General features: G+C 33.0%; 4 protein-coding genes across 8 annotated transcripts; 2 read left to right on the plus strand and 2 right to left on the minus strand.

Annotated features, from left to right (window-relative positions):
- Nucleotides 1-19194: 19194 nt before the first annotated feature.
- LOC110668976 (CHD3-type chromatin-remodeling factor PICKLE) lies at nt 19195-40104 on the plus strand. 5 transcript variants are annotated; one of them, XM_021830405.2, is made up of 31 exons: nt 19195-19283; nt 20614-20763; nt 21063-21203; nt 21295-21449; nt 21590-21751; nt 23482-23720; nt 23832-23927; nt 24039-24175; nt 24254-24466; nt 24539-24646; nt 25771-25821; nt 25937-26036; nt 26986-27128; nt 27209-27312; nt 27739-27877; nt 28003-28172; nt 29161-29227; nt 29310-29432; nt 30414-30523; nt 30606-30684; nt 31934-32131; nt 32672-32822; nt 32906-33011; nt 34008-34082; nt 35259-35320; nt 35424-35500; nt 36151-36281; nt 37491-37875; nt 38657-38789; nt 39074-39147; nt 39311-40104. In XM_021830405.2, exons 2-31 carry the CDS (start codon nt 20617-20619, stop codon nt 39941-39943), a joined length of 4509 nt encoding a protein of 1502 aa, XP_021686097.2. In that variant the 5' UTR covers nt 19195-19283; nt 20614-20616; the 3' UTR covers nt 39944-40104. The 5 variants fall into 5 exon arrangements, with proteins under 5 accessions (XP_021686097.2, XP_021686095.2, XP_021686096.2 ...); XM_021830403.2 differs by having other exon boundaries at nt 19228-19505; XM_021830404.2 differs by having other exon boundaries at nt 19228-19446.
- Nucleotides 40105-47208: 7104 nt separating this feature from the next.
- On the plus strand, nt 47209-51081 carry LOC110668962 (brassinosteroid-related acyltransferase 1-like). Its single transcript, XM_021830382.2, has 3 exons — nt 47209-47779; nt 48030-48482; nt 50387-51081. The coding sequence occupies exons 1-3, from the start codon at nt 47330-47332 to the stop codon at nt 50882-50884; spliced, it is 1401 nt and encodes a 466-aa protein (XP_021686074.2). The 5' UTR covers nt 47209-47329; the 3' UTR covers nt 50885-51081.
- A 145-nt stretch (nt 51082-51226) lies between these two features.
- On the minus strand, nt 51227-57589 carry LOC110668961 (two-component response regulator ARR12). The gene is made up of 6 exons (XM_021830379.2): nt 57166-57589; nt 56296-56448; nt 55584-55958; nt 55133-55209; nt 53789-55051; nt 51227-51547 (listed from the first exon to the last, which is right to left on the minus strand). The coding sequence occupies exons 1-6, from the start codon at nt 57293-57295 to the stop codon at nt 51476-51478; spliced, it is 2070 nt and encodes a 689-aa protein (XP_021686071.2). The 5' UTR covers nt 57296-57589; the 3' UTR covers nt 51227-51475.
- Nucleotides 57590-64641: 7052 nt separating this feature from the next.
- On the minus strand, nt 64642-66296 carry LOC110662939 (class V chitinase CHIT5a-like). Its single transcript, XM_021822113.2, has 2 exons — nt 64929-66296; nt 64642-64830 (listed from the first exon to the last, which is right to left on the minus strand). The coding sequence occupies exons 1-2, from the start codon at nt 66259-66261 to the stop codon at nt 64805-64807; spliced, it is 1359 nt and encodes a 452-aa protein (XP_021677805.2). The 5' UTR covers nt 66262-66296; the 3' UTR covers nt 64642-64804.
- Nucleotides 66297-72089: the final 5793 nt, after the last annotated feature.

The raw sequence follows: 72089 nt of genomic DNA on the forward strand, positions 1-72089 counted from the left end.
AATTTTATTCCCTTCAATAGAAATTATGTAAAGAGGGGCAGCTGTCGACACCATATTTTGGCCAATCACCGAGGTCAAGGGACTTTAAATTGACTCCCAGCCGACATCATTCGATCAACAAATGACTTATCCAAACACGTCAATTGCTCGATCGTGAAATAAACCAATCCTACACTTAATAAATTGTTTTTCGATCTCTTATTAGAGGGGTTCGAACCAATTTCAGGTCTCCATACCCTCCAGTCTTGCCTCCCGATCTCTCTCCTTATAAATATTATAAACAGTCGTTTAGCTAATGCTAGAATCAGGTTCCTCACTTGTATGTCCTAGATATTCCTTAAAACTAAGTTAAGGTTTTTGTCCGATTTAATGATGGTTTCGATCTTAAGAATTCGAGTCAAGTCTTTCCAATTCTAATGTTCTAAAGTTATACCCGGTGTTTGGTCATAGCTTAGTCCGATCTCATGCTTATAATGTTTTTCTGACCTCTTATACTTAGATTAATAGTTGCTTTTAAGTTCGATGTTCTAATACATTCAAACAATCAAGTACTCATACAATTGGGATGCTTTTTGATCTCATCAAGAAATTGAACAAAAGAGAGAACTTCATTTCATTTCAAAATAAAAATTTACAAGTCATTCAGCTGGAGGGTCTCCCCCTCCAGCCTGTTCTCTAAGTACATCATCATCTCTCTCATTTCCTCTCTCTCTCTCGAGCTCCTCGTCGCTCTCGTCTTCGGCCTCTGGGGAGAGCTCGTTCATCCAGGCAAGTGTCCTGACCATGGGACCGAAAGACTCCCCTTCTATATTGGAAGAGGTCGGAGGAGGAGGGAGAGGTGGAAGCTTGATTTGTTGAGGAGCTAGGGCGATGACCTCTACATCAGGGATCGGTTGCTCCTAAGATCGGGGAGGAGAGCTTGGCACCTCTATTGATTCACGATGAGGGGTCTAAGCATCGACAGTGGTGGCCCCCTTTATCGCCCTCACTTTTCTGGAGACCTCCCTCTTTCGTTTGTGGCTCTCCTTGGAAGCATCACCGCCCGCCATACCTGCACAAAAAAGAAGTCAGTGAGTTCGCTAAGATTCAGAGACCAGAGATATAGCTAGTACCAGGGCCGAGGTCAGAGAGCTGAAGCTCGTATTCTTCATCAGTGATCAGCCACATCATCCAATACTTCAGTTCGGCCATCATCACGTCTAAGCAAGAGAATTTCTGAGTGGACGCCTGAGACTTTAACTCTTTCACCATGGCGTCTTCGTCCTTATTTAAGGTAATTTTTTTTTGGATCGAAGCGACTAGGTGTTGCTAACTCCGTGGGATGCCCTCAAAGCCATTCTGAATCTTGCTCCTTAAAATGAAGAACTGGTTCTTCCAATTCTTCAATGAAGAAGGGAGATCGGTAAAGAGAGAATAATGGGGCTTAGCTTGAAAGAACCAGAACTCATTATCCTTTCTTCGAGCGAGCCTATGTAGCTCAGCAAATACTTTGGCCATGGGTTCCAGTCCCTTAGCTTGGCAGAGGCCTCGGAAGGCTATTAGAGTCCGCCAGGAGTTCGGATGCACTTGGGCTACCGAGACATGGTGGAATTTTAGGACGGCCTTGTAAAATTCGTCCAAGGGTAAATGGAGCCCAGCCTTCAGTTGCTTTTCATACACCATGATGAGATCGCCCTCATCAAAGAAGTGGTCAGCCCGATGATCACTATGGCATTTGATCAGTTTAAAGGAGTCGATCCATAGATTGTACTCCTGGCTTATAAATTGGAGATCTGTTTCTCTCAAGACTGAAGGCAACTCATCAATTGGCAAGTTGTCTCTCCTCAAAGACGCCCCTCGCCTCGGTCTAGTAGCCGAACCAGTTACCGAAATAAAGGCTGTACTGGTTTGACCACCTGATCTAATCACGTCGCCCTCTTTCGAGGTCCACGAAACGTGGACAGAAGACGGACTCGTAGCTCTTTGACCCTCGACACCGCTCATTTTCAAAGAAACCAAAGAAGTTTAACTAAAAAAAGGATCAAAACTCTTACCCGAATGTGATCGGTGCCGGAAATACTTGAAGAAACGAGAGAATTTTGAAATTGCTAGCAAAATGCTAAAAGTGACATAAGGAAGCAACTGATCGACCCTCCCCCTATTTATACCCGTCTGAGCATTTAATGCTCATGAAGTCCCAAGCGGCATATCGGTTAGCAGAATCGACCCACTTTCCTGACACGTCGCGGGAAGGTTTCAGAAACACAATAGTAAAATCAAATAAAACGAGATCGGCTAGTTAGGGTTATCGGATTGTGCGAATTTTTAGAGCCGCAGATTGGCTAATGATGATTTAGTTAGAGATCAGATTAGATATGCACATCAAAGATCGGAAAAATAACCAATGCAGTAATTAAATAATAACCTTCAAATAAAATTTCATTTCATTTTCAAAAGGTCAGATTACATCATTTGAGCGATCTCAAGAGATCAGATTACATCATTAAGAGAACCTTTAAAGGTCAGATTACATCATTTGGACGATCTCTAAAGATCAGCATTACATCTTACCTAGTAAGGACCTATGTCAAAGCCTAGTCTTGTGGCTGAATCAAAAGATGTGTTTGATCAGAAAGCCTGCCACAAGTGTTGGATAGATGTACAGCTCAGATGGGGTGACTATGACTCTCATGATGGTAAGCAAAGACATCATCGATGTCATCAACTAGAATCGAGCTGCAGTCGGGACGCCCGATGTGGTGAAGGGCTAAATGAACTTCAAAAGGCGGTCACCGACATTAAGATCGAAATTAGCAGTACTCTTGCCCGAGATCGGCCTACCAATTATATTGGTGGACCGATTCTAGATCGGTATGATCGTCATTTTCGATCTTGGTTGGTAAATTAGTCCGGTTCCCTCACTGTCATCAGATATTATTCTCATGATTCTCCGATCACCGGGATCATAAATTTTTAGGCGAGGGGTAAAGAAAACAGCCGGAAAAATATCAAAAGCAGTCACCATAGTCAGAATTGTTACCGGAGAAGTTAGAACAGGAGAAGTGGAGAAATGGAAGAAAGAGAAATAAAGTGTGGAGAAGTTTTCTCGCTAGTGCATATATATAGGGGCCTGAACATTTATTGCATACAGAAACCGAAGCGTATGCATTGGTAACTAAAGAATTAATTACTTTGACTAAGGCAGGTCAGATAAAGAGGAAAGTTCTAGAATGGGAGAGATCGGAAAGCAACGAGGGACCCAATATGAGAAAGATCAGAAAAGAAGAGAGTCATAATAGAGAGATCGAAAGGAACAAAGATCGGAAAGCACGAAGAAGATAAGATGGCTTCCAATAACTCTCTACATAATTAGAGCCGAGGTAGCTAAAGCATTGCAGGTGTGATCAAATCTTCACTGCACGCCTCATTTGCAGAATCGCCCACATTGTTGAGAGACGCCAAAAACAGTTATGGTAGTTCTGTATATCACAATCTCCACCGTTGATCATACTTGCAAGGACGAACCCGGAGCCCTTGGATCAAAAGCAGACGATAGGTCCAGCGCCTTTCATTCCTTGCCTTCGGATCCATCTTGTAAGGCAAGATCCTGAGCCGTTGGATTAGGAAGAGAAAGGACGAATATTCTGAATAGGATCCCAGCCGTCCATTTTGATTCTTTTTAATTCTCAGACATCGGATCATGTCCTTTGAAATCCAGACCTTCCGTCTCCCTAGAAGAGATCTTGACCCTTCATTAGAAGCACACGTTCCCTATGAATACCTGCATGCAATACTGTAGAAGGGACGAGTAAAAAAAGGTGGTGATTATGGTGGAAAGGTTCTGAAATCTAATTCAGTCTTGCTACTTTGCCATTGTGAGCTTTCGAGAAACTTCAGAAACAAGTTTTCTTAAGTATCTACATTAAAGGAGCTTTGGACCCTGGAATTCTTTATTTTCAGTCTGTTCATTACTCTGCTCTACCATTTGTTAGTTTCGTCTTCATCACCCTAATACCAGCATATTAATCTCCAAGCTTGATCTCATTCCGAGCCGGTTATCATCGCTTCATGCTCAACTGCATTCTGACCTGGTTCTCGTTATTTCAAAGTAAGCATTAGTCCCTGGACCATCAACTTTCACCTCTACAACATTTATGGACACTAGAGTTCACTCAAGATCCTCAACCTCCCACAGGTAAGTGTCTAGACTATTATTTCGCTGAATGCTCATGTTTCAGTTTATTTTTATTTTTTAATTTTTCCATCAAGTTCAGTAGCATTAAAGTCCCAATGTAGATTATTCAGGCCAATAGTTATTTTCCGATGTTTACTTCTTCTATTCGTCCGTAAACTTTATTTATTCCTCCTCAATTTTCATTTCCTTCGAAAATAGGTATTCTGGTTGTGGGCAATTTATAGGTAACTTAATAAAATATTGGTAGAAGTATCTTAAAGTGAAAGTTTTTTCGAACAAATAAAAATAACCAAAGGTTGAATAATAAGATCAGAGGAAAAAGTTATGAGGTCGGGCTACTAAATGAGTCTAGGAGATAGCATAATAGAGCAGGAATCGAGATAAGATCGGATTCCAGACTAGTAACCGAAATAGATCGGATATAGCTGGCCAAAGAATTATGACAAGGTAATCACCTAGGAGATCGGTGAAAAGTTCGATCTTATATCGCGAACACTTTAAGAGATCGGGGGAGAGTTCTTACCCGATTCTCATTTAAATAAAATACGGAGATCGGAGGAGAGTTCTTATCCGAGATCCTTCATTAAAATTTTGAACCGAACACTTTAAGAGATCGGGGGAGAGTTCTTACCCGATTCTTATTTAAATAAAATACGGAGATCGGAGGAGAGTTTTTATCCGAGATCCTTCATTAAAATTTTGAACCGAACACTTTAAGAGATCGGGGGAGAGTTCTTACCCGATTCTCATTTAAATAAAATACAGAGATCAGAGGAGAGCTCTTATCCCAGATCCTTCATTTAAATTTTGAACTGAACACTCTAAGAGATCGGGGGAGAGTTCTTACCCGATTTTCATTTAACTAAAATACGAAGGCCAGAGGAGAGTTCTTATTCGAGTTCCTTTATTAAAATTTTGAACTGAACACTCTAAGAGATCAGGAAAGAGTTCTTACCTGTTTCTCAACCAAAACCTCAATAAAATATGTGGAGATCGGAGGAGAGTTCTTATTCGAAATCTCCCGCCTAAAACTCTTAATAAAACATACCTAGAGATCAGTAGAAACTTCTTATCCGAGCTCTCTTAATGAAATCAAAATTAAAATAATACAACTCCAATATACAAGATAACTCTATTTGACACATATTCACTAAAGGGCCGTCTCACGAATTCGTGTTCTTGAGCAACCCAAAATAAGTGAAATATCGAACACTCCTTTATTATGCATAAAGGATTAACACCACTCCTATCCCAACTCTCTAATTATCTTTTTAATTTATAAGGAGTATAACATTAAATCTATTTACTCTCACTGAGGGACGAGACGGGGTGCCTAACACCTTCCCTGCCCGTATATGGACCACGAACCTAGAATTTTTTTTTTCTTTTGAAGTGGCTTCCTTTTAATTTATTTTCACAAAATGGGTTTCTTTAATTTCCCTCAACATTAGAGTGGCGACTCCTCACTTTTCCCACTTCGGTGAAGAGCTTCGTCCGGGCGACCGCAAAATACCTTGCGACAATAGCCATTCTGGTTACCAAATTGTCTTCAGTTGTTGAAACTGAGAATTTCCAAAATTTCCAAGTTTGAATTTGTAGCAGACTCACCTTGAAAACTTCAAAAACCCATCTCAAGGCTCCCCAAACATGATCCAACTATACAAACACATACCTAGGACCTCTATTAACTTGAAGCAGTATTGGATATTGCATTTAATAAAGATCCCAAAAATAATAATTATAATCAAACTTCATTTAGGAAAACCAAAGTTAGAAACATCAATTAACTTAATTCGCATTATTTTCTTCAAATACTAAACAAAACATGCTTATAAACTCTTCAAATTTATTAAGAATCCCATAAAAGAACATATCATTGAAAACAAGATCAAACCTTTATGCATGCTGCAATTCTGTCAAACTCAAAAGCCTAAGACTACTCAAGTTCCACATAAAATTCAAACTATACTCTCCTAGCCATGAACATATATTGCAAAAACATACAAAAAATGAATTTAAGATAGGAAATTGCCTTTCTCCCTTAGAATCAAGATAGGGAGAGAGATTGGAGAAAACATTAAAATCTTAAAATATTTGAGCTTCCCAACAAAAATAATGACTTTTAACTTTCAAAACTTGAAGTTAAATAAGCTTAAAGAAAGAAAATCCTTGGTTTGTAATAGAGTTTGACAGAAAGAGGAAAAACCACCATTTCTTTAAAATTTAAACAACAATGGGCTATTTATACCCCTGCTGTCGAGGGGATTTTTGACTGCTAAAAGCTCAGCTTTTGGTTGCTAGAGTCTAATCTATCTAAAGAATATTTGAATACTAAAAAAAGGCTTCGACTGCCGAAAATCCAGCCTTCAACTGTCGAAATTCCTTCTGCCTAAAAACAACACTTAAAATGTTTTCATTTATAACCACATCTTTAACACGTCATATGATGTATATAGAACTTACCACTATTTCTATTGTCTGTAAAATCTTAAGTTTCCTGAGAATTTTCCATCCCTGAATTCTGACATTGAAAAGTGGTGGGTGTTACATATACAGTTATTAAAATTTTTATGTAATTAGGCTGATAAAAAATATTAACCTTTCAAAATTTTATTAAGATTTTTTTGAGGCTAAACATTACAAACAACCATGAACATACTTGATTTTAACGTGCTCTAAATTAAAACTTAAAATTTTGGAGTGATTGTGGCTCTGTTTGAACCCTCGAATACGGTATTAGATAGATGCAACATGTAGACCATAGTGTTTTAGGTATTAAACTCACAATTTGTATATTTTTAAAATATTTTTTTTATTACTTAAAGAAAAATTTAAAAAATGTGGGCCACTAATTTTTTTTTTTTAGGTCAATAAAAATTAATCTTTTAAAAATTAAAACTTGGCCACATTTTTAGGCCACATTTTTTTCGTTTAATTATGTCAATGAAAAAAATTTAAATTACAAGAACATTGGCCCATTAAATTTTTTGCTTTATTAGGTCAATAAAAAATATCAATTAGATAATTATAACAACTAGATATATGAGGCTAATGATGGATGTAACAACTAGAACTAGGTATTTAATGTACCTCACTCACAATTTAATTCTTTTTAAAAATTTTTATTATTTAAAAATAAAATTAAAAAATATCGATTACTAATTTTTTAAATAAGTTGGGCCATAGAAAAATAAACTTCAAATTATTAGAATATGAGCCCATTAAATTTTTTTATTTATTTTGAGGCTATTAAAAAAATCAAACTTTTAAAATTTTGTTAAGATTTTTTTTGAGACTAAACATGAAAGACGGTTAAGAACACACCCACATTTAAAATACTCTAGATTAAATATTGAAATTTTAGAGGTGATGTGTCTCTGTTTCAACCCTCGAGTTCTTTATTAGATAGAAACAAAATTTAGACCTAGTATTTTGTATACTTAACTCTCAATTTGAATTTTTAAAAATATTTTTGTTACTTAAAGTAAAAAAATTTAAAAATATGGGCCATTATTTTTTCAAATTTGTTAGGTAATTAAACCCTAATTTTTTAAAATTAAAATATGGACTCATTAATTTTTTATTTAATTGGGTCAATAAAAAACTTTTAAATTACTAAAATATTAGCCCATTAAATTTTTTTTACTTTATTGGGCCAATTAAAAATATCAATTAATAACAACTATAACATTCATATATATGAGCAATGGATATAACAATTAGATCTATGTGTTTTATATATCTCGATCATAATTTAATTCCTTTTTAATTATTTTTTATTACTTAAAATAAATTTAAAATTTATTAGTGACCAATTTTCGAAATATATTGTGACAATAAAAAAAAAAGATCCAAAATATTAGAATATGCGCTCATTAAAATTTTTATTTAATTGGGATAGTAAAATTATCAATCTTTTAAAATTTGTTTAAGAATTTATGAAATTTTTATTAAAAATTTTGAGAAATAAAAATAGAAAAATAAAAAATGCAATAATTAATAAAAATTTAAGATACTATATTATTTTTAATATATAAATTAAAATTATCAATCTGTTTGCATTAGCACGAGTAATTTCCTAGTCTAAATATTAGATAAGTTTAAATGACTTATATAAGTTATTCATTGTAAACTCTTAATAATAGTTAGTTTAAACCAAAGTAAACTTATCTCACTTTTTATAAAATATTAATTCATTCATCCACTTTTATTGTTTAATTTGTTTAATAATATAGTATTAGAGCATATCTAGCTCGATTTAATTTAATTTAAAAAATTTATAAAAGTGAAAAATTAACTAACTAGTTAATTAATTTTAATTTTTACGATGAGGAGGATAAATCCAAATAAATCCATTTCACTTATCCTTATTTTTACCTTTATGGCTTTATCCACTCATCCACTTTACCCATTCAATCTCATTTAGTGATACAACCTAAATCTAAACAATATATCACAACTTTAGCAATGTCATAAATATTCAAATGAGTTATATTTTGTCATGTGAAAAGGCTATATTATCCCCTAAAAGGCCTACTACTCCTATGTAAATGAGAGTATTTCATAAAATTTCTCACAAATTATTATTATCCTTTTTTTGGCCAAAGTAATCTCAAGAATGGCTATATAAAGACAGGTTTGTATGGTATCAATAATAATAATAAAAAAAGGAAAAAAAATCTAATGCGTGGGCGAGTTTAGCATTAAGACCGCCTCTTTTGTTTCCTTTGTCTAGCCCCACCTTCAAAGCCTCAGCTCCTATTTCGGTTTCGGGTCCAAGCAGAATTTCGACAAAAATAGGTGTCCCAGTTCCCGATATTGTAACACCCCTATTTGTATAGCCTGGTACATTTTACTGTTCCGGTGACCGGTGTTGGTCTGAACAATTAAGAGAATTAGAACCATATCTAAGACACTTAGTTAAGCCCTGAACACAAATAATTAATAATTGCCAAATAGTTAACTATAAATAAGAAAAACGGAACACAAAAAGTTAAATGAGTTGAGAGTCACAGCGTTGGGTGACCTTCTCGGGAATGACTGCGAGGTCAGTCTAAACTCAAATTCCGAACCATAAAATGTGACGCTGTAGTCTTTAGAACTATTGTGAACACAGTGGAAAAGAGAAAATCACAAAAAAAAATTGTTAAGCAGGTCAAATAATTAGGTCAGGGATCCGGAAGAAATATTGAATTATTTGCAAACCGGATTGAACCAGCGAGAGGCAATTTGGTCAATTCACCCCTAGAGCTGACTCCTGACTTAATTGTTTAATAAAATTCGAGAAAAGAAAATTTCAAGATCAAGAATTAAATTAAAGAATAATGAAAAAATAAAAGAAAAATAAAAAAAAGAAGGAAAAAAGTGTTATTACATCACTTGGATGACATCATGGATGATTTCAAAATTAATTTAATTTTTCCTACAAAATTGGACTAAGTCAAATGGCTAATTTAAAGAGATAAATGACATAAAAAAAATCACTTTCTTCTTCTTCATGCAGCCGCTCACCTCTCTCTCACTTCTCTCTCTCAAAAACTCTATTGAAGCCCACTTTGAGCTTGAGAAAGCCTAAATCCAAGCACTTAAATCCATAAACCCCTCAATTAAATCTTGTCTTTGGACCTTGCTAAACAACTTAGGAGCAAAAAGAAGAAGGGAATCAAAGGTCTGAGGAGGAAATTTTGTCTCAATAAGGTTAGTAATCTAAACTTGAAAATCTTAGTTTATTTGTTGTGTATGTAGCTCACTTAACTTAGAAATTGTGTAAAATCAAACAAAATTAATTATTGAGGGACCAAATATGAAATTTGTCCAGCTAGGGTTAGGGTTTGATATGAATGAGTTTGATAGTTTTGAATGGTTATTTGAGGTGAATTAGATGTGTAGATCATGAATGTACACTTTGAAATGCATTAGATTGAACTTTATGTGTAGCTAGGGTTTTGAGCATGTAAAAAATTGAAGAAAAATTTGAGAATTGGGAAAATGATGTAGTTGACCTTATTTGAGTTGAAAAATGGTCAATTGTGGTTATTTATGGTGTGTATGAATTGTTGGAACCAAGTTCTAATTCGGATTGGTAAAGGTCAATCTGTAGGCAGCTTGACCTAGGTCTCTTTCAGGGATCAAAATTGAAAATTTACCAACCTAATTGGTGTGAGACCAATTGGGAATGAAACTATACACAAAATGACAAATTTTCATTTAGGAATCATGCCTAGAAAGTGACCATAACTTAGTGAACAATTAGGCCAAATCCGGAATCGGGCACACTGACCTGTACAAAAATGACCAAATGAACAGTAGTTACGTAAATAACCATAACTTGGTCTAAGAAGGTCCAAATGACCTGAATTTTAAATCGATAGAAAGCTGAGACATAGCCCTACAACTTTCATGAAGAAAATAAACTCAAATTTTGACCATAATCTGTTTAAAAAATCACCTGTAGTCAACCCATAAAAACTGCCAATAACCAGGAATTTGCCTAGATTCTAGGTAACACCAAATCTGGCCAGCCATGTTCAAATGGCCATAACTAGGGCTACAAAACTCCAAACAGAGTGATTTAAAAAGGAAAATAAAGTTAAGACAATAAAAAATAACTTCTATAAAGAAAACTTAGCTAAATTACTACAGTAACTTGACCAATGAAATAGTATAAAACAAGACACCAAATCTGAAATTTTAGAAGTTTCACCTAAGAAACTTAAAGTTTGAGAAAATAACCAAAACCAACAAATTAGGTAACCAAAATGTGGTATGTGGGTGAAATTAAAATTTCTATACCTATTAAGCATTAGAAAGTCAATAATTTGACTTGAATAGTGTCATAAATAGATTTGAAATTATTTTTGGATTTATGATAAATTATGATATTGAAACACTATAAAATTGTGTGTTTCAGTTGAAAAGAATACCGGAAAAAAACCCAAAGCATCGAGTCAAGGCCAAGAGGAGACTCATATGAGGTTTGTGCACAACATAGAAATTTTTGTAAATTTTCTTCTGCAAATTGTTTTGAATGAATTGTGATATTAAATTGTGAATTAATTGTATTGAAATGTTTATTATGCTTTTGACTTAAATTGTTGAAAGTTTACTTGTATGTGTTTGAAATGGCAATACATATTTAGTAAATTGCTAAGACAGTTTTGAAACCACAGTGTCATGACCATATATTTGAATGACTCACTAGCGTGACTAGTGGGGGAAATTAATTTTAAATTTTGATTTCTTATTTGGCTGAAGTGTTGAGGTGTGTGCTAGTAGAAGAAGAAATTTGAATGGATACCCATATATTTGACTATCTAGCCTTGTGATTTCTCATAAGCCTCTGGCTATTAAAATGAATATTGTTTTAATTGGCATGATATAACTGTGTGTTTTTATTAAATTTGTTTTGAGACTTCCTAAATGAAATTGTTTGGACTAAAAGTTTATAAATCATGTTTTGTATCTATCTTTCATTTTCAGTATTGTATTTAAATAAATATGGTTTGAATTATGCATAAACTGTTATTTTAGTATGTTGTGCACCATTGAGTCATAGTACTCAGCGATAGCTGTTATTACTATCGCAGATATAGAGATTAGAGGAACAGCAGTAGAGTGAGCTGCTGAGGATCTTCGAGCTACATCCCTGAGTTGTTGTCGAGTATAACTTTATACCCTGATTGTAATATTTATATTTGTGTATGTATATATAATAACTGGTCTTGAGCAGTTGTATAGAGTTTGTAATAAAATTAGTTTGGATTTTCTCATATATATTTTGGATGATAAATGTAAATTGATTTTACTTTAATAAAAAACAAATAGAATTATTGAGTGTTATTTTGATGACAATTGAATTGAGAAACGATGTTGAATTGTGTTGAGGTAGTAGTGAGTTTGATGAAAAAGAATTATTGAAAGTGTTTTTACAGGCATTTGAAGAACTGCTTTCTTAAAATACAGACGACACTCTGCCGAAATTTTTCTAAAATTTGCATAACAATAAAATGGATAAAAATTTAAACTAGTTTTTAAACTTCTTTTAAAAGTAAGAAAATCGTTTTAAAATCCCTTGTAGGGTACTTAATGAGTTATCGATAGGTGAAGTTCGGTAGTTCATTAGGTATTCTACTGGATCATGTTATGCCTTACAGAAGGGTAAGGTGTGACAAGTATCTCCCGTAACTCCTTCTTTACTCTCTCTATCTCTCTAGGATGGTTATGATTTCAATTAGATAAGTTCCATTCATTAGGGTTAGAGTTACTCACCTTTTGCAGCTTATTAACCACCTGACACGAATGATAGTTATCCTTGGATCCATAGCTCGAGTCCCTCAAGTCCTTTCCTATAAACATTGGACCTTAGAGAGTTATTCGGGGCTCAAAACTCTAAAAACATGCTAAACAACTTATTCTAGGTCTTTTTGGATCATAAAAACAAGTTTTCAAGCCTTAGAGCAAAAAGGAAAATAAAGCTGGCAGAACCAACTTCAGCTGCCGAAGTCCTAATCCTGAAATGCCTTATTTGCGCAATAGCGACTATGGTTGCTGAAGTCCTGGGTTTTGATAACCAAACTTGGATATCTCAAGAGAACTATAGCCACTCTTGTTGCCAAAGTAACTATACAAATACATACCTAGGACCTCTATTAACTTGAAGCTAGTATTGGATGTTGCATTCAATAAAGATCCCAAAAACAATAGTTATGATCAAACTTCATTTAGGAACACCAAAGTTAGAAACATCAATTGACTTAATTCACATTATTTTCTTTAAATACTAAACAAAACATCCCTATAAACTCTTCAAACTTATTAAGAATCTCATAAAAGAACATATCATTAAAAACAAAATCAAACCTTTATGCATGCTGCAATTCTCTTAAACTCAAAAGCCTAAGACTACTCAAATTCCACATAAAATTCAAACTATACTCTCCTAGCCATGAACATATAAAAAATGAATTTAAGATAGGAAATTACCTTTCTCCCTTGGAATCAAGATAGGGAGAGAGATTGGAGAAAACTTCAAAATCTTGAAATCTTTGAGCTTCCCAACAAAAATAACAACTTTTAACTTTCAAAACTTCAAGTTAAATAAGCTTAAAGAAAGAAAATCCTTGGTTTATAATAGAGTTTGATAGAAAGAGGAAAAACCACTTTTTCTTTAAAATTTAAACAATAATGGGCTATTTATACCCCTTCTATCGAGGGGACTTTTCATTGATAAAAGCCCAGCTTTTGGTTGCTAGAGTCTAATCTATCTAAAGGACATTTGAATAGTAAAAAAGACTTCAACTGTCGAAAGTCCAGCTTTCAACTATCAAAATTCCTTCTGCCCAAAAACAACACTTAAAATGTTTTCATTTATAACCACATCTTTAACATATCATATAATATATATAGAACTTACCACTATTTCCCTTGTCCGTAAAATCTTAAGTTTCCTGAGAATTTTCTATCCATGAATTCTGACATTGAAAAGTGGTGAGTGTTACATATGCAGTTATTAAAATTTTTATGTAATTGGCCTGACAAAAATATTAACCTTTCAAAATTTAGTTAAGATTTTTTTGAGGCGAAACGTTACAAACAATCATGAACATACTTGATTTTAACATGCTCTAAATTAAAAATTAAAATTTTAGAGCAGTTGTGGCTCTATTTGAACCCTTGAATACAGTATTAGATAGATGCAACATGTAGACCATGGTGTTTTAGGTATCAAACTCATAATTTGTATCTTTTTAAAATATTTTTTTTATTACTTAAAGGAAAATTTAAAAAATGTGGGCCACTAATTTTTTTTTTTACTTTTTTGGGTAAATAAAAACTAATCTTTTAAAAATTAAAACAAGGCCACATTTTTTAGGCCACATTTTTTTCCGTTTAATTGTGTCAATGAAAAAAATTTAAATTACAAGAACATTGGCCCATTAAATTTTTTGCTTTGTTAGGCCAATAAAAAACATCAATTAGATAATTATAACAACTAGATATATGAGGCTAATGATGGACGTTGTCACACCTTACCGTTCTGTAAGGCATAACATGATCCCGTAGAATACCTAATGAACTACTGAACTTCACCTACCGATAATTCATTAAGTACACTACAAGGAATTTTGAAATAATTTTCTTACTTTTTGAAAGTTGTGAGCATTTTTGGTAGGCACTAAAAACATTTAATTGAAGATTAAAAGCTAGTTAAAATTTTTAACCAATTTTATTTTTTCGCAAATTCTGAAAAAATTTCGGCAGAGTACTGGAAGTAATTGAGAAAAATAAAAAATTTACCTGTGGAAAAACACTTTCAATAATAGCACTTTATCAAATCTCAACCACCAAATCACTTAATCAATACAAATTCATCCAATCTCCACAATTCAAACTAAGATTGTCATCCCAAAATTTTCCAAAATAAGTTATACATCATGCATTTAAAATATTTGATTACATTCACAATTTAGTTCACAGATATAAAAAAGCCAAAAGACAATATGATTACATATGACTGTACAACTGCTCAGTTACAAAAGTACATATGATTACAAAATTATTTACATTAAGAAATTACAAGGGTATAATCAAATACCCGTGCAAAAGTCTCTGGTAGTCCCCATAATCAGTAGCTTACTTTGCTGCTTTTTCCTTGCCTCTATCTGCGACAGCAAAAGAAGCTATCGTTGAGTATAAAAATACTCAGTGGTGCACAATAAAATGTAAAGGCATAATATAAAACATTTATGAACAATTCACAGTTCAAAAATTTCACAATCATATTCCATAATTTTTTTAAAGCGTCTTTTAGCACAATTTTGGTTAAATAATTTAATAAACATAGTGTTGCCAATCCATACACAACTTAAGTCATGACATAAAATTTTCGATCAATGCCGTGTTGTACACCACGACAAAGCAATCTACAACCTCACTAATTGAAATGAATGAGGGAGGTGGCTAGCTAGCTAATGAGTACTCATCCGATTTCGACCTCAGCTGGTAAGCCAGAGAGAGAGAAAAATAAACGATCTTAACCCCATAAATGGAGGAGGAATAATGTGATATTGTCATACTAAGTGTGAATCTAAAATCAATTTAAAACAAATTTTTTCAATAATTTATGAGAGATCCCAAATAATTTCCAAAGTCATTTTTGCAGTCACAAGTGGTAACACAATTCATAAATAACACAGCGATTTCATAAAGCATAGCAATTCAAAATTTTCAATTGGAAAATAATTACATAAATTTATTGTGCACAAACCTGACGTGAGTAGCTTCTAGGCCTTAAATCAGTTCTTTATCTCTTTCGGGTCTTTTTCAACTGAAACACATAATTGACAGTGTTTCAGTATCTTATCTCATAATAAATCTAATAATTAATTCATATATGCTAAATTCTAGCCCCAATATGCTTAAATTAACGCTCTTGAAAATTTTCATTTCGGGGTTACTATTCATGGTACTATTCAAGTCAAAATATTGACTTTCTTATGCTTAATAGGTATGGGAAATCCAATTACACTCACATACCATATTTTGAGTGCCTAATTTGTTGGTTTTGATTGTTTCTTCAAATTTTAAGTCTTTTAGGTACAATTTCAAAATTTACAGATTTAATGTCCTGTTTTGTACTGTTCCATTGATCATGTTGCTGTGGAAATTTGGCAAAGTATTCTTCATAAAACTTGTTCCTTATTGTCTTAACTTTACTTTCCTTTTTGAATCAGTCTATTTGGAGTTTTGTAACCCAAGATATGGCCATTTGAACATGGCTGGCCAGATTGGTCTAACCCATATTTCTGAGCACCTAATTTGGTTCTGGCAGTTTTGGACCACTAAATTTGAGTGGCACAATGACTTTGTTATGGGTAGAATTTGGGTTAATGTTCTTCATGAAAGTTGTTGTGCGATGTCACACCTTTCTAATGCCACAAAAATTAGGTCATTTGGACCTGTATAGCCCAAGTTATGGCCAAATGAACAAACATTGTTTATTTGGTCAATTTGGTACAGTGGCAGTGCACTACATCTGAGTTTAACCTAATTGTTCACTATGTTATAGTCATTTTCTGAGCATGATTCCTAAATAAAAAATGTGCCATTATGTGTCTGTTTTCATTTTCAATTGGCTTCACACCAATTAGATTGGTAAATTTTCAATTTTGGTCCTTGAAAAGGACCTAGGTTAAGCTGCTAGAATATGAACACTAACCAATCTGAATTGCAATTTGGTTCTACCAATTTACACACACCACAAATAGTCCCAATTAACCATTTCTCAACCTAAATAAGGTCAATTGCATCAATTGACCAATTTCCCAATTTTTTTCCCATTTTTCACATGCTCAAGAACCCTAATTACATAAATTTAATATCTAATGAAATCAAAATATATATTCATTGTTTACACCTCTAATTCACCTAAATTAGCAATTCAATTGCACCAAATTCATTCAATTCAAACCCTCACATAAGCTGGCCAAATTTCTAAATACTCCACCAATAATTGTTTTGTTTTAAATTTAAGTAAAAATCTAAGTTAAATCAACTTAATACATGCGCATCAAATTAAAATTTCAAATTAAATTGCTTACCTTTACTTTGAACTTCAATTTTTCACTTCACTCCCTTTTTCCTTTTCTTTTCTTCTTCAAATCACCGTCTCAAGTGAAGATAGCAAGTTTTATGGGGGAATTTTGGGAAATTAGGGTTAAATAAGTAAAGAAGTAAGCTTGTAGCCAAACTTTCATAGAGGTGTTTCAATGGAGGAGAGGGGTGGAGGTTTCGGCCAAAGCTTGAAGGAGGAGAAGAAATGGGTTTTTTTCTTTTTAATTTTTATATTTTTTGTCTTTAATAATGATTTTTGACTTAGTCAAAATTGGTAGGAAAAATAAAATGAATTTTAACATCACGTGTGATGTCATCCACATGATGTCATAACTCAAAGTTTTATTCTTTTTCTTTTTCTTAAATTTTTTTAATAGTTCTTTAATTTAATTCTCGATTCTGAAATTTTCGTTTCTCCGATTTTATTGGACAATTAGGTCAAGAGTCAGCTCTAGGGGTAAATTGACCAAATTGCCCCTCACTGATTCAATCCGATTTGCAAATTATTCGATATATCTTTCGGATCCCTGACCTAATTATTTGACCTGCTTAACAATTTTTTTTTTCGTAATTTTCTCTTTTCCACTGTGTTTGCAATAGTCCTGATGACCGTGGCATCACAATTTCTGGTTCGAAATTAAGGTTTAGACTGACCTCGCAGTCACTTTGCGAGAAGGTCACCCGTCGCTGTGACTCCCGACTCATTTAACCTTTTATGTTCTGTTTTTCTTATTTATACTTACCTATTAGGTAGTCACTATTTATTTTCATTCAAGGCTTATCTTGCTGTCTTAGATGTGGTTCTAATCTCTTAATTATCCGGAACAGTAAAATGTACCAGACTATGTGAATAGGGGTGTTATAGATGTAACAACTAGACTGAGGTATTTAATGTACCTCACTTATAATTTAATTATTTTGAATTTTTTTATTATTATTTAAAAATAAAATTAAAAAATATCGACTACTAATTTTTCAAATAAGTTGGGCCATAGAAAAATAAACTTCAAATTATTAGAATATGAGCCCATTAAATTTTTTATTTATTTTTAGTCTATTAAGAAAATCAAACTTTCAAAATTTTGTTAAGATTTTTTTTTAGACTAATCGTGAGGGACAGTTAAAAACACACCCACATTTAAAATACTCTAGATTAAATACTAAAATTTTAGAGGTGATGTGTTTCTGTTTCAACCCTCAAGTTCTTTATTGGATAGAAACAAGATTTAGATCTAGTATTTTGTATACTTAACTCTCAATTTGAATTTTTAAAAATATTTTTTTGTTACTTAAAAGTAAAAAAATTTAAAAATATGAGCCACTATTTTTTCAATTTTGTTAGGTAATTAAACACTAATTTTTTAAAATTAAAATATAAACTCATTAATTTTTTATTTAATTGGGTCAATAAAAAAACTTTTAAATTACTAAAATATTTGACCATTAAATTTTTTTACTTTATTGGGCCAATTAAAAATATCAATTAATAACAACTATAACATTTAGATATATGGGCGATTGATATAATAATTAGATCTATGTGTTTTATATACTTGATTATAATTTAATTTCTTTTAAATTCTTTTTTATTACTTAAAATAAATTTAAAATTTATTGTTGATCAATTTTTGAAATATATTATGCCAATAAAAAAAATAAGATTCAAAATATTAGAATATGCGCTCATTAAAATTTTTATTTAATTGGGATAGTAAAATTATCAATCTTTTAAAATTTTATTAAGACTTTATGAAATTTTTATTAAAAAATTTGAAAAATAAAAAATACAATAATTAATAAAAATTTAAGATATTATATTGTTTTTAATATATAAATTAAAATTATCAATCTGTTTGCATTAGCACGAGACATTTTCTAGTCTAAATATTAGATAAGTTTAAATGACTTATATAATTTATTCATTGTAAACTCTTAATAATAGTTAGTTTAAACCCAAGTAAATATCTCACTTTTTATAAATTATTAATTCATTCATTCACTTTCGTTGTTTAATTTCGTTTAATAATATAGTATTAGAGCATATCTAGCTCGATTTAATTTAATTTAAAAAATTTATAAAAATGAAAAATTAACTAACTATTTAATTAATTTTAATTTTTAGGAGGATAAATCTAAATAAACCCATTTCACTTCTCCTTATTTTTACTTTTATTCACTCATACACCTTACCCATTCAATCTCATTTAGTGATACAACCTAAATCTAAACAATATATCACAACTTTAGCAATGTCATAAATATTCAAATGAGTTATATTTTGTCATGTGAAAAGGCTATATTATCCCCTAAAAGACTTACTACTCCTATGTAAATTAGGGTATTTCATAAAATTTCTCATAAAATTATTATTATCAGTTTTTTGCCAAAGTAATATGGTGTCAGTAATAATAATAATAATAGCATTAAACCGCCTCTTTTGTTTTCTCTGTTTAGCCCACCTTCAAAGCCTCAGTTCCGATTTCGGTTTTGGGTCCCGGTATCTCCCGTAATTCCCTCTCTACTCTCTCTATCTCTCCAGGATGGTCAATCAATGTCGCCAAAAATTATAACAAACGCCATTTCCATTGCTCTTAGAGCTCTCACACACTCCACTTCGCCAGCCGCTGACACTAGCTCTTGGGTTCATCGATTAATCCTTTGTATGTGAATACGGGTTTAAGAGTATAGTGAAAATGGTGACTAATGGCGAATTTTCTACGTAATTATTGCGAAAATGAGATTTTTCTTTTTATCCATTTGGCTTTAGCGTGAATTGTTGGCTGTTGCTAGTTGCTACACTACTATATGTTTATTTTTTACGCTAGTTTTCGCCTTTTGAATGCTTTTTTCTTTTTGTTGCCTTTGAATGCCTTGTTTTAGTTTGAGCTTGAGCTCTCATGGTCTTCTTCTTCTGGTTTTGTGTTTTTGACTTTGGATGATTGAAAATGTGACAGATTGCTCTTGAACATTAATTGTGAATTGCTTCAATTAAATTCACAATTGTTCACTGTGTATATGTAGGGCTGGCTTGGGTTCCTTCTGGTTTTGGCTCTTATTTTTGTTCTGAAAATGGACAGTAGAATTGGAGTTTAGTGGAGATCAATTCCGATATAATTCAAATTGGCAGTTATCAAAACTGGGCTAATAAAGAGAGTGGTTGCAAAATTGACGATAAACTTCCCTAATATGTTTTGTTTTCCTTCAACATTTTGCTTTTTTTGGATTTGGTAATCTGGCATTTATGTTTTGATATGAAATATGTGTTTTAAACCTTTTGTAACCCAATTATTGCTTTTGGGAATTAAATTTACTATAGAGGCTTTTTCCAGTTGTCTGCATTGTCAAATATTGACCAGATTATGCTTTAGTTGTTGTTTGGCATATGGTGAGAGATTACCTTCAATCTGTTTTTCTCTTTCTTAGTATGACAGCAAGTAGAGGGTGCCCACGTGATAATACATTGGAATCCAGAGGGCATGTTAATTTTAAGCAGTAGAGTTAAATTGGTTTCTATAATTATGAGATGCCACATGTTATTAGCTAATAAAATATGAATTATAAGAGCTCTTATTACTGTAAAATGTTTGCAAGTGAATGTTGAAGAGTAAAGAAAACCGGTGGTTTACTAATCGACTTTGTTCTTTTGGATCATATTTAACATATTTGATGGTCGAAAATTGGGAAAAAATGCAGAGATTGGAATATACGGATTCTATCACTTTTCTTTTTAGTGGATTAAACTGTATAGGTCCTTTTCCTCTATTGTTGGCATTCTATAGGTTGTTGCTAATTCAGGTACGTTAAATGTGGAACATTCTGTCTTGCAGAATATGAGTAGCTTGGTTGAGAGGCTTCGTGTAAGATCAGAGCGAAAGCCAATTTATAACTTAGATGAGTCAGATGATGATGCTGATTTTGCGTCGGGAAAACCTGGGAAATCTCGGGGAAAAATTGAAAGGATAGTGAGGCCTGATGCGGTTTGTTTCTTCTTCTTCATCTGCTTTCTCCTTTCCCAATCTAGGCACTGATTAATGTTTTTCTTTTATGTCTTTTATCATGTTTATTATCATGTTTATCTCACATATTATTTTATAATTTTTGGTCTTATTTGACATGATGTTGGATTGGTAATTTCAAAGATTGATGTTGCACTAAGTTGTCGTCTCTTTTTTTTTTTTGGTTCTTAATTTTGCAAATTTCAGATACTAGATTGTTCTTGCATTAATTCGATTGTTGAAGTTGTTGTTTTTCTTCCCTTATTTGCTCCTCTTTTTAGAAAGATGAGTGCTGCTGTCAATCTTGTGGAGAAAGTGGGGATCTTCTGAGCTGTGAAACTTGCACTTATGCTTACCATGTCAAGTGTCTACTTCCACCACTAAAAGCCACTCCTCCTAGCAACTGGAGATGTCCTGAATGTGTATAATTCCTTGACATGAATGATTACACAATATAATCATCACATCATTATTATTATGTTTTCCAATTGCTGACAAACACAAAATATGCAGGTTAGCCCTTTGAATGATATTGATAAGATATTGGTCTGTGAAATGCGTCCTACCGTAGCTGGTGATAATGATGCCTCTAAGTTGGGCTCAAAGCAAATTTTTGTGAAACAATATCTTGTGAAGTGGAAGGGATTGTCTTATCTGCACTGCACTTGGTAACTTTAATACATTTATACTAATGTTTGTTTATATGATTACAAATTCTCTCTTAAAAAATAAAAGTTTGTGCTATACAGGCTAATTTTGCAAAACCATTAATTTACCTGCTGGTTTCAACCCCCCACCCCCCAAACAGGGTACCTGAGAAAGAGTTTTTAAAAGCATTCAAGTCAAATTCTCATCTAAGGACTAAATTCAACAACTTCCGTCGTCAAATGGCATCAAATAATAACCCTGAGGATGAATTTGTTGCCATTCGGCCTGAGTGGACAACTGTTGACCGGATTCTTGCTTGCAGGTTGAGCCATCTGAAACTTCTATTGTAACATGCTTATATATTTATGTACACAAATGCAAAGGAACCTATACAACCAACCCTGACTGGTTATTTTATTTTTGATTATTTTTTTTTATATATGTGTATGTTTTGTCTTTTCTTTTAATGCTTATGCATTTAAGCTAGCATTTGAGTTTATACATACATACATATATATATAATTTGCAAACCTTAATTTTGGGGAAATGCCACTCTGTCTCTTTCTCTTGGTCAAAATTTGGTTTGAACTCTAGAATTTATGGAGTGAAAGTTTACTTTTTGTCAAGTCAAATCAAAGCCAGGGAGGACCTTATCTTTTGGTTTTATCTCAAAAGGTGCAGCCCTGCAGTTAATTTCTTAGCGTATTGAGGTAATAGTATTTATCTACAGAATTTTTTCTTGATCTGGAAATCATGGTTTGTATTTTTCAAGCATTAGTATTCTACATATCTGGAATTTTAGATTAGATGTGTGGTATAGGTTGCTTCCTTTTATGTTTATTGATCTAGCAAAATAGTTCAACTTTTGAATGGATATGCAGGGATGGTCATATTTGCATGACTATCTGGTTCTATAAATTCTTCTCATCATTCTGTTTGGGATGTCATAAATTTATTGTTTGAATTATGGTATTGTCCTGTAAAGAATTGTCTGGGATCGTCTTTTAACTTTAGAAGGCGTTTCTCTGATACATTACTGTCCTTGCATGCTGAAGAATAGAACAAAAGTATCAGTATGAAAATATTGCTGTTTTTATTTAAAAATTTGGGAATAGTGCGTGCTAATGCATGCGGCTATTGATAATTTTAATTTATATATTTTCTTTTAATTTTAATGCATAACAATAATGTAAATTTTTAAATTTTTTATTAATTATTGTAAATTTTATTTTATTACCTTTATCTCTCAAAATTTTTAATACAAATTTTATAATAGAAATAATTAAAATCTATTTATATATAATATAGATATAAATATATGTAATTAATATATGTTAATATATTGTAAGTTACCTTATAATAATGAATACTTATTATAATATTAATCGGTGTAACTATTAAATAATTAATTTATAATTTGCATATAATAGAGAATGCTACGTGACAATGTTATGAAAGACAATGTTACGGCAATACTATAAAAGAAAATACCACGTGTCAAATGGGAATTGCCCGTGCTAATGGATGTGGCTATTAATAATTTTAATTTATATATATTTTTTAATTTTAAAAAATAAAAAATAATGTAATGTTTCAAATTTTTTATTAATTATTTTAAATTTTATTTTTATTACTTTTATCTCTCAAATTTTTTAATAAATATTTTATCATAGAAATAATTAAAATCTATCTATATATAATATAGATATAAATATATATATAAATATATATAATTAATATATGTTAATATATTGTAAGTTACCTTATAATAATAGTTATTTGTTGTAATATTAATCGGGTAATTATTAAATAATTTATATCTTATATATAATTGAGAATGCCACATGTCAATACAAAATACCACGTGGCAATACTATAAAAGAGAATAACACGTGGCATTTTCTTGGGAATACCTTCTTGCTATATATATATATATAGATTGTTTGTTTGGTTCTTACTAACATGATGTACATCATATTTTGATGTTATTTTTCAACAATTTGATAGCTGTCACAAGATTTCTCAATGTAAAACTTCTGTTAAATGCTGCAGGGGAGATGGAGATGAGAGAGAATATCTTGTGAAGTATAAAGAACTTTCATATGACGAAAGCTATTGGGAATTTGAATCAGATATATCTGCATTTCAGCCTGAAATAGAAAGATTTAACAGAATTCAGTCTAGATCTCGCAAACTGAGAAAGCAGAAGAGCAGCCTTCGAGATGCTACCGATTCCAAGAAGAAACCAAAAGAATTTCAACCGTATGAAAATACTGAATTTCTAACTGGAGGTATATTGTTCTATCTTCTCTTGCAATCTGGTATTATTGTTTCATTAATGTCATGTTACTTTGATTTGATTATCATGAATCCCTGAGCCTTTATTTCTATTTTATTTAAAGGCACCTTGCATCCATATCAGCTAGAAGGGTTGAACTTCTTACGTTTCTCATGGTCCAAACACACTCATGTGATACTTGCTGATGAGATGGGCCTTGGTGAGTTTTTTTATGTTTTATTTCTTTTTCTCTTCAATGGAGCCTTTTGTGTTGATATTTTCTCTTTTCATTTATCACTGCACTTTCATTCCCTATATGTTTTAACTTCAGGGAAAACTATACAGAGCATTGCATTTTTAGCATCTCTTTTTGAAGAAAATATCTCACCACATTTGGTAGTAGCTCCGCTTTCAACGTTGCGAAATTGGGAGCGTGAATTTGCAACATGGGCACCTCAAATGAATGTTGTATGTAAACATACTTTTGATTGATCTTTATCATTGGTCATTAAAATTTTACTCTTGAGTGCAAGTTTCTTTCTGTAGGTTATGTATGTTGGCTCTGCACAGGCTCGTGCTATTATCAGGGAATATGAATTTTATCATCCCAAGAACCACAAGAAGATAAAGAAAAAGAAATCTGGTCAAGTTGTTGGTGAAAGCAAACAAGATAGGATAAAATTTGATGTGCTTTTAACTTCTTATGAAATGATTAACTTGGACACAGCATCATTGAAACCAATAAAGTGGGAGAGCATGGTAACATTCTACGGTTCAATGAGTGCTTTGGTATTGTCCAATGTATGATTACTGACTGACATCTGCATGTAGATTGTTGATGAAGGTCATCGTCTCAAAAATAAGGATTCAAAATTATTTCTTTCACTGAAGCGGTATTCTAGTAATCATCGTGTGCTTTTGACTGGAACTCCTCTTCAGGTTTGTTATCAGATAATGATAATGCTATTAGAATTACCAAGACTTTAGTTTGTTTATTTGCTGGACAATATTAACTGTCACATATTATAATAAAATTAAAAAAAAAAAAAACATGCTTGGGTGCAGATACAGTTAGTGATACTGCATAGTGTGAATTCATTGACTTCAACAACAGTTGAAAAGATTGTCAAATATTAGTATCTTTTTTTCTTTGGTATGAAATCAGTCCATTGATCCATTCATCAACAATTAAGGGCATGCTTGTAGGATATTTACTTAGATTCTTATGGGCTCATCTCATATGGATGCTGAGGCTGAATGCTCTGAGCGTGAAGATTTTGATTTCCTTCTATGTGCTTCTTCAGTCCATGTTTATTAGTTCTCTGTTAAAAACTTCATCCTGTTTTTATATGCTGTTTTAATTATAATTTTAGCATGGTTTAAAACTAGTTTGCTCATGCTGAACTGGTATAGTTAAAATATTATTGAAGAAAGTGAAAATGGAATAAGTGGGAGCAAGTATTCTGTTTGATAAACAAAGATTAGCTCCTCTGCAACTTACAAATGCAAGCATTACTTTCTTTCTTCTTTATTTTGTGCTTTTCCCCCTTCTCTTCACATTAGCTTAAGGTTTGGATAAGATACATCTTTTATGTAATTCTCTAGGTCATCTGATCCCTTCATTATTTGCAACATGTGCATGCTAATTGTTTCATATGTGGACTTGTAATAATTTAGTTTAATGTTGGCTGTTCTGTGGTTTGGTCATGTCAATCAAATGCCCAATATACAGAATTGTGATAAGTTAGTAGAAGGAGTGAGAAGGGGAAGGGGGGGACCTAAGATGATGCGGAGGGAAGTGATATCAAAGGATTTACAAGTTTTGGATATTGATGTGAACTTGGGTCTTGGTGTCCAATAAAGCTGAATGGTGAAAAAGAATCCATATGGCCGACCCAACTACTTTGGGATTAAGGCTAGTTGTTGTTGTTGGTTGTTCTGTGTTTCTTGTGATTAGTTAAATTGCTTCAAATTTCTGTACATATCACTCATTTTAACATACTGTTATATATATGTTTATGTTAAATTATGAACTTACTGGCATTTGTCTGACACTTTCTCAGAACAATCTGGATGAACTTTTCATGCTCATGCACTTCCTTGATGCTGGGAAGGTTAGTATTACAGAAGCATCATGAATAATTGTAGTTAGAGGAAGATATGTTATAGGAATAACTTAGTATATCAAAAGCACCTTTTGCTTTGTGTTTGATTTGTAAGTACTTGCAGTTTTCTAGTTTGGAGGAGTTCCAGGAGGAGTTTAAGGATATAAATCAAGAAGAGAAAATTTCAAGACTTCATAAAATGTTGGCTCCCCATCTCCTTAGAAGTAAAAGTCTCAAACTTCTGTCTAATACAGTCATGCTTCATTGGATTGCTAGGATTGCCAGTGCTACTGAGAATATAGTTTATTTCTGGCGTAATTTTTTGAAATTATTGATTGAATTTTTAACATCTTTATCTTTTCTATTGTTTTGTTCATTGTCATGACTCAAAATATCCCAATTGTTTTTGGAATATTTTCTTGATATTATTTGATAAATTTTATGAATCTCTACTTTTTGGCTCTGATAAAAAATGATCTAAAATTAGGACCTTTTCTACCTTCCCTAGAGAGTGAGCCAGATTCTACTAAGATGATTCTTACCTCTCTATTTGCTTTGTATTCCTCTGATCCTGTATTAGTATTTTGCTTTATTTGGCGTCTCACTTCCTTGACCCTCTTGGCTCTTCCCATGATTTCTAAATCCCATTTTTGGTTTTATTGGTGAGCTACATGGTGGAGATTGGAGAGTTGCTCATCTCTTGTAATCTGCCCATCCCACCTTAATCACAGTGAGATTCATACTTTAGATCTCCTAGTGAAAATCCCAAGCCTTAACTTCTTGGGTGTTCCCTTGTGGGTCATGTCGAAAATATTCTTTGTTGACATATATAGACATTGGCTTATGTTTTGCATGGAGAACCATATTAACATGTTTCCTTCCATTGTATGATTATTTCTGTTTTCAGCAGTCCCTATATTGTTTTCTAGATGAATTCAATTTAGTTTTTTCCTCTCTAAAACTATAGATTATTCAAATGTCATTAACTTCTCCCATTTTTTATTTCATGGGCTGTATTATTTGGAGTTGGTTCTTATGCCATAAAATTATTTTATTGATTTGGTTTGCCCTCATATGCTAATTGTTACTTCATCTCATATGCTTGACATTTCATTTTATTAAATCATAGTTTTGACAATGAAAAGTGGCTGGAAATTTCTGATGCTTATTTAGGGGTGAAGAAAGATGTCATGACAGAGCTACCTCCTAAAAAGGAACTCATTCTACGTGTTGAACTAAGTAGCAAGCAGAAAGAATATTACAAGGCCATTCTGACTCGTAACTATCAAATATTAACCCGACGTGGTGGTCCACAGGTGTGCTTTCCTGTTTATGTGAAATAATGCTCTTTTACTGTACTCTAACCTAAAATTATGGTTGGATGTGTCTGGGCCAGATTTCGCTTATCAATGTGGTTATGGAATTGCGGAAGCTTTGCTGTCATGCTTATATGTTAGAAGGAGTTGAACCAGTTATTGCAGATGCCAATGAATCTTACAAGTACTTTTTTTTATTCTTTTACATTAATATGTGGTGTGTGAGAGTGTACACATGTGCACTTTGTATGTGGACAATATACTTTTCTTCTTCATTGGGATTATGATAGTATATACTATTTTATCTTTCACATTTATGTCTTTTGTGTATATTAGGGTGCGTGGGCTATTTAATTAACATAAGCAAATTGCTTCATTAGATTTTTGGGTTTCCTTGTAGAGGTTGAAGGAATCTCTTTATTTTGATGATTTATGTTATTTGAGACATCATCAATCATTCATATGTTAGGTTCTTCTATTTTTCTCATCTTTTTACCTATTTGAAAGATAGCAACTGGAATCTTCTGGAAATCACAACCATAGAAAAAAATTTGTGTTAGGCTAAATTATACCATGCATTATTATTCATCTGTTTGTGCTTCTTTGACAGACAACTTGTGGAATCTTCTGGGAAACTGCAACTGTTGGACAAAATGATGGTGAAGCTTAAAGAGCAGGGACATAGAGTTCTTATTTATTCTCAGTTTCAGAATATGCTAGACTTGCTAGAAGATTACTGTGCTCATAAGGTATAAATATGTTGCTGCACTGTTAGATCCTTCAATTTTAGCCTGTTATTTATTTGCTGTTTGCTATTTATCTCTAAATGGATTTAATATCATTTCATATGGATATGTATGCATTTTTCTATCAGAAATGGCAGCATGAACGGATAGATGGAAGGGTTGGTGGAGCTGAGAGACAAATACGCATAGATCGATTTAATGCCAAAAATTCTTCAAGATTTTGTTTCCTGCTTTCTACTAGAGCTGGAGGATTGGGAATAAACCTTGCAACTGCTGATACAGTTATTATATATGATAGGTGAAATTTTACTGACATTATTTTTGTTTGAGATTACGGCTTAGTTGTTGTTATTATATTATTCCTTTTCATCATTGTGAAAGGGTGTTACAAAATGGAGTTGGAATGAATGTCATTTCATCATTGAAGGGTAGTGCAACTGGAATAAAAATATAAGTGTAGTTTGTAGGATAATCTGTAACTCAGTTGACATGCCAATAAATCCAGTTATTGGGTATATATACAGAACCATATTAGAATTATGAATGATTGAGATCCCATTTTGGTAATAGGAATAAGGGATTGGTCTCCTATTTTTAATACCTGACCTCCATATGAGAGTGAAAATTAAGTAATGAAGGCGTTTTCATTCTTTTTTTGTCTTGGTCCTTCCCTAAATGCCGGGTTATTAAAATGATTATAACCCATTCATAGTAACCAAATTGAACTTATGGTGAGAGATCTTATGGTGTGGATACTTGATGATTGTGTTGACATGCCTTTTTTGCATCAACATGATTTGGACTTGAGGGAGGTTCACTGTTTAACTTCTTGATTAAAATTGTAATAAATGAGTATGGTATTGGGATTGCTTTTGCAAATAGTACAATGGGTGCTTATGTTAATTTTCTCCTATAAATAGTGTAATATTGCCTAGACACTTTAGTGTGCATAATTATGTTGCATATAATCTTGGGTTTTCTTCTAAAAAAGTTAACCATGTGATTCATATTAATCTTGGGGCTCTTTTTCTTTTTTTTTTTTTTTTTTTTTTAATTATAATGGTGTTTTTATGATTTTATGATACTCATATGTGATGCACAATGCAATGACGGTCATCATTTTTCTTCTAATATGCTGACATATCTGATGACTTTATTTTAACATATCAATATACTTTTCTTGTGTGGATGTGGATTGGAAGTTGGAGTTTCTAAATCTTTACTACGTTCTCCTGGTTTGTTGTGATTTTCTACCCATATACTGAACATGTTCTTGGCTTGTTTAGTGATTGGAATCCTCATGCTGATCTTCAAGCAATGGCTAGAGCTCATCGACTTGGCCAAACCAACAAGGTTGAAATTTAATCTTTAATGATAGCATATGCATTTGTTATTGTTGGTTGTTTAAATTTGAGATATTGTTTGGGTGTTGCAGGTAATGATTTATAGACTCATTGCACGAGGAACTATCGAGGAGCGGATGATGCAATTGACTAAGAAGAAAATGGTTTTAGAACATCTTGTTGTTGGGAGGTTGAAGGCACAAAACATTAATCAGGTAAACAATTTCTTTTATTGATTAAGGTTTTTGGGCATACATGTGGCAGCAAAGGCTGTCTTGTTTGGTTGCTGTTTTGTGAATGCTAATATCCCACATTGGTTTGGTATACGGTAATGTGCCCCTTCTAGGATTTTGGGCAATCCTTCCCCCTTGAGCTTGCTTTTGGAGGTGAGTTAAGCTTGGCTCATTTTTTTTAAGATGGTATCAGAGCTTCCCCAACTGGTGTTGGGGCTTCCATAAGTGTTTCACGCTCAAGGTGTTAAGTCCTGGGCATAAGAGAGGTGTTAAATTGTTAATATCCCACATTGGTTTGGAAAAGGGTAATGTGTCTCTTATAAGGCCTTGGGTACTCCTTCCCCTTGAGCTAGCTTTTGAGGGTGAGTTAGGCTCGGCCCATTATCTTAAGAGTGAAATTATTGTTGTTGATATATTGATGTTTGAAGTTATTTGTGACTAAATGTCTTAACTGTAGTTGCAATATAGTGTGTTTTTTGGGGATATTGCTTGGTGCAATTGTGAAGGCTTTGGCCTTGCAAGTTTCAACGATGGGGATGCTAGACTGGGCCTCAAGAGCGATAGCTTAATGTAAAAATGTGAAAAATATAACTAACTCTCCCACTTACAATTCCATATCAATGTAGTCATGACTGGGTGATGAGATGAACCTTTTCATTGTCAAAACATTTTAAGATTGAACCATTTGGAATATTATCTTTGGTCGACCACAAGGAAGGTATATAATATACTCATTTTTGTTGCATAAATTGGCCAGTTCTTTTCTGGATGACAATTCTTGTGTTTGTTATGCACTATATCTTCCTTAATGTAGTCATATATGTTTTTTTTGGTGACTTGGTGTTTATCATGAGAGTTAATGTGTAGGTGCATGCTATGGAAAGGAACATTATTTAATAACCATCTACTGTGTTGAACTTGAAAATACAAAGAAGTTACTAAAAGATCCTAATTTTACTCTAGGAAGAGTTAGATGACATCATCAGGTATGGTTCAAAGGAGCTATTTGCTGATGAGAATGATGAAACAGGAAAATCACGTCAAATTCATTATGATGATGCTGCTATAGACCGGTAAACACTTAGCTACCTACGTTTTTATGGTTCATAGGATCAAACCCTTGCTCAATGATTTTCTATGTTGTTTTCTTAATAGATTACTTGACCGTGAACAAGTTGGAGATGAAGAAGCTTCATTAGATGATGAGGAAGATGGATTTTTGAAGGCCTTTAAGGTTTCGTTGTTTTTATGTTACTACTTATGTGTAGATATCTTTGGTGATTTATGTTTGTATTGGTCTCCTTGCCCAATCAAAAGAGAAAAATAAATGTTGATGCTTTTAATCCAATGAGGAATTTTTCGTTTTAAAATTATTTTTAGAAAAGGTTTATTATCTACATAATATTCATGGGTAACATGAAAATAGAAAAGTTATCGTTGCCTATATGATTTGCCTCAATTAGGCTTGGGCTTATCAGATGCTCAAAGAGCCCAAGTATTTCCACCCACCCCCCAACCTCCTCTCTTCGTTAATTTTGAACATAATGACCATATATGGCAATTAAGATATAGTCAAATCATAGGCGATAAAGATGGCAACAATAATATTATTTCAATTTCCTTTTCAAACTCATTTTTGGTTATGTCCATGAATCGTCCAGCGTATAGCTGACGTTTAACAACTAATGATTGTCCTTCTAAATAATCACTTACTAAATTGAGAGGATAATTAAATCCTAGTCATTAAAACTCTGATACTGCTTTTTATATAAGATTTATGATCTATTGTATTCTCTTCATATATGTTAAAGCAATTGTGTTTGGATTTTATGTACTAGTCTCTTTCTCTTCCTCTGAAACATTTTCTTTGGTCTCTGAAGTTTTAATTAGTTGCGGTCTTGGTTTTATTTTGCTTTCATCTAGCTGCCATCTTCATTGCTTATGGGTCAAGTACTTTAACTACAACTCCATTGAATCATTAAGTTTCATATAGGAACACAGTCCTAGTCATAAAGGGAAAACTCTTGATTTTACAAATTCCTTTGATGGGATTTGGTTTCATGAGGCTGATTTTTCCAAAATTTGATCTCTTTTTGATGCATCATTTACCAATTAAATATTGGGAAAGGCACTTGATGCTTGAATTTTAAGTCCATTTTAGTTGACTTTGGGATCAGCATCTCAATGGGTTGTATATCTGGTGTTGATGGCAATCCAAAATGATCTATTGCTAGTGTGTGATAACTGAAACTGGAACAAGTAAATGGAATAATTAACTTGTTGAGGAGTTGTGGTTTCTCTCAGAACCAAGCCTTGTGCACTGAATATTGAGCATATTCAAAATTTTTCATGTTGGATACTTGTTTAGTTGTTTAATTGTTGTTACATTTTTTTTTGGTGCATGATCTCTGCATATTTATGTTATGTGATTTTTTACTTCTTGAATTTCAGTTTCTCAGAGGGACTAAAATGTGTTGTTTTAGGTTGCAAACTTCGAGTATATTGATAAAGTAGAGGCTGCAGCAGAGGTGGAAGCTCAAAAGGCGGCCGCAGAAGCAAGTTCTACGATGAGTAATTCTGAAAGAACAACTTACTGGGAAGAGTTGTTAAAAGACCGGTATGAAGTGCATAAAATCGAGGAGTTTAATGCCTTGGGCAAAGGAAAAAGAAGCCGTAAACAGGTATTGTTTTATACACTTTGACATATTTGATATTAACATCCTTCTCATTAGTATCAAGGATTCTAAGGGGATATTATCTCATTGTCCTTGTTTTTTGAGATGAAAATTGTTGTGGAAATGTTATGCTATAGGATTCATTGTCTTCATACTCATTGTGCTTTATGCTTTGGCAACACCCATCATGAAGCCCCTCAACTTTTGAATTTTTGCTATTGAGCTTTCTGAGGGTGTATTCTGTTGAAACCTTAAATTGTTTAATTTGTTGTTATTGAGTGTTAATTTAACTGCAACAAATACAATATTGGCTGATTACCAAAGATCTGAGTTCACGAGTCCTTCAATACCTATTCTTGATACTTGCATTAAGGAAAAAATGAATACATTTTACCCAACGAAGTACAAATATCATATATCCTATTTCCGATTTTGGAACATATGCTAGGCTTAAGCTTGTCTAGCTCATGGGTTCCTGCATCAATTGCACTAAAATTTTATTTAATAAAAAAATGGGATTAACTGTTATACTTGCAATTCATTCAGATGGTGTCTGTTGAAGAAGATGATCTTGCTGGTTTGGAAGATGTAAGCACTGATGGTGAGGATGATAACTATGAAGCTGATTTGACTGATAGTGAAACAACTTCTTCTGGAACTCAGACTGGGAGAAAGCCTTACAGAAAGAAATCCCGTGGTACCTTTTGCCTTCTTACTTTGTTTGTTTAGTAGTTACAAGAATGAAGTTATGGTACTAATTTCTGAAACAACATTTTGCAGTGGATAATATGGAACCAATTCCTCTGATGGAAGGTGAGGGAAGATCATTCAGGGTATTGGGTTTCAATCAAAATCAGAGGGCTGCTTTTGTACAAATTTTGATGAGGTTAGATCTTTTATATATGAATACATAAATTCAGTTACTGTGATCATAAATTTTAATCTCTATGGGCATTTGTATGTCAGTACCCTATACCACACATTCAGAAATGTTAACTTTTGATCTTTTTATCTATTGGGTTGACTACAGGGGGAAAAAAAAAAACCCCCCTCTTCTGAGGTTTGCTTTAAAATGTACTTTGGTCCTTGCGAATTCAAAATTTAACAGTTTTACCAGTGAGATTTGCTTGAGAGTTAGACACAACACTTTAGTCCTGTTAGTATGCCATTAGGGTTTAGTCCAATGAAGTGTCCCAAATTCTTATTGTGAAATTTCTCTGCCCTGAAGAGTGCTGAAGACTGTTGGCATGTTCAGTTGTTGAGCTCGGGGTTGCCTCCAACAAAATGGCTTAAGCCAATTTGGCTTAGCTTCTCCTTGCTTATATTCTCTTTCAATTCTTTATATCTAACCTATGTGGGACTCCAACACTTATATCTTTATGGACAATTTGCCTCTTTATCCTAGTTACAAATCTCTCTCTTCTTTTCATATTAACAAAATTTTGATGTTAGAAGTTCTCCAAGCCAAAACCCTTTCTCATCAATGATATAGCCAATAACCAGAAAATACATTAAATAAAAAATTTCAGGAAATGAGTTCTTTCATTGCCAATCCATGCTTCTCCAGCCAATTTTCCACACATAAAGGCCACCAAAAGAGTTGCCCAATCATTTCGACCATCTTGCAGCAATGGCTTAAAGAAAGTGATGATGATAGGCAGTGGGCATGGTGTGTTTGGGGGGAAGAAAAATGGTTTATTTTAGGTTAAGGCAGACCTTAGGGGGTATTTTTTGTAATTAATGCTTATTTATTTTGCTGCTCTGGAGAATACCTAACTGTGTTGTTGCTGAAATTTGAAGTTTTTATGAATATGATGTTCAATGTTATTGTATTTTGTTTATCTGTTATTATAGCTTGTCTCACTCAAGAATGTGTTCCCAGGTTTGGGGTAGGGGAGTATGACTGGAAGGAGTTTACATCTCGTATGAAACAGAAGACACATGAAGAAATAAGAGAGTATTGAAATTACCTTTGCTTCTTAATTTTGCCAAGTGTTTGCTATAGATTATGGCATTTTAGAATTCAAATATTTCTTTTCCTAATCAGCTTACACGCTTAATTGGTTTATATACCTTTAAGAACCCCTCCCCTTCTGACCAAAAAAGGAACAGAAACTGTTGATGGCAAAAGCAAAATGACCACAATAAACAGGCCCTTACCATTAAGATAGATAAATAAATAATGAGTATGCAAAACATTATTGTTACACTTCACTGACAATAGTTCCAGAGTTCGAAAAAACTGTTAAATGTTGAAGGGAATGGCTTCTCAGATTTCTTTACATCTAGCTCTACAAAAAGAATCTCTTCAATGCCCAACACAGTTCTTTTTTTTTTTTTTTTTTGGTGCCTATGCCCAACACATTTCTTATTCACAATGAAGAGCATATTTGGTAGACTGTTGTGGAAAATGATGGAATGAATTCCTTACCTGTTGTTCTGTTGGTTGTTACTTTCATTATGCTCCTAAAGTGCCAAATGGCCACTAAATGATGCAAATAAAACATAAATTTTCTGCACATTTCCTCTTCTTTTTTTTTTTTTTTTTTTTAAATCAAATTACCATCCATTTCAAGTCTTGCATTGATGTTTTCATTTTATTTCTTTGTTTGTTGGGACATGCATGTGCCTGTAATTGCTAGAAGATGCATTTGCTTAGTTTTCACACAATTATGGTTTCTTTTATTGAGAAATTGAAGCATATATTTTCAACATTTTTATGCAAATTTAGGAAGCCCATTTGTAAAGTTTACACTTACGACTTTCATCTAAATGCCTAAATCTTGTGAAAAGTCTTAAATACCATTTATGATCATTATAACAACATTCTTCAAGACACACGTTGAGCTTGAGATGCGTCTACAATCTTCTTATTTATAGAGAATCATTGTATCCTTATGTCCGGCTGCAGGCTGGAATCATATTGGTATTTTTCATCATAGCTAAGTAATCTAATTTTCATTCCTCCATATCACTTTCTCAAAGAGTTGCTCATTTTTCAAAGAGTGCTGTGCTTTCATTTTTTTTTTTCGCCAAGTTTAATATGTATGAATTTGCTTATTCTTTGATTTTGAACTGCATGCTGTGACTATTTCTCTACTGATCTATGGTGTCTTTTCAACCTCAATTTCAGTTATGGGGTTCTTTTCTTGTCTCACATTACTGAAGATATAACTGACTCGCCAAACTTTGCAGGTGATTGATTCTCTCATCATGAATTTTATATTGTCTTGTGTTACAAATTTCTTTGCTGCTTTGTTTGATCTACTGCTAATATGTTGTTTCCATCTGATTGTAGATGGTGTTCCTAAAGAAGGACTTAGAATACAAGATGTACTTGTTAGGATAGCTGTCCTGCTTCTGATCAGGGATAAGGTGAGTATCCAAATGGAAGTTCTGTCTAGGGTTCTTTTTCTCCCAATTAAATTTTTAAATTCTAAGTGCTTTAATACCTGTATGTGTAATTGTTAATTTGTTAGGGAGGGAAATAATTTTACCTTCATTTTCCCTTCACCTTCTATTCTAACTGAACAACATGGCCTTCTACTTTCCCTCCTCTTCCTTAATCCTCATCTCTTGTTAAACTCTTAAATGTTCTTGTGATGTTTAGAGCACACATCTGTTAGCATTTGGTTCAACAACCCACCAAGCACAAGTTAGTATTATTCCTCCATTTGCATTTTATCCCTTATTGTTAACATTATTTAAAGTGATGAAGATGATACATAATGCCTGGCTTTTCTTATGCATGTGCTTAGGTAACACCAAGCATATGTTGTTTTAATTAGTTAATAAAAATGATAAATGATAATAATATAAACTAACCCTATTTTTTGTTAAAATTAGCAGCTTAAAATTGAAAGTTGATCCTGATACACATCACGCTTGTTTTCATTTCATATCATTTAAGTAAAATTTGACTTTTTGCTTATGACATGTGCATGACTATAAGAAAAGTTCATTGTCACTGTGTCTTGTGTAACATTCTATCAATAAATATGTTTTTGGTGTCTTTGGAATGATAGGTGAAGTTTGCATTGGAGAAGCCAGGCACTACACTTTTCACAGATGATATTGTACTGCGATATCCGGGATTGAAGAGTGGAAAATTTTGGAAAGAAGAACATGATTTATTGTTGCTTCGTGCAGTATTGAAGTATGTTTTCTTGGTACTTTATCAGTTAACATATATTTGCCCTCATATCATTCTTATTATGTTGCTCATATGTGTTATGAATTTATGATTAACTGTTGCATTACTTTAAAGTTTAAACTTGCCTGCCTGTGAGTTTTGTAGGTGGTTAATACTTATGAAAATGGATATGAGTTCTGGAGTGGAACTTGTTGGTTCATAGGAAGGGAAAACTTGAGATGTTACTTCTAAAAGTTTTCTATTTGTTGATGCCCCTTTCCCCAACATCTCACACACCACACCCACACCCCCCCCCCCCCCCCCTCTCTGTTTCTCTCAAGGAGACCTTTTGTTTTTATTTATTATTATTATTTTTTTGTGGGGCAGGGATTGCATTGCATGCATCTCTGCATTTATGCTTAAAATTCTTTTATACACCTAAAAGTTTTGAGAAGGGAGTCAGGACTGTGCTAATGTTGTCTAGCTTTTACCCTGTTTGGAATTTATTTATGAATTCTAGAAGCTTTTATATAGACTGAAGATCAGACATGCTCAGGCTTAAGCCAGTAAAAATGGAATAGCACTGACACAGTTGCCTTAAATAGGAGAAGCAATGTAACTGCATGATGTTTTGTTTGCAAGATATGTCTTCATTTTGGCTGTATCATCAGGAATTTTAGTATGCAGTGTTAGAATGATGTTTAGGGGACAGTGCTTTGGAGGGTTTGTTCATTATACATGCATAATATATGTATCTTGTTGTCAGGAACAAGTTATATCTAGCCCAGATTTTGTTATTGATATCCCTGTAGTAAGTTATTCTGGGACCCAATTCCCCCTGTACATCACTATTTAAAATGTTCCAGCTGATTGGGATGTAGGTTCTAGCTTTTGGAATAGAAGTTTATTGTAATTTTGCTGATTAATATGTGATTATTTGAATTGTATTGCGGTTGATACTTGATAATGAAATGATATGGTATTTAGACTGAATATTAGGCATGGGAAGAAGGAAGATAGGCTTTGCAGATATTTATTGATTAGTAAAAAAGGTAAGGTCTTACAAACAGACCTTGATTGGCCCTTTTTTGTAATTTATGCCTGGAAGAGGTATTCACTCTGCTACATGTTTTGTGTCAACAATTTGACCAGATTTGCATACTGATTCCTCAATTGAGTTGGTTTATTGAAGTGCTTTGTTTTGTTGCTTAAATATTGTTATTTCAACTTAAGGCATGGATATGGAAGATGGCAAGCTATTGTTGATGACAAAGACTTGAGGATTCAGGAGATTATTTTTCAAGAGTTGAATCTTCCTTCTATAAATCTACCTGTCCAAGGACAAGCCAGTTCTCAAGCACAAAATGGTGTTAACACAGTTACAGTGGAAGCTCCTAGTACCCAGGTGCAGGGAAATGGAAATGGTACTAACAATGATATGGCAACTGATGTTGCGCAGGGGATGACAGATGTTGCTAACCAACCACAGTTATATCAAGATTCTCCTATAATTTATCATTTTAGAGATATGCAGAGACGACAGGTTGAGTTCATTAAGAAGAGAGTGCTGCTTTTGGAGAAAGGGCTCAATGCCGAGTACCAGAAAGAATACTTTTCTGTAAGTTGTTATTTTTTATCCAAGTAACTGTTCAGTGGCGCTATTTGGTGCTTACCATTTAATTTTATGTGCATGTAGCCTTATATTTTTATTGCTGTTATTCTATGGGGGCAATTTTAAGAAATTCAATGCAGATTGCAATATTTGTCAAGGCATTGTTGACCTTGCTAGGATTTAAAAAAGGAAGAAAAAAAAAAGAATTCAAATTCAAGGCCAGAATATGCCTCTAAAATTGTGAGTTAGGGTTGAACAGGTGAATATGGAATATACAACCATTCAGAGACGGAGAGAGAGAGAGGAGGGAGGTCAATAGGTAGAAGAAGGAAGAGAGAGAGAGAGAGAGAGAGAGAGAGAGAGAGAGAGAAGAGGAAGAGAAGGAAGGGAAATAAAGTATAGTTGGATAGATCTGATCTAATTAATCCTATTAAATTTAGACATCAATTGGTTCTAAGGAATGTGTAAGATATAGCAATATTTGTTGATGACACATGATAATTTATTTATTTATTGTTATTTGTTATTATTTGAATCATGTGCATTTTATGAAGTTATTTTTGCCAATAAATGGTGATTCTATAACTGCATTTATAGCCTTCCATTGCTAGTCATTTGTCAACACTGACTTGCTTCAGGCTGCAAGATTGTTCATAACAGTAGAAATTCATATTTTGGCTTCTTGCTGCTGCTGCTTTTATTCATCTTTGTCTTTTTATTTTGTAATGATAACTGACTTGCTTATAGACTGATATAGTTCCTTTCAAAATTGCTTTGGTGATATCAGGATGATCCAAAATCAACTGAGGTTAAAGGTGAAGAGTCTGAAAGTGACATAAACGCTGCAGATAGATCAAGTTTAAACCCCATAGAAATTGATGCTCAAATGATTGATCAGTTGCCTCAAATGGAACCAATTAGTAAGTTTATCAGTTCTTGATCACTTTATTAACACGAGAGATCTCCACAGATCTATGTTGGAGATAAGTTCTTTCCTCTCTTTCTTCCTTTCATCATTTATTTTTTACTTTTATTTTGGGGGGATGGAGTGGGAGAAGGGTGCGTGTTTACATATTTGATTCATATTGTATATTGCACATCTTAATAACCTACAAATGCTATTTTAAGTGACCTGGTTTATACCTGAGTTAATGTCCCTTAATCAAGAGAAATTTAGTGGATGACGAGTGTTCTACCTTTGCAGCATCTGAAGAAATTTCTGCAGCTGCTTGTGATGATGATCCAGACAGATTAGAATTGCCACAACTGTATAACAAGGTAATTGGTTTGTTAATACGTTTGATTTCAAGTGTATGGAAGGAATAGCATTTGTATTGGGCAGAATTAAATAAAATAAAATAATTCAGAAGTGTGGTGTGGGGGAGAGGTAGAATGAGCCATGGAATAGTACTAATGATTTATTCTCTAATTTTCTTGATAGATGTGTAATGTTTTGGAGCAAAACATTCATGAATCAATTCAGACGTCCCTAACCAACCAAGCAGCCAATCTTAAGTTGAGGCAGGACCTTCTTCCATTGGAGACCATTTGTGAACAGATAAATCAAATTCTGTGTCCTCTGGAACAGAAGTCTGCTTCTGAAGTGCATGCACTAGACTCAAATAAAGCACAAGCTGAATTAAAGGACAATCTACCAGAATCACAATCACATTCTGTCCAGCAGAATAATGATAATCCTCCTGCTTCAGAAGATACTGAGATGAAGGACATAACGAGAGAGTCTGAGCTGAGAGAGTCTGAGCTGCAAAAAGAAGATGGTGTATTGATAGACCAAGAGCTGGTTAAAGAGCGGAACAAATCTCCATATGATATTCTGGCTGCTGCAGATACATGGACATCTCCAAAGGAACCTGTACATTCACCAGAAATTACCAAGAATGAAGTTGAAATGCAAGAAGTTAAAAATAATGCTGGCTGTTCACCAGGGATAGCTGAAAATGATGTGGGAGTGGGAGAATCGAAGAATGATGCCGACACCAAAACTGGAGCTAACCGAAGTGAAAATGAGATTGTCGATAAATTGAAATCAGGAGTCGTAATTTTAGATGATTGATATCATACAAATGACAATCTCATTACATCTTTCATAATTCCTTTGCTGTAACATCTAGTTTACAAGCTTTAGGAAAAAGGGACTCTTAATTTGCTGCAACTTTCAATGTCTACAGGTGTCATTTTACAAAATGCACAAGCATCTATTTGATGTTTGGAAAATCCTGGTGTTTGAAGTGGATTTGCATTTTTTTATTTTGCCAGCATGATACAAATTTCTGGTAAACCCACAATCTATAGATCCTAATACAACACATTAATTAATCTCACATCACATAAATACATTAAATATAATTTCAAGGTTCTCTTATATTTCAACAACTGATTGCATTTAGCGTCACCAAATAAAAGAAAGGCAGCATGTCTGAATGCATTTTTATTTATTGTTGTTAAAATTATTATTAAGAAAAAGAGTTCTTTAAATATGTTAATTAGATGGTATTAAAAATTAATTTAAAATAAAATTTAATAAATTTTAATTATAAAACTCTCAAATAATTAAATAGTATTTTTTATTAACATCTAAAATGATATTTTCTAAAAAAGTGATGTTTTGATCTCTAGACCCTTAATATTTGACCAAGAAAAACCTATTAAACATTTATGTTTTATTTAAAATAAATTATTTGTAAAAAAAAAAACTCAATTGAATTCTCATGAAATCATATTTATTTTTTTTTATTTAAAATAAAAAATTTTTTAAATTTAGAAAATTAAATTATTTCATTGAAAATATAAAAATTATTAAAAAAAATTAATTACATTGCATTCTTATAAAATCTTATATTTTAAATGAGTGCATAATTAGAAGGTGAATGCTTAGATATGCTCTATCTTTATATTATATTAGTTTATTAGAGAACAATATACCTTCAAATTTTACTTTATTTCTTTAATTTTAAAAAAATTATAAAATATAATTATTATATATAAAATAATTTTATTATAATAAATTTTATATAAATCTTATCATAATCATCGATGATATCCTTTATTTATATGTGATAATTTCTCATTAGATGGAGAGAGAGGAAAAGAATAGGAGCAGGACCATCAACCGAAAGTGCAGTGATGTGATTGTTAGTGGGCCATATTGCATGCTTTGATGGTTGCTTGGTGTTGGTCGAGCTCAAAAGGGTTATTCCTTCAGAGAGATAAAAGTAATTAAATTAATCACTAAACCAGTCGTTCAATCTCTTATTCTCTTTCATTCAGTATGTTATATTCTCGCTTCCCTTTAGCCACATATATTAGCTCTTTTCTATATATATATTGACTTATTGCACGAACTTAGTTTATATAAATTACTTAGTCCAAATAAAACTAGCATGCATAGAGACATATATAGGGTGAATCTTACCCACAAAATATAAAAGAGTTTGGAATTGGATGCCAGCAAAACGACATGAAGAATTTATCAACTCTTATCTTCAACGATGAGAAAATTAATTAATGCTTGGATTAATTTTATCTATTTATCAAGTGTCTACATATATACATAATGGGATTCACGTCTTAATTAAAATTAATAATGTGAGACAAGAGAATTATATAACTGGGAAGCTATTCGTTAACCACCAACCAGATTACCTTTCTTTCCACCCAAAAAGAAGAAAAAATAAATTATGTTTAGATTCTCATTTAGCTTCTCTTACAATTATTGCTATACACTTGTGTATGCATGCACATTTGTATAAATATATTTTATAGTTTAGAATTTGATCCATAGTGAGAGAACAAAAAAATTTCATTGAAGTGATATACGTATGATAGTTTTGTTTTGTATTGATTATGGTGGATTTTAAGCGTATGTACAACATTAAAGATTAAACTGAAATCATGCCAGACCTATATCAAATCAAAATTAAACTATAAATTAATTTTATACATATGTTTTTCTATGATTTCTTTTAGATATATTATATGCTATTAATATAATTACATATTTATATATAGTGAAGTTATGGACTATATATAATTTAATATTATTTTTATTTTTTTAGTTTTTCTTAATAATTTTAATTATAAATATTTCAAATTAATAATTTTTAATTTTAAATGTGTTACTATATTATATAATTTGCTTAATTCTTAATTGTACATATATTTTATAATTAAAAATTATATAATTAAGAAATAATTAAAATGTATATTACATAATATACTTGTATAATTATATTATATAATATGTTTAATCTTAAATTATATATATATATATATATATATATATATATATATATATATATATATAAAGAGAGTTAAAAATTACATCTGATCATAAGTTGAGTGTAATGGGATAGGCTTGTTGCCATGGTTTTAGTTGGACTTATACGTGCTAAGTTTTTCTCAATTTTCTTTCAATAAATTTTTAACTTATTAAAAAATATATATAACAATTAATTTTAAAGCTTACAATATGATAATTCAAGTATGACTTTTCATGAAAATAATTACATAAAATTATTTCAAAATTTGAAAATTGAAATGAAATCATATTAGAATCGAAGAGTTGAAAATCGAACTAAACTGAAATAAAAATATTGAAAAATTAAATCGAAATTTTATCAAAATTTTAATTTGATTCTAATTTCTAAGTAGACCCAAAATCCAAATTGAAACCACACACCATAGTGAATTTTATCATAACCAATAATTCTAGTTACTCTTGCCATCGATTCATCGGAAAATTTCAACTAATAACGGCAAAGCTTATATAGAGAGGGGCCCCATTATTTATTGTGCAAGCATGAAAATTTTGACATTCAAAGTTGAAGGTTCACATTGATGCAAGTTAATATTTTATAGTCGAGAAATATATAAAGCTGCGAGCACTAACTAGCTATGAAAAGAATACATATTCCTTTGAGAATGAATACAATAGGTATATATAATAGATAATAGAGATAAGAAAGGATGGTTACATTAAAGAAAGAAATATGATGGGGAAAGGGGTGGAGGAGAGAAGGTGAAAAAAAGAGAGCTGGAAATAGGGCAAATTGCTGCGAAAGTGGAGACAAGAAGAGACAAGTCTGCGCTTCAAATGCACGCATGCTTTACTAAACACAGCAACTTCTCAACCCCTTTGGGATTATTGAGACATGCCAACCTGTTTTTTCAACAAGCCTTTGCCCCACATTTCCTTTCTTTCTTCCTCCAATTAACTCTACTTTTGGCTTTAAGAAAACACCAAAGCATGCATAGCTTTTCTTTTTCTTTCCCCTTTTGTTGCCTTTGTTTTGTTTTGGTGGCTTTCTTCTGCATTTTTTTTTTACATTTAAGTTTCTTCTTCTTTTCAGTTATTGTTAAGTGTACATAATGATCTAGTTTAATTGTAAACAGCATTCAACAAGCAAAGCTCCTACATTCAATATGGACCCTCTTCTTCTGTTTTTTTTGCTTATCCTCTCCTTCGTAGCAAATGAGGTTAACCAACTTCTACCACGTGATAAGATGATAATATATATAGGTCAGTCACTTCAAAATGTACTTATACATCACGGTTTATCAAATTAACGATGGCTATAATACATAATGTTAATCTAGTGGAAAAGATTAGCATGCAGTTGCCTAAATTGGATCTACAGTATGGCGATGACTATACTAAATTTTTCTTGAATTCAATTTATTAATAAGAACTTTGCTTTTAAAAAAAATCTAGTGGAAAAGATTATTAATTTCAAACTAAGATTTATGCACAGAGATTTCCCTTATCTTCCAAATACTATTATCTACTACACGTGATAAAAATTAAAGAGAAGTTGCATATGCAGATTCACATATGCATATCTCATCACTGTGATTTCATATAAGAATGATAGTCCAACAAGATATAAACATATAGACAAATAAATTTACTAAATTTATAAAAAAAATATATATATATATTTTAAAGATAAAGAGATAAAAGTGTACGTGGTTATGATTTTGTAGGTTTTGACAAGAGAATATTAGAGGTTTTTAGTCTTTAATGTTCAACTAGCTAGTAAATAATCATTGCAGATGAAATTCATGTCATAAAAACTAAATTTATAGAGAAAAATTGCGAGTACTATAGCATGGAATGTCATGCCCTAACCTAACATGGCATCCTTTGTGTATGCTAGAAAAAGACATTAAAACTCTAAGCTCTTTAGAACTCAAGAAAAAATCAACATGGCATCGCTGAGGACAAAATATATGAATGGCTAACCGGAAACCCTGGACTTGCATATTACATGTTCACGAGGGTCCCACAAAAGAGACATGTGGGTCCAGTTTATAGATGTTCATCTTATCATTAGGGTTTTCGTTAGACCGTAGAGACACCGGTAATGGGTCATTGTCACTCTTCCAATGCGAGCCAGATAATACAGTCGGAGTCAGCAAGTAACCCTAATTCTTTACATTATACGCGGAAACAGTACCTTGCAAAGCATTATTAAGTAATGGAAAAGAAAATTTTTTATTAGCATTAGTATTGTCTAGCATATGAGATTTCAAATATAAATTTCAATTTGACAAAAAAATAGTGAATGAAATTTCTAAATTTTTTCATTATTTGCTAATTAGTTTTTGAATTTTGACAATTACATTACTTAACTCCTAAGGTTATAAGATCAAATTACCCTTATTCGAATTTGCTCTCTCCCTCTCCCCCTCTTCTCCTCTCACACACTCATGCCCTTCCTTTATTCTTCCGAACCTATTCCCAATCTCTTTTGTGCTTTCTCCTTTCTCACCTAAAGGCCACCACTTTTCCAAACTCGAAACCCAAACCCACAGGCCCCCCTCTCCCTCCGTCTCACAACCTAGCTCCCTAACCACTGTTGTTTCGACCTAGTATCACATTTGAGGGCGATGTTGCAATTGCATCACAACTAATAGGGCAAGCGTGACGCATAATATTTGTTCATGCTAAGTTTTTCCTTATTTTTTTAATTTTTAATAAAATTACAGCTAATAAAAAAAATGCGACACACAATAATGGTGGTTGGAGGTGCAATAGGGGTGGCATGAGGCTGACAACAACCACATACAACAACGTAGCGCACCAGGGAGAAAGCTCAAGTGCCTCTTTATAATCTGTGATGCTAACAAGATTTAACTCTATGAACAACTCAAGTACTACATTCACGGCCATTCAATGCTTTTAACCTTGGAGGAGACTCGAATTTTCCAATTCTTTGTTCTTGTTAATTTATAGGTTCAACATTTTGTTAGATTTATGATCCAAAATTCTAGTATATTTGAAAGACCCTTTTCCTGATTTGAGTTGGAGCTTTCCTACATAGAGTAGAACTCTTATTCTAGTATTATTTCTAAATTGACTAGGAATCTTAATTAGATAACACTATAAATAAAAATATTGTCGAAAGATTATTTGGCTTTGCCCATTGAAGAGTGGCTTCACCTATTGGAGAGAGTGACTTTCAGCTCATGGTGTGGGGCTATTGCCCATTATAGAGAGAGACTTTACCAATTGCTGGGTGCTTGCCCATTGTAATCCCATTAAGGGACAGAAACTTTGGCCTAAGGTGGAGAAAGGACATGGAATCCAAGAGGAAGAAATTCTTATCTATTGATGAGAAAACTCTTGCCCATGTAGTTGAAGACACCCTTTATGGTGTAGTAATTAAAGTACTAAATATATTGGATTATGTTTAGAGGAGACTGAGAAGACTAATTAATGTATTTACTATGAGCAGTTATGAAGTATTAGTCTTTTGGATGTATTTGGGTTGATGGATGGTATAGTTTGAGCTTATAATGATGATTATGTAGAGAGGGTAAATCACATAAATATTATATTTTGTGTATTTGTTTTATTTCTTTATAGTTTACACGTTTTTACGGTACACAACGATTAGTATCAGAACATAAGGATGATCTTGATGAGTTTGGTTGAAGGTGAAACTACTGCGACATGTAGAAAGTCACACATGTAACAATGGTAATAGTGGAGAGTTGAAATTAAGGTAGAGCTCTTGATGCAAAATTAAGAAAATTGTTAACGCAAAAATTTTGTAAAGAAAGAAGTAAGTTACACCCAAGATAAAGATCGAAGAATTGAAGATTTGAAAGGTTCAAGCTTGATCATAGAGATTTGATGATTTAATGACACCCAAGAATTTGAGGTATGCAATGGTTGATGGATTTTATTTCAAGGTGGAGATTGTTAGATTTATGACCCAAAATTCTAGTGGATTTAGAAGACCATTTTCCTAATTTGAGTGAGAGATTTTCTATATAGAGTAGAACTCCTATTTTAGTGTTATTCCAAAATTGAATGAGATTTTTAATTAGATTAGGACTGAGGAATTAACACTATAAATAAAAGTATCGTGGAAAGATTATTTAGTTTTGCCCATAAAGAGTGGCTTCGCCCATTGGAGAGACTGGCTTTGCCCATAGGAGAGACTGGCTTTTAGTTCATAGTGTAGGACTGTTGCCCATTGTAGAGGAGTTTTGCCAATTGTTGAGGATTTAACTCTATCCATTAATAAGGGGCTCTTGCCCATTGCAGTCCCATCAAGAGAGAGGCTTCAGTTTAAGTTGAAAAAATGATATAAAATCTAAAAGGAAGAAATTTTTGTATTTTGATGAGAGGGCTTTTACTCATGTAGTTGAAGACGCCCTTTATAGTGTAGTAGTAAAAAATTGAGAAGACTAACTAATGTATTTACTATGAGAGAGAGAGGGGGAGAGAGGGAGAGAGAGAGAGAGAGAGAGAGAAATGGTGAGACAGAAATAGAGGAAGAGAAAGAGCAAAGAGAAAAATGGAGCAAGAGGGAGAGAAAGAAAAAAGGTGAGAGAAAAAGACAAATAGGAAGAGAGAGAGAGAGACACAAAGAGAGAGAGAGAGAGAGAGAGAGAGAGAGAGAGAGAGAGAGAAGGGATGAAAAGAGATAGAGAGGAGAAACATAAACGGGAGAGAGACTCAATAGAGAAAAGAGTGATAGGAAAAGAGTGTAGGGGTATTATATGAATAATGTTTTTTTCCCCTCTTCTATTTAACTTGCTTGACTAGCATAATGTGGTAGAGAAAAATAGAAAAAAGGCTATTTAGTTTAACGAATCAAACTTTAGAAAATAGTTGAAATTTAGGGATTAACTAACTAATAATGAAAAAAATCCATTAAAAAATTTTCCTTAAATTTTCATCTATAAAATTCATCTTGCATATAAAAAAAACTAACTAATAATGACAAAACTCGATTACCTAAAACATATCGGAATAAAATAAATCCATAAAGAGACTTATAATAGGCTGGCTAGCTCCAAGGAATCTAGTAGCTCTCTCATCACTTCCTTCGCTCTATAATTCGACACCCTTCTCCCCTCTCAGTCTTTAACTCACACAAGACCCGAAACAAGAAGCTAACGCTAAGCTATCTCCATTTTAATTTTCATGGCCACTCAACATGAAAATTATGTACCAATAGTTACTGTTACAAAGAGGGCGTCCGTATATCCAAAAACCGTTCACCCTCACAGAATTCTCAACCTCTCTAGCTTGGACAGGCAGTGTCCTTTACTTATGTACTTGGTTTTCTTTTATAAGCCATCTCATGCTTATGACAACTTGTCGCTCAACTTAGTTTTTAGCAGCTTGAAATCCGGCTTGGAAGAGACCTTGTCCATCTGGTACCCTGCAGCAGGTAGGCTGAACTTGAATCCAAATGATGGAAAGCTCAATCTTTGGTGCAACAACGAGGGTGCAGTTCTAAGTGAGGCAGTGACGCAAGTAAAGATCTCAGACCTTGGAGACCTCTCGCAGTACAATGAATTCTTTGAAAATCTGGTCTATAAACCTGTTTTCAATGGAAATTTCTCTGAGATGCCCTTGGTTGTTGCCCAGGTGGGAATAGTGTATGCGTGCGTGTGTACTTTTCATATATATATATATATATATATATATGGAGGTGAGATCTTAATATCTTACTAGTTTATTAGGTTTCTTCACTAGGGTTTCATATAATTCTTCTCTTCAATATCCACTTACTACGTATATTATTTAGGGCATCTCCTAACGTTCGACTCAAGTCTTGTAATTAAGGTGTTAGATCATTAATTTATTTTATCAACTGATGATCATATGCCTTATACAGGTGACAAAATTTGGCTGTGGAGGCTACTCAGTGGGCGTAGGCGCAAGCCACTCCTTATTTGATGGACCAGCCACCTTTAATTTTCTGTGTGCATGGGCTTGTAATTCTGCAACTATGAAAGAAAAGGGTAGGTATGAGTTTCAAAAACCAGTCCATGAAAGAGGGCCACTGGTACAGGTGGGTAATTGCCACGCCCAAAAATCCAACACAACGAGAGCAGCAGCAATAGATCATCTATATCAGTTGATACAACAAACGCTTGCTGATCATCATCAGAATCTTGCTATACATCACGGGCGGTTTGGAGATCGAAACCCTAATTACCTTCTAAAGACTTTTCATCTGAGTGGTACGATGATAGAAAACCTGAAGAGGAAAGTACTGGGAGAGAAGAGAGGCAGCAGCTTCTCATCATGTTCATCTTTTGAGCTACTCGCAGCTCATCTATGGAAGGTAAATTAATTAAGTTCTTTTCCTTTATAAGCAATTCCTTCTTCTGTCTTTATGTTTACTGATTTAACCTGATGAAAGGAAAAGAAAAGATGAGAATTTGATAAATAGAATGAACACGGTGATTTTAGTTCAGATATAGGAGACTTTTAACTTCCTTATAAAAGTTAACATGCATCATGAACGCAGTGATTTTCTATCATATGGGAGACAAAAAAGTTTAAGCTAAAATTAATCTGTAAAACCCTACCCATAGCCCTTTTTATACCGAGATTTACTTCCAAGTTTTTTCACCTGGTATATGTTGTCATAGGTCGGATTTATAAGGGTGGTCAGATGTTCGGTTTTAATCAGATGATACATGCTAACATATTAATAAACTTTGCCAAAAAAAAAAAAAATCAAAAGCTAGCCTTGCATGTGAGCAGGGGACAAGACAAGAAACAAGTACCCTAAAACAGGAAAGGGAAAAGAAATAAAGATTATATATATATATATATAAAGGTCTACGAGGACTATGAGGTTGGCAATTACATTTCAGATATGCAAATTAATAGAATCTAAGACCAAATGTAACATCATTATCATTCTCCAAATTAGCTGTAAAAAGGAGAAGCAAGAAAGATTTTCTTGGCTTTATATTTGATTTTTGGTTTGCTAGACAGCTTTTAATTTTTTTTTTTTTTTTATTTCCTCCTAAATCTCCAAACTATTGCTATCAAATCTAAGTGACAAGTCATGAAAACTTAGAAATCATTAAGGAATTCAGTTTTAAAATTCATCTTTATATACATGATGTGATTATTATTTTGAATTTATTGCAGGAAGTCACTTTGATAAAAATAAAATAAAATTCAACTGAAATTGAAAGCATTAGAAATCGATCAAACAATAAATTGGATGAATAGGATAGATATTTTCTTTTTTTTTTTTTTTTTTAATGAATCTTCCAATTTTAATGTGGATGATCTATCTTGTGAAACATTAGAATGCAATAATTTAGAGACTTGATAGTCATGCGCTTATACATTGGACATTTAGACCTTAATTTCTTTTCTTTTTCCTTATTTTGAAGATAGTTAGATGTTTTTCTCCAAAAATTAAAAGAGTTAACTAATTAGAATTGGTTGACCATTGAGTTAGCTTAGCTCAATGGTAAGTTATCTTTAAATTCATAGGGTCTCAAGTTCAAATTTTAATATGAATTAAATGAATTTAAAAAAAAAATAGAATTAGTCGAATTGATAGCTGAAGATATATAAATTAAACTTCTAGACAGAAGGGATGTATTTTTAGTTTTTCTATCAACAAAATAAGTATATCAATGAGCAAATTATTGAGTGCATCCACTATATGTATACCTTCATTCACAAAAGTGAGAATTTTATTTTATATTAATTAAATTTAAGCTTCAATTACTTTTTATTTTATGAATAATTAGTGCATTATTTTTTAATGCATCAGGTGTCAAATGATTTAGCTTTTAGCGATGAAAAAATTTGAAATATAAGTCATGAATTTTGATAATGTGAAGGTTTACTTTAATTGATTAGAATAATGGGTTGAAGTTAGGTTTAAAAAGGGGGAAAAATCATTTGAGTGTGGATTTTAAAGGTTTGATAGAGAAATCATATTTGAAATCCACTTCATAAATGAGTTTTTAACCATATCAATAATTTAATATTAATCTAACTAATTAAACAATGAGTCAACTTTTATTGAACAATTTAAATAAAAAATTAAATCCAAATCTCTATTCCAAATCATCCAAACATATGAAAAAAGGAAAAAAAATTTCTCAATAAATAAGGAGATTAATTCCTTTGAATCTTAATAATTGGGTTATAAAAAAAATCTCGAAATAGTGTTGTGCTATAAAAATCATACTTGTTGATCATCTAACTCAGGTCAGGACCAAGGCTTTAGGAGTGAGGAAGGAAAGAATGGTGTGCCTGCAATTTGCCGTGGACGCAAGGAACAAGATGGTGCCCTCACTGCCTAAAGGTTTCAGTGGCAATGCTTATGTTCTGGCATCAGTCTCAATAAGAGCCGGCGAACTGGAAGTAGAAAGCCATGAAGCGATAATAGAGAAGATAAAACAAGCTAAGAACTCTGTCAACAGTGACTATGTGAAAGCATATATGGAGGCACTTGATGGACCCCAAGCTAATCTCCCTCCTCTTAATGAGCTCACATTGGTTTCTGACTGGACAAGGATGCCATTTCACAAGGTTAATTTTCTACAGGGAGACGCAGCCTATGCTTGTCCTCTTGTCTCTCCATTCCCTCAGGCTGCTTACTTTATGCAGAATCCAATCGACTTCAGAGGTATTGATGTGAGGATTGGCTTACCTCCACAGGCCCTGGATGCTTTCTCCCACTACTTCCTCATTAATCTTTTATAAACCTGAAGCATCCTCCTTATATCTTTGTTTAGTAATTAACTTGCCCTTTTTGCTTGAGATGGGTAATGGACTTTAGGAGGCAGTGAAGATTATAAGAAAATGATTACCACAGGTTGTAATAATGGTATGTCATACTCAGTTGTTGAAAAGCTAGTTTTTAGATACATGATACATAATAAGGAACTGCCATTTGTTAAGAGGTAATCCAGATCCCATTTCTTGTCATAATAGTAAGAGGTGCTTTTCTAGGTCAAATACTGCTCCTTCTCTTTAATGTGGGTCCTCGGATAATCTCAAGCTTAAGGAGAAGCATGTAAAAACAAGCAAAAAACTCTGGGCTCATGATCAAGAAGATGCATTTCCTATAGTTCAAAAACAAAAACGCTCTTGGAAATTTTCACAAGTTGAAACTGTTCAACCAGCTAGAAACATTCGCTCTGCTGAAATAAAAACAACTGCTAGTAGCATAGAGTTGTCTAGGGAAAAACTAGAAATGGAAATCACAGATCAATGAAGTATCAATTACACAAGGAAAACGTGATTCTATGGCAGATCCTTCTCTCTTGGAGATTCTGGCAGCAAAAAACTGCTTTACATGCACGTCCTAAGAGAATAAGAACCAAACCCAAATTCTTCTTCTGTTATTGTCACCTTATCTTGCTCCTGCATCACCAAATTCGTGTTAGCAGATGCCCAAGACAAGCTGATGAAGAGATCAAAGCCACATAATGATTATCACAAAGCAAGGTAATTTGAGACATTCTCCAATGATAAAAGGGGGACAAAAAAAAGCACTACTATATGTAGATAATGTCTATTCATTTTCAATGTAGGTATACAGTTGGCAATGGCTAAATTATTTGGATGCCCCATGCCAAAGTCATAAGTGAAAAGACATGTGGCATCGATTAACTAAGCAATTTTCACCCTTTCCAACTGTATATATATACCAAAAGAATGTAGAAATTGTCTATACCAAGAACTTTTCAACAAAAAATGGCATTGAGACCAAGATGACTAAACACTTGCACTAACCACTAAAAATATTGTAAGGAATGAAAATTACTATAATTATTTGAGCATAGATGTAAATCAATCTATCCTGGCGTGTGGATGGATATAAATCACGCTATCCAGTATAATCGAAGGGAAAATAGATGATTGCTTCAAGCCTCACAGGAGTACTTGGCAAAATTAATAGAGTAGCAGCTGATGGATTGCATGTACAATGCCCAAAGTGGGGGAAGAACTAAATAAATAGGATGTTTAGCTACCTTACTCGGCCTCAATCCCCATCTAGTTAGGATTCGTTATATGGATCCATTTCCTCCATTCTGTTGGTTTAGGGTTACATTTTCAAAAAACCACATTAGCTATTGGCAAAAATCAACAATCATCTGATGGACAGTAATTTCACTACATTGAAATAAAGGCATTACAAGGGCAATTCAATTCTCTCTCTCTCTCTCTCTCTCTCTCTCTCTCTCTCTCTCTCTCTCTCTCTATATATATATATATATATATATATATATATATATATATATATATTACCAGGTAATAATACTACTGATGCCTAGGAATATATTTCGAGTAGGATGTGTTTGCAATAGCTGTACATTTGGCAAGCTTCCAAGAAATTATAGGGGCACCTGATATACCTAATTATGTAGGCCATAGTGTCTAAAGCTGTACAGTTGGGAGGCCTTGAAGAAATTGATAGGTTTCCTCTATAGTATACCCAATATATTTCAAATAGACTCACTGTAACAATGATGGTATGATACAATGACAACTCTATTTTTGGCTTGCTTGCAGAAAATTCAAGAACAGCCAAGCAGATAGTGTGTTCATGAAAGAACAGGATAAGTCCCTACAAAGGAAATGGAATGATGTTCAAAGAATATGGACCCTCTACATTCTCTGGATTAGTCATTCTCCTCCTGAACAATAATATTAAACAAGATACATGCACAATTCATCGCTAACTCAGAATGGCATAGCCAAATTTAACATACAAAAGACATGCAAGCCTCAATGCTCATGCCATATTTTCAGAATATAACAAGAAATTTAATTCACAAAAATATAAATAAATAAATAACTCTTATGAAATTGCATAATGCAGATTTTAATTGTATCCCATAGAGCAATTATAAACTACATTATAAAGTTTATAATATTAATACATGTTAGATAACAAAGCAGAATTGGAAAAATTATGCAGCTTAAGGCTGAAAAGTTACTGAGCAGGCTTTTAAGGCAAACTGTAAGAAACCATAGATGATAATCCACAGCTTTCACTATGTTAGTGGAACAATCCCGTAAGTATGCTCAAGTCAATTGACAACTGACAGGAAAAGAAACAGATAACTATGCAGTCAAAAGGTTTGTAAAAAAGAAACTGATACTTTGTGAGGTCAGAATGATTCACTTCTACTGCCTAAGGAATGTGAAGAAAAAAAAGAAATTGCATTAGCATTCATAACAATAACTGAACCAAAGCACTTAAATGTAATAACACCAGCTACAGGTTAAAGACAGATTTTGCGGTCATTCCTAAATTAAAGAAAAATAGTATACACATATAAATTTCTTTCAATTACCCACAAGTGAAGATTTATCCACGTAAAACTGTATCAACTTGTCATTACACAAGCTGAAGCCTGCTAAACTTCAGTTAGATTATGCTAGAATCTTGAATGATTCACTGTTAATGCTTAAATTAATTGAAAATTGGAATGCACTTGCTAAGGCACTTAGAAAATTTTTATTGGCCTTGTACCTTGAGCACTGGCATGGATTAAGTGGAAGCTTGGAAATGTTATGCAATTTATAGCCAAGATATGACACAGGAAATGAAGTCTCAACAGGAATTCACAGTTGCACATGGATATGGTAACATACCTGTTTCACCATTACACTCTCTAAATCATCCAAGGAGCCAAAATTATTAGAAAAATAACTACCCTGTGGCTTCTGTTGGCCTATCACATATCCATCATTTGAACTCATCAGGGTCTCCATTGCCAAATTGTCAACCTCATTGTGCTTCAACAGAAATGGATCCACAATATCTGATTGCCTTGTTGAATTGAAGCTCTTGGTTTTCTGGAAAATTGCATTATTTGGGTCCAAACTCTGGCCCATAGGACTCCCAGTGCCATGATTAGGAATTACAGAGTTTATTGAACTACATTCGGCATTTGAGTGGTAAGTGGCATCTCGCCTCTGGCTCTGGTCATCCCACCCTTGTGGGGCATTATTAATTATTTGTCTGGTATTACTTCTAATTGAAGCTATTTGGCACTGTAAATCTGCCTTAGAGTCCTGCAAGTGAATTGGCACTGTAGAAATAGAAGAGACTTGAGAAGGATTATTCCCACTTTGCAAAGCCATTGTTGACATGCTATCTCTGATGTTACTAGGAAGCAGGGTAGCTTGTTTGAAACAGTCATTTATGCCAAAAGAATTCGATTGGTCACCTGTTGACTGAACAGCACTTGACCAGCTGTCATTACATCTACCATGATCCAAAAAATTGGAAGAAAATCCTGAATCTAAAGAGGCCACAGTAAGAGAAGATTGTTTTCCAAATTGTCGGCCATCTTGAACCTCTTGAACACTCCCTTCTAACATCAAGGGTTTGTTTGAAACACCAAGGAAAGCACTGTTTGAGCTGCTAGCCATTATTTTTGCATCCTGGAAACCATTGGAAACAGAGAAAGTAGTTGTATTATTAACATCAGTAGGAAGTTCTCTGATATAGGTAACACCCTTGTTAGGTTGTATTTGATCAACTTCCAATGACATCGGCATCCCTTGAAGCACATTCCCATCATTTCCAGTATGCACAATTGACTGAAATTGGCTCTGACAATTAGTCAAGTGGCCTGGGGTTGGCAAAGGACCTATTTGAATCACTCCACTAGAAGGCAGACCACACATACCAAGAGCAGCAGGCGAATTCAACCTACCAAGCATGCCACTTGGTGGGAGAGATCTGAAAGCTGCATTATGAAACTGCCCAGTTCCAGCCAAATTGGGGAACCCAAGTCCATTCACAGAACTCATTTGCAAATACGAAGAATCTGTACTGCCTAACGCTGCCACCATATTAGCTTGCTGATTTGCAACAGTGCTGATCCTTTTAAGGTAAAGCCTATATTTCTGCAATCACAAAATGTAATTAACTACCAGGAGCAAACTATTACTTTATATTGAATTGAGGCAGGGGGTGTAAGTATATACCTGTAGATGGCTCGCAACATTTTCTCTTGTAAGCTTTTCAACATTCATCAAATCGAGAATCTTTTTAGGGACAGCTTCTGCATGAAAACAAGAAAAATTTGAAAATACAAAACTATAACAATGATAGCAAGATAATAGGATTCATCCATAAATAGATTAACTATGACAACTATAGCTCTGAGAATTAGTTATTGACTTGTATGGTTGCTTTGGTTGAATTGATTGGTGAAAACCAAACAATGGAAATGGAATAAAAATATCAGAGATCACATATTATCCCCCAATCTATTTAAAAAAATAATAGTCATTAGATCTGTACAAGATGATGGGAGGAAAAGCAAATGTCCACATACTTGCAAATGCACACATGCAAGCACACACAACACAGTTGAGTATGACATAACTTCAAAACCTCAAAACATATTTTTCAGATAAAGGGTTGAAGACATACTGTCAATGCCTAACTGATTAACAGCTGCAACAAACTTGCGATGCAGCTCTACTGACCAAACAACCCGAGGTTTCTTTTGGGTTGTCGGATCCTCATTTTCATGTTCATTATCATCACGATCCTCATCCTCGTCTTCATTCTGGTCCTTCCTTTTTTTATTAAGCTTCTGGTCGGCTGTGGCTTCACTACTTCCATGATGAAGCTTGTCTTGGTTGTCAAAGTGATTCCTATCCTTGTTATTGAATTTTCTTCTCCTAATTACATGTTGCCAGATGTTCTTTAACTCCTCCATTCGAACAGGCTTCAGCAAATAATCACAAGCTCCATGACTAATCCCTTTCATCACAAGCTTTGGATCACTATTTGCCGACAACACTGCAGCAGACATTTCAACATTTGAATTAGGATCATGCCCTGGTTGAACAACCTCATGCTGCAAAGGTGTTTGTATAATCAAATGCGTTCACCCAAATCATAAAACTGAACAGAACACAGTTCTAATATTCAGCTTTGGAATCAACTTACAAAATGGGTTTATTCAAACTAATAGAGGAATCACTAAACTTGTCAACAATATTGCAAATTCAGAAATGGTACAAAATTGAAAAATTTTTAATTGTTTGCTGAAAGTTTAATGATAACGTGTAGAATCTGTAACACATCTTCAATCAACAAAACCAAGAAAAGACCATGTGTAATGTTTTTGGCTTACTTATGACAGGTAGGTCCATCTCAAGCCCCACGAGCTCCAGCAATTTAAAACCATCCATGTCTGGCATATGCACATCACTGATAACCAGGTCAAACTTGTTCTTGTTTTCTCTCAACATCTTCAATGCTGCAATTGCCTGACTTGTCGTGGTAACTGCACAGTCCATAATTCATTTTGAATAAAACCAAATTATCAAAATCCACAAGCACCATAATCAATTAAAACATATAAGTATAAAGCAGTGATTTGTACATGATTATTAAGAAAACATATCAGTAATGAGTCAAGCCTAATAAATCATGAGATGTTGGAAACTTAAGCAGAGAATGAATCTAAATCTTTACTTTAAAACGAGGGGCAAAAAAGAAAAATAAAATTCTAACTCCAGAGAACCAAAAAACCAACTGTAGATGTGCAATCAACTCAGTAGATCCTACAGTTTCAATAATTATAGCTAGTGAGAGACAGTGAAGATTCAAAAGCGCAACTGTAAACTCTATCACAATGATGAAGAATAAAATCTTGTTAAAGTAGATGCATATCTAAGGGCCCATATCGCAAAAGAAAGAAAATGGAATAGAGAAGACCCTAAAATGGAATAGAGAAGACCCTTTAGAGGAAAACAATGGGAGTGAAAACAAGAGAGAAGTTCAATTAGGCCAATAGTGGGCACAGATTTCATATTTCACGCAGAAAATATATAAATTGCGAAATGAAGAACAAAATCACCAAATTAGCCAACCAACAAACAACAACAAAATCATAACAAGAATGCATAACACCCAAGTCCAAAAACTCATAAACGAGTGATTGAAACAACAAAAAACGAGGATGAAGGAAAAAAGAAGAAGAAGAAGAAGAAGAAGAAACCATGGTATTGGCATCGACGAAGCAGGGTCTCTAGCAGCAAGAGGCAAGTAGGGTCATCGTCAACGGCCAAAACCCGCATGCCAATGGGAAACTGGTCTCTAGGTTGTCCAATTCCTTGCTCTACAGTCATTTTTGTCGAATAAAATTTGACAAAGGAATAAAAGAGAATAAAATGATAGTAGTATCTGCTGTGAAGCTCAGATTTGAACAAAACCCAGAAGCTAAAACAAACACAGAGATTGAAAAAATGAGAGATTTGAGGGAGAAAGTGATTAAAGATTGCGAATTGAAGAAGGTGGAATATGGATTAGAGAGAAAAAGGACTAAAAAATAGAACAATTAAGTTTAGTTGCTACTGCCTTAACCATGAAAAAGAGAGAGAATATGGGAACTACATTTTGGACGGTGATTCTGATTGAACAAATTTCACTGTTAAGATTTCTTTTACCAAATTTGGTTTACTTGCGCGTACTTCCCACGCGATTTTGTTCGGCTCTTTTGCTCCTTGTCTGGTTCTTAGCTTTTGGCCTTTGCACAGAAACAAAGAACCAAATATTAGAGGTGGTCAATGATCCACTCAATTCTCACTATATTTTTTTTAAATTTCGATTCGAGTATATATTATTAGTTAATTGTAAAAAAAATATATGATTTTTTTAAATGGTAATGGATATGGTATTTTTTATTTAAATTTAAATTAAAATTTATTTAAATTTTTAAAATTTATTTTAAATTCAATTATTATTATTATCTAAATAATGTCACTTATTTAGGCTCATATATTTAAATTAATTATTTACATGAAATATATTTTTTATTATTAATTTATATTTAAAAAAAAATTAATAATTTTATAAATTCCACTCTGGTCTACATTCACAACTGTATTACATGCATAAAAGTTATAAATATTATTATAAAATATATTTTATATTTAATTAATTATTTATATTAATAAATTTAAATAATAGATCAACCATAAAATTTAAATTCACTTGAATTTGTTATAAATATATTTTTTTGTTAATATTAAATTTATTTTAAAATTTAATTATATATTATTTAAACTCAGTAAAATTCTATTCAATTAAATATCTATTTTTCCTTGTTTGTGGATTGTGACAGTGACACCATTTCCTTGTTTGGGACACAACGAAAATGGAGAAAAAGTAATGGATACGTTTCACCTCGGTTCACATATTCCATTCTCTCCAAAATGAGATGACGAATTAAAATTTAGTTGCAAACTACATATTTATCCTTATTTTATATTTAATTTTTATCCACAAATTATATTTTTAAGATTAAAATCGGAAATTTCTATACTTTTTTAAATAAAAAAAAATTAATTCCCTATTTGTTTTCCCTCCATTTTCCCTTGCTTTTAAATAAAGGAGGAAAATACTATAATCTCTTGTTCTCACATTCCCCTTCCCTGATCATTTTCTTTTGCCTTATTTTTTTATTTTCCAAACAAAGCATACTAAGGTTGACTTTGAATAATCATGATATTAGTTTGGCACTTCTCTTTTTTTTTCTTCTATTTATTTTTTTTTTTTTTACCAATTCTTATTTTTTTTCATTTTTATTTTTGGGTTTTTGAGAGTAATAAAAGTTTATAATGATTTTATATATAAAATTAATTTATAATGTGATTTTAGTATTTATTTTTAATACGTTTAAATTGGTTTAAAATATTTTATCACAAATATTTTAAGAGATGTGCGTCATTAAATAGTAGATCAATCATAATATGGTTTGATATAAAAATTGATTGTAAAGGGTGAATGACATTATTAACGCATGAAATGGTATGGGAAGTAAAAATTAATGGAAAATTATTCGATTATTTTGATGTATATAATTCTCTCTTTTATTTATATAAAATTTATTGTATCTATTTAAATGAAATATCTACAAATAAAAATTGCATTTCATGATTCATTCCAGAAAACAAGTACACAAGAAAATATAAAGGTTAAAAGGCCTACAATCTAGCCTTTATCTACATTCACACACCTAGCATAGTGACTCTGATACCAACCTACAGAAAACTAATACCATCAAAAAAATTCATCGCCTCATCATCAAAAAACTAGAGGCAGGACTGGAGCAGAAACAAGGAGAAGAGCCAAAAGCTTCAAGCATCGACAAAGGCACTTGCTTGTTATTGAAAACACATAAGCCCCATGTTTAACTAATTGTCGGGTCATAGCACTCTTATTCCGTTGGACCTCAAAACCGAGCAAGCTAGCCAATCGACGTCTACTAGAAGAAAGAAAGGCAACGCAAGCAAAAGTCCAAAGCGTTTTAGTCTTTCATATCTTTGGATCGGCAAATGGCGATCATACTTGCGGACTCCTTTACAAACCAAACTCTCCCATTGCCCTATAACATGTGCAGCCAGCTAGCATAAGTTTCCTGTATACTCTCTCAATGTTTTTCAACCTGTAAATAACATCACCTCAAAATCTTTACACAACAACCACAGCTAAATGAGGGAGAGTCACTCATAATTAGCCAAGGAGAATAAAAACCATCATTTTCCCTTTTTCCAAAGGGCAAGGGAAACAAACAGAGGAACGTCCTTAGCTGACCAAGAAAAAGACACTAAAGACTACCGAGAGTTGAGAGAAAATTCTCTCTCTAAAAGCATAGAGAGATTAATAAATGAATATTTATATATATGTACATGTGGTGTCTTTTTCTATAATTTTTGGAAATGAGAAGCGTAGATGTAGAGTAAATTGTAGGCATAATCCAAGTGGCCCCAAAGCCAAAAGGCATCTACGATTGCGATAGCTTGACTCGCATGCTCTAACTTTTCTGTTTTTCTATTCTTTTTTGATAGTTATTAATCTTTCAAAGCTTAAAAAGGCCTCTTGATTATAGTGCCTAAAGATAAACCCCGTTACTTTAGAGAGTTATCAGACAGGAAAATGTTGAAAAGCCACGCAGTTCAAATATCCATAATTTTCCCATATGTCGGAAATTCTATGTTAGATTTATCAACGTTGATGGGGAACTAGGGACCGATTACACTAAGTGTGTTCGATGATTTTTGAGTAAATTTACCGATCAGTTTTAAATTTTAGTTTTTTTTCAATAATATATTATCTTTAAATTTTAATTTATAATATAAAACTCATTGAAAATAATAGTACTAAACTCCAAAATTTTTTATTTCTTTTCTCTCTTTATTATTTTTCAATGATCTGTTCCGAGAAATTTTTATTTAAATTCGATTCATTATAAACTGAATACATAATCATGTGAGACTTATGTATTTAATAGGCGATCATGTACTATTGGATAGTAAGAAAAATTTATCGCCATTGGTCATATCGTTCCATTTCTTTGCCTCTCACCCACTCACTCTTAACCTTTTGGCCTTTTATTATTTTCTTCTTTTTTTTCTGTTCTCAGGCCTCTCATTGTTCACAGGTCATATATTTAATAGATGATCTTACATGTATCGAATAGTAAGAAAAGTTCACCGTTATTGGTTATATCATCTCATGTCTTTGCCTCTCACCTATTCACTCTAATTTTTTTTTTGTTCTTCGGCCAACCTCTCCCTCATACATATGACCGCCTTCAAACTATGGCATCGATTCAATCTCAAGGTATGTATCATGTCCCAAATCACAAATTGAAACAACAATAGATGAGCATCCAAGAAAAAAAATCAATGTATTTAAATCATGATCAGAAATCAAATAAATAAAGATCAAAATAGAGTAAATCTTACAAGAAAAAGAACAAGAAATCTAAGCTAGGTATCCATGGATGATGCCGATGAAAAACAGCAAGCAGATTTATTGACATTTAATGACTGAAGCAGAAAAAGTCAGGGCTGGTTCACCTGTAGAAATTTTGAATTTTCTAGAAAATTTAAAAATAAAAGTTTCATATTTAAATGTGTTAGTTTTAAAATGGAGAACTCAAAAAATTTAATTTTTTAATTTTTTAAAATTTAATTAAAATTTTAAAAACAATTTCAAACTTTATTTCATTATTTTTCTTTATTACAATAATTTTCTTATTCAACTATTTCTCAAATGGAAAATAATTACTTTTTATGATTAAAATTATATTATACTTTTATAATTAAAATTAAATAATTATTTTAATTTTTTTCACAATGCTAAAAAATTATTTATTTTAATATAAAATAAATAAATAACAGATTAAAAATTTTAACAATAAAATAAGTCATTAAATGTATTTTATATTATTTATTTTTTAATTATAAAAAGACATCAACAATTTTTTATGTTTAGAAACAAGAAGGTATTGACAGATCGAATGTGTATTTCATAATTTTTGTTTTTCAAAAAGTAAAAAATGATTTTCTAGTTTCCGCAAATAAGCATACTGTTAGAGTCTAACCTTCGCAAACCAATTACATCTACCCCTTCAGACTCATTTGATGAGTCAGTTCCTCACACATTAAAAGACAATAACTACGATTCTGTCGACTACAACCCCCAACAATTTGACTCTTTTTTCCGGCTGAGTGAAGTTTTAGAGTTCCATTAGCTGATCTACGGAGTTGGTGTAGGATTGGAGCCAGAGGATACTGGGAAGGAATTCGATGGAGAGTTTGGTGCATCTTGATGATTTTAATATATTTTCTTTCTCTAGATGGTTATTTTACCTAATAGAAAACGGGAGTATGAAAATTAAAGTTGTGAGAAGCTTAAAAAGTGCAGAAAGCTTTATGACAACTGTTGAAATATCTGCAGAATATCCTTTTGGAAGAGCTGTGGCATTATTTAATTCAAAATTTGGCCTTTTGTAGGTATGGTATTTGTCGATAAGCACACATTTTTACGACGTCATATGGGCTTATCTTGTAGGCACTTTATTCTCTAATACTTTGTTGAACAAATCAATGAAGAATAGCTAGTATTCATGGGGATTCTGTTTGTCTTTTTCTTATTGCTTAATTTCTATCAGAATGGAAGTTCGTGCCTTTATGATTATTATCAATTCATTGTTGAGTTTCAGTGGGTTTCATTAGTGATTCTCTCTGATTGAGGATTTTGAGATAGTGATTTCATTGTTGAATTTAGAGAATTTAGACATTACTGAATCTGTTTTAAGATGGAGGATGAATGTTGATTGTTTTAATGGAGGAGACCTAGAAATGTTGATGACAGAGATCATAGACAGAGGGATCCGTGGAAAGAGAGGGAAAAGAGATTTTTTTTTCTTTATATGAAAAAGGAGGAATTAAATTCAAGAGTTTTTATAATGATTAAATACTAAATTATATGAAACAAAATTATATTTTTTGTGTTTATTAAAAAACTAATTCTCAATTAAATTATCAAATACATAATTTATAAGCATAATTTTAATAATTGTCTGTACTCACGCAGTGTGAAAATTCCACTAGTTTTTATATACCTTACTAAAAATTGTCATATTATCTTTTCTATGTTATAATTCATTTCTTAAATTGAAATTTATTTTATTTATATTAAAATATTAATATTTTATTATTAATAAGACAGACTAAGCCCTTTATAAATATATATTATTGTGCAATTAATGTATGTGAATTATTATTATTCTTTGCTGTCAACAATTTCTTGGTCACCACTTTGAGAAAGTTATCATATCATAGTCGCAACCATGCAAGGGCACTTTGCATGCATGCAGATAGAGAGAGAGAGAGAGAGAGAGAGAGAGAGAGAGAGCTTTACACTCTCTCCGGCAAAATAACTTTGGGAAGGTTGGTGGGGAGAAAGGGAAAGAATGAAGAAGAAATTAAACACAGCCAGGCAGTGGAATATATAGTGAAAGAAAAGGTGGCAAATGGGGAAGCACTTGAATGCCCACTACTATGAGTGTGGTATCCCAGTGGAGAAGACTCTAGATGATGTGATGTTTCTCCTCTACATTATGAGGTTCTCATCACTTGGCCGCCTCTAAGTGCCTTTTTAACTCTCCTTTAATCATTCATTATCTCCCATTACTGCTCAGTGCTCCATGACTTGAGATGACACTATATATATTATATCATGCATGCCTCTGCTTCATTCCTAGTACGTAGCTACCCATTTCTTCATGATATTTACATTATTGATTGAAGTTAATGAAGCATTATTTAGTTGAATAATTTTTTGGAGTCTAATGACAATACTTTAAAATTATAATTATATTGTTTTATAATATTCATTATTAATTAATTTTTAATCTTTTAATTATTTATAAATTTAGATGAAATAAAATTTAATGATAAAAGATTGTTTATTGCGAATCGATTCCAATTGCAGCCACACATATACATAAAATGGTGATCCTCATAGCTAGCTAGACACGCAATGTGGATACATGCAAGATCCCGATAATGAGCTTTTTTTTTTTTTTTTTTTATGATTATCCAACGCACTATCCTTTGACTCTCCAATAGTATTCAAATGGACATTTTCAGTTTTTGCATGACAAAGAGAACCCTCCATTATTACTCTATTTATAATTTGCTATACAGTATATAATATAGATATCTTCAAGATTCATGTTGGGTGGAAAATCTTCAGATTCCTTTGCTTTCTTGGGAGTCGTATGAGTTTTCTTAGGCATAATTTCAAGTGGTATGAAAGTAGGGGGAAAGAACACTGGATGTTAGCAGCATAAGACCCCTGTGTATGCTTATATTTCAAGAAAATCTATTGCCTAATAATGATGTCTCCGATGTTGGATATATATGTAACCATAATTATAATTATTAAGAGGGTCATTATAATTTATATATAAAATTATTGATCTTGTTGAATAATAATAAAAAGTCATCTCTTTAAAATTTATTTCAAAAATGCTAATTTGATTAGTGACATAAACTAGTTGGCAATCACATTTCTTGTTTAAGTAAGCTCCAATTTTTGTTAAAATTCATTAAATTATACTCATTTGCAAGATGACAAATGATAAACCACACAATAAAAAATTAAAATGCAAGTCCAAGAAATCATTCAATTCAAGCCTATATACAATGCAGGTCGGCCAAATTCTTGTCGAATCCAAGCGCATAGACTCTCTTGTTCACACTTCAAATTTGGCATTTTTTTTTTAATTCCAGGGGATTGAAATTAGTTCTCAAAGTTCTTTCAATTTTGACTCTGAATTTAATCAAATTTAGTAATTTTTTTACACTTTTAGTTAATTTAATATTAACTAATTTAATTTAATTAAAATTAAATTAATTTCAAATTAAATCAGTCCAATTTTAATTATTGGATTATTATTTATAGTCTAATGAGAAATTATACAATGAAATTAGTATATGTCTAATAGTTTCATTATAATTATTAATTATAATGGGTTCCACATGGATCCGATTATAATTATTAATTATAATTAAATTGTTATATATATAATAATTGTATTAAATAAAAATTACTGTAGGAGAGAGTGGGAAATCGATCTTTTATTAATGATTTTCAAGAAAACTTGAAAGTGGAAACTAATAACAATAATAAAAATAACAATCAATGATAATTAACATGCTAGAGACAACTCAATGATGAAGTTAGAATAAAAAAATAATAATAATAATATGCAAAAAAATTTATTCAATCTTATATTAGAATATTTTCTCCAAGTCTCACAATCCATCAGGAGTGAAAATTTATTTGTAATCCCACGAATTCGATGCTGCAAAAAAATAAATAAAATTTAGCCATTAACTAATATTCCCTTGCAAGAAGAGACAATATAAGAAATTAAATATTTTTAAAAGCAATGAAGCATACCTAGTTTAGAGATAGTCCAGTCCTTGTCCTGACCAAGAGCCCAGAAGAAGTATCCACCCAAGCCCTGTGATCGTGCAAATTGGATCTTTCGATCAACAGACATGGTATCATCATACGCGATCCAAGCATCCCCAGCAACTGAATAATAGGACACGCTTTCTCCATCAAAATGAACTGTTCCCTTATTCTCACTGTTAAATTCCAAAATTTGGCTATAACTCAATGTCCCATTTCCAGGTCCCGGCCCTACAGCTTCTGCTCCTATCCCATTAATGTTCGGATCCTTGAGTTTCCATGTCCGCCCGTATAATGGTAGCCCCATTATGAGCTTTTCGGGCGGTACACCGGCTTCGATCCATGACCCGATTCCATGACTAGTACTTAGATTACTAGTAGCAAATAGTGCAGAATTTGGGCCGGTGAAGTTCTCCCATGCCCCATGGTAATCGTAGCATATTGGATTAATCCAATCAAGAAAACTATTTATAGCCTGTGCTGGGTATGATCTGGGATCACCATATGTGGTGAACCTGGAAGAATAGTACACTGCAGAAGTTAGCAGGAGACGTGGTTTTGCAGAAGTTCTAGCGTCATCATCTAGAGCTTGTTGCCATTCCTCGAGTAACAAAGCAAAATCGGACATTTCTTGGTCATTAGCAGGAAATTCCCAGTCTAAATCAAGGCCATCAAATTCATAATTCCTGGCAACTTCAATAGTAGAATTGATGAAAATTGCTCGTGTTTGATTGGTTCTCGCCATTATTGAGAAGTAGGAAGTTTGGTTTGGATCAGCACCTCCTACGGATAGTAGAAGCTTCACAGGAGGGTTTCGGGCACGGAGGGTGTCTATGAACTCCGGTATCTTTTCTTGATCAATTGTTGTAACATTAAGTTTGAAGGAGACAGGGTCGAGTAAAAGAAAAGCATAGTAAATGTGGGTGAAATATGAAGTATCAATAGAGGAAGGTTCAAGTCCATTGAATGATGGCCAGTAGGCTGCTTTGATTCCTTGAGAAACATCAGATGGCGGGTATGCAGGGGAAGCACCAGGAGCATTATTTTCATCATCAACCATGGGAGGATAAGCCGGAGAAGTGGGAGAAATTGGTTCAGGTGGAGAATAGGAAGGTGTAGGTGAGTAATAATAAGCAGGACTTGGAGAAGACCAATCAAGTGCAACGGGGGTTGGTCCATAGGAAACCAAAAGAGGTCTTAGAGAATAGGGTGATGGAGATGGAGCTGCGGCAGACGACAGAGAGATGGAGTCACAATTGGCGATTACAGTGTAAAGCATTAAAAAAAATAGAGGTGACATGACTTTTGGAGTTGACATAGTGAGGAATGAATGGAATGATTTCACTTTGGAAAATGCAAATATGTATATATATGCATAAAGGGATGATAATAAAGACGAAAATTCGCAATGTTCTTTGCATTTGCTGTTCGGCTTTGGACGGTTGTGGTTATATTTTCATGGGAGATCTCATTCAAAGTTAGACTTAAGAGGGATTCATTACAGGCAGATAATGAGACCAGACAGATGCAGCCACTGAATGAGGGACCAAAATGACAATAAAAAAGCTTTGATACTTTCAATATTATATGTTTAGGTTCATAAAACCAAGCACATCTTGCTGTCAATGACAGCGTCATCTTGAATATGAAAGAGAAGGTTAATAAATTGACATTTTCAAGAGCCCTGTGGACATGAAGGCTTTATTGAGAGTGTTAAACTTTGAGCGGAGAATGAACTCAGAAAACAGAGAAAAAACAAGCAAAAGGAAGAATAAAAAATCTTCAGCAGTAGAACTTCTCTCATTCTAAAGTGAGAGCTGAAATTTCATTCATAATATAGGCATGAGAGAATTGTTTACACTAATTACCAAAAACTAACTTCTCCAGCAGCTGAAGTGAGCAAAGCATGGCTACAAATATGGTAAAAAGTTATCTAATATAGCTGTAAAATTACATCTGTAAAAAAATACATTTTCAGTATAAATTTCAGCGTATAATTAAGCAATTAAGTATCTAGAAAAAATCACATTTCAATCAACATTCCTCCTTGAGATTTTTCCTTGATACTCCAAGCTTTTTCTTCAGCTCTTTAAACCTGTTCTTGGTCAAAGTTTTAGTAAGTATATCAGCAAGTTGTTCTTCAGACTTGCAATGCAACAACTTAATCTCTGAATTCTTTTTAGCTTCCTTTAGGAAATGAAACTTTACCTTGATGTGCTTAGTTCTTCCATACTAAACATGATTGTTTGCAATGGCAATTGCAGATTTGTTATCATACCAGATAACGGTTGGCTCACTTTAACACTCTTAATTTTTAAATTAATTATTTTATGGGTAAATATTAATATTTTATTTTATTTAAATTTTGAGGAATTATATGAAATTTATGATGATGTTGCATTCCATTCCTTAGGATGCATTAGCTTTAGATAGCTATAGAAATTGTGGTTAAAATTAGTATTTTACTCTCTGAGTCGAACGCTTACTCCTATTCATCTATTACTTGTTGTGACTAACCTGCTCTTCTTCTTCGCAGGTCAATTAGTAGTATCTAATGTATTTTGTACAATTGAGTTAAATTTTAGACTCCGCATGTGTTAGAAGTATTTTAATTAGTTTGGGTCTGTAATATAATATGGTGTTAAATTTGTAAGATTATTAATTGCATGTATGACTAGATTGGATGAAAGAGCTGAGTTTCCATTGGATTTTTGATATTATGAGCATGTGGAGGGTGAGCTAAGCTCCCCAAATTATTTTATATTGTGTTTACAGGTCGAGCGAGTCAAAAACTCTCCATTGAATGGTCCATTTTATGGCCGGACTCTGTCCGGTTGAATTCTTGAAATTGGGCCCAAATGGGCCTTAGAATTGGGTTGAGGAATAGTTAGGCTTACTACGAGCCTTGGGAGCTTTAGGCTGGCTCAGGTCCTAGTTCCAGTCCAGCCCATAAGTTGGGTCGGGCACTCACCTTGCTCCATTCCCAAATCTTTCAACAACTTCCTAAGCCAAATTGATTAGTTTGCAACAGTAGCAACTGAAATATTTTCAACTTCAGCAGTAGATTGAGTTACCACCTCCTGTTTCTTAGAATTCCAAGAGAAAGGACCTGAACAAAAAAAATATATATAGCTTAATGTGCTCTTTGAATCATCAACACACCCAGCCCAATCACTATCCACATAGCCTTCAAGTTTGACAGGTCTTCCTTTTAGAAACCATATACCATAATCAACAGTACCTTTCAAGTATCTCAACATTCTTTTAGCAACAACTAAATGCACTTGACTTAGTTAATTCATAAATCTGGATAATAAGCTAGCTGAATACATTAAATCAAGCCTTGATGCAGTCAAGTATAGCAGGCTACCAACTAAACTTCTATACATTTAAGCATCTGCTTTCTTAACTCCATCTTCCTTGCTAAGTTTCTCATTCACAACTGGAGGAATTGCCACAAATTTGCATTTATCCATATTGAACCTTTTCAACATTTCAAGAGTAAACTCTTTGAGATATAAAGATTCCTTCAGTACCTTGCTCAATTTTTAGACCAAGGAAATAGCTCATACTCTCCAAATCAAACATCTCAAACTCAGTTTGCATTTTCAGTTTAAAATCATTCAATAACTAAAAATTCCTACCAGTCACTAACATATCATCAACATATAGTGACACTATCAGCTGAAATTCATCTCCATCACCACTCACATGCAAGGTTGGTTCATTCTCACTCCTCCTGAATCCATTTTGGACCAGATGAGAGTCAATCATTAGATACCAAGCTCTAAGAGCTTGCTTTAGGCCATAAATAACTTTTTTTAGCTTATACACTTTGTCTTCTTGACCCTGTACCTCAAATCCTTCAGGTCGCTGCACATAAATTTCTTTAGTCAACAAACCATTAAAAAATGCAGATTTAAAATCCAAGTGAAACACTTGCCATTCTTTTTAAGCTGCTAAAGACAACAGTAATCCGATAGTATCATGCCTAGCAGCAAGAGCAAATGTATCTCTATAATCCACCCTTGGCTGTTAAGCATATCCTTTAACAATAAGTATAGCTTTATATTTGAAAATAGAACCATCAAGATTTACTTTAGTTCTGTAAAACCCATTTTACACCAATTGCATTTTTGCCTGTTGGTTTGGAAGTTAATTCCCAAGTTCCATTCTTTTCAATTGCTGCAATTTCTTCCTTCATAGCATGTTGCCATTCTTCAACTTGTGAAGCTTTTTTATAGTTGCTAGGTTCTGACACAACTAAATTATAACTTTTATAAATCTCTGAAAGAGACTTAAACTTAGGAACATGTGCTTCACCATCAGAGTTATACTCTTTTTCAAACTCAACACATTTATTACTAGAACTTCTTAAGTCAACTCTTTGGTGAAGTGAATTTTTTGCTCCAACAACCTGCTCTTTTTCAAAGTCCCAATAAGCTCCTTCATCAAATTTGACATCTCTACTAACAACCACTTTCTTTGTTTTCACATTGTAAATTCTGTAACCCTTAGATGTGGCTGCATAACCTAGAAAGATGCCCAATTCTGCTTTATTATCCAGCTTGATTCTCTTAACATCGTGAACAAGCATGTAGCATATTGATCTAAAGATCTTTAATTGACTTGCAGAAGGCTTTGATCCAAACCATGCTTCAATTGGAGTTTTTCCTTTCCATTGTTCTAGTAGGAAGTCAATTCAACAAGTACACAGCTGTGTAAACCTCCTCAGCCCAAAACATCTTTAGTAGCTTTTTCTCTTTCAGCATACACATAGCCATCTCAACAATTGTTCTATTCTTTCTCTAGGAAACTTTATTCTATTGAGGTGAGTAAGGTACTGATAATTGATGTTGTATTCCAACTTCCTCACAAAATTTTTCAAATTCATTTAAGGTGTATTCCTTGCCATTATTAGACCTCAAATTTTTAATAATAACTTTGCTTCTCAGTTAAAGCTTTGAATTTCTTAAAAACACTAAAAACTTGACCCTTGCTGCTTAGAAAATACACCCCAAGTCATTCTAGTCAAGTCAACTATAAACAACATGAAGTACTTGTTTTGGCTCAAAGAAAGTACACTTATAGGGCCACATACATCAGTGTGTACAATTTCTAATTTCTCAGTAGCTCTCCTAACTTGATTCTTAGGAAATAATTGTTTATGCAATTTTCCAAATTGATAACTAGAACATGCCTCATCATAACTAAAAATAACAGGCATGTCTTTAATCATATCATGAGATTGCATAAACTTCAAAGAATTCAAGTTATAATGCCATATCTTTTGTGCCATAGCCAAGAATCATCAGATGCAACCTTAAATACATGATTAGTAGCATTGCTAGACATTAAAGGAAAGTTATTATCAACCATTTTAACCTCCATTACTTCAGAATTATTGGAATCATAAGTACAACACCACCTGTCGCAAGGGATTTTGCGGTCGCCTGGACGATCACTCACCGAAGTGGGAAAGAGTGAGGAGTCGCCACCTTAGTTTTGAGGGTAACTAAAGAAAACCATTTGTGAAGATAAATTGAAATAAAACCACTTCAAAACAGAGATTCTAGGTTCGGGGTCCGTAAACGGGTGGGGAAGGTGTTAGGCACCCCACCTCGTCCCTTAATAAGGGTAAGTAGATTTAATTTTGCATTAGTTAGGAGGGCTTGAATGGACATGTTGATCCTTTTGACTAAAGGAGCATTTGATTTTTCACTAAATTTGGATCACCCAGATACATAAGTAAATGAGACAACCTTAGTGAATTGACGTCGCATATCATTTTTGGTTTTGGGTTTGTTTTGCGTGTATGTTAAAATTAGGTGTGAGAATCGGATAAGAACTCTCCTCCGATCTCTCTTAAATTCTGAGAGGAGATCGGATAAGAATCCTCCTCCGGTCTCTTTTGGGGTATTTAAAATTTAGGATTGAGGATCGGATAAGAACTCTCCTCCGATCTCTTTTAAGTCATTAAAAATTTTGAGTTGGAACCGGATAAGAACTCTCCTCCGATCTCTATTTAATGTTTATTAAAATTTTGAGTTGAGACCGGATAAGAACTCTCCTCCGATCTCTATTTAATATTTATTAAAATTTTGATTAGAGACCGGATAAGAACTCTCCTCCGATCTCTATTTAATTAAAGTTTTGAGTTGAGAATCGGATAAGAACTCTCTTCCGATCTCTTTTAAATTAACAGGAACCTGAATGGGATCTTTCCGATCTCCCGAATTTTAATTTCAGCTACATGTCATAAGGTCCTAAAGCTAAGGATTCTGGCGTTCTAAGGTGCTGGGGATAAGGCTTCTTTTAACTAATTGATATTTTGTGACTAAATAAGAGAAGCTGGACTAAATTTTGCTGACCTCCCCTAAGGTCACTTTACCAGTACCTATTAATGTCCGATCTATTCTGTTTCGTTTACTTTGGTTTTATTCCACTTTATGGCATCTTGCCGAATTGCCGTTTACGTCAGCCTAATAGTTGGGCTATTTTCCTGACGTGTTATTCAGGCTCTCTCTCTTAAAAGAGACCCGTAAGTTGCAGTTATCTACATTTTACCTAACCACTTACACGCTACTAGGAACTAGAAAATTTGCATTCAGAAACGACGAAGGTTAATAAAATGATAGACTGATCACTAAAGAAATAAACTCGAGAGTAACATTCTTTAAGGTTCTTTGGCACTAAATGAACTTGGAGAAAATCACATGCATAAAAAGGCAAAGAAAATGCAAAAAGTAGACGTAAACACTTAACAAAACGGCAATATGAGCTCTTACCTGTAAGGAGCTAAATCTATTGAAATGACCACGGGGTGACAAATAGTAATAAGACAGCAGACTGATTAGCTTGAGGGCTGACGTTCGTTGTGAACTGAAGGGTGCTTAACTAAAATGCAATCAAATTAAGATAAAACCGAGTGAAATGAAGTTGAGCTTGGATAATGGGAATGAAGACAGAGATGATAAAGGGCTGAAAGTGAGAGTGTGACCAGATAATGAACAAACTGAAAATGTAGAGTTCCAGTATTCAGAATCCTTTTCAAGAAAACACTTCAGAAAACTAGTTTCAAAAGTCTTTCTAATCAAAACTTCAAAGTAGCAGAGTAACAAACTGAATCAAGTTTCAGAGTTCTTC

Source organism: Hevea brasiliensis, chromosome 11 (genome assembly GCF_030052815.1).
Source record: "Hevea brasiliensis isolate MT/VB/25A 57/8 chromosome 11, ASM3005281v1, whole genome shotgun sequence".
NCBI lineage: Eukaryota > Viridiplantae > Streptophyta > Magnoliopsida > Malpighiales > Euphorbiaceae > Hevea > Hevea brasiliensis.

Coding starts and splice junctions, on each gene's coding strand:
- LOC110668961 (XM_021830379.2), bottom strand. CDS start 57,295: ATGACTGTAGAGCAAGGAATTGGACAACCTAGAGACCAGTTTCCCATT. Junction 55,959..56,295: donor GATGGACCTACCTGTCATAA/GTAAGCCAAAAA, acceptor TGTCTGCTGCAG/TGTTGTCGGCAAATAGTGAT. Junction 55,052..55,132: donor ATGTTGCGAGCCATCTACAG/GTATATACTTAC, acceptor TTGTGATTGCAG/AAATATAGGCTTTACCTTAA.
- LOC110668976 (XM_021830402.2), top strand. Junction 26,037..26,985: donor GGCTCCCCATCTCCTTAGAA/GTAAAAGTCTCA, acceptor ATGCTTATTTAG/GGGTGAAGAAAGATGTCATG. Junction 34,083..35,258: donor ACACATGAAGAAATAAGAGA/GTATTGAAATTA, acceptor CCTCAATTTCAG/TTATGGGGTTCTTTTCTTGT.
- LOC110662939 (XM_021822113.2), bottom strand. CDS start 66,261: ATGTCAACTCCAAAAGTCATGTCACCTCTATTTTTTTTAATGCTTTAC. Junction 64,831..64,928: donor CTGGACTATCTCTAAACTAG/GTATGCTTCATT, acceptor ATTTTTTTGCAG/CATCGAATTCGTGGGATTAC.
- LOC110668962 (XM_021830382.2), top strand. CDS start 47,330: ATGGCCACTCAACATGAAAATTATGTACCAATAGTTACTGTTACAAAG. Junction 47,780..48,029: donor TGCCCTTGGTTGTTGCCCAG/GTGGGAATAGTG, acceptor TGCCTTATACAG/GTGACAAAATTTGGCTGTGG. Junction 48,483..50,386: donor TCGCAGCTCATCTATGGAAG/GTAAATTAATTA, acceptor CATCTAACTCAG/GTCAGGACCAAGGCTTTAGG.